The sequence below is a fragment of the Numida meleagris genome, chromosome 27, assembly GCF_002078875.1.
Source record: "Numida meleagris isolate 19003 breed g44 Domestic line chromosome 27, NumMel1.0, whole genome shotgun sequence".
Lineage (NCBI taxonomy): Eukaryota > Metazoa > Chordata > Aves > Galliformes > Numididae > Numida > Numida meleagris.
In genome coordinates, this window is record NC_034435.1 from 4,571,781 (window position 1) to 4,643,284 (window position 71,504).

The window sequence follows — 71,504 nt, forward strand, 5'->3', positions numbered from 1 at the left end:
CCAAGGATTTTGTTTGGAGTTTTATAGCATTACATAGCAGCCTTATTGGATTTAAATGGCTTAAATTAACTGGGTTATTTAATGGGTTGTCCAGATTAGGCAGGAATCTGCAAAGGCTGTTACTTCAAGAGCAGCTGCATTGGAAGAAAAGATCTCAAAGTAACATTAATATCCCGGAGGCTCGCAAGTCCTGACAGGCCACTCCTGTCCTTTATTGACATTCTCTCATATGCATTTAGCCAGGTTTGTGTTTAGTTTAATAATCTCCTGAAAGTTTAATTGTTGCTTTATTCATCCATGACCTTTCCTTCTCATCTGGAGACATATTATTGCTAATCTACAAATTTCAAGAACCAGATTTATTTGCAAAACCAATTATTCTGCTATGCAAATCTCCCCTCTTCCTGCAGCCTGCTTGAACGGGGCTTTTTACAGCCACCATAAGATATAGACACTATTCAAATATTTAAATGTAAAATTTATCTATATTTCTTTTCAAGCGTGCCCAGGTTCGACGTGGTGCAAAGTTAATTAAAATCTTTAGAATCAAACGCAGGTTTCCTGACCTTGATCCAGGCCTGACAGCCTTCAACCTCCCCAGCGCTCCCTTAGCCACGGGGAAGTGGAGCTACCAGCGGAGCGGAAATCACTATCAGTAAACTTCTAATGGAGAAACACGTCCTCTCCATTAGTGTCAGACACGACAATGCCAGTTCAGACTCAGAGACACAGACACAGGTTTCCTGAGCTCTCTGCAGATGCCTGACCTGAAAGAGGAGCACACAAATGCTCTGAAGTACGAGTTTTTGCTACAGATCTTTACCCCACGCTTTTCTTAGTGGCGCTTTCCGCACGGAGCGATGCCTCCCCTCAGCATCAGGAAAGCAGGAGACAAAACATCTGAATTTGGGGCCGGGGATCGAGCCCTCTTCCCAAATAATCAGCGTCCTCAGTACATACCATTGCCTTTAGCTGTCCCCTGCCTCAGCCTCTCCATCTCCAAAGCGGCAGCACGCCCTGCTGTGTTTGCTCAGATTTCAGACACCGACCTCTCCCTGCTGTAATCCTGCCCAACAGCACAGCCAGCGTCCTGCCACTACCGAGCAGCAGCACCGCAATTACCAGCAACCAAGACATCAACATTTTATACTAAGCCTCATGTCAGTGAACAGCATTATCAGGGAAGCTTGTGCAATTAAACCATAATTCGGTGGATGGATGTTAAGTACTTTACAGATGAGCAAATTAAGAAAGCATTAGCCAAAGGATCCGAGGGGGAGGTGACAAAGGTGCGGGTGAGCAGCGCGGTGCTGCGTGTGCCCCCTCTGCTGCAGACACCTCGGGGCTGTCCCCACCAACTGCTCACGTGGAGAAGGAACGGGGACTGAGGGGGGCACATGGAGTCGGGGGGGATGCAGGCAATGCAGGGTGACCTTTGCTGCAAACATATGATTCCAGCTCCAACACGTCCAGTGTTTGCAACCAGAGCAGCACCGGCTGCAGACGGGTCCCACAGGCACAGAAAGGAGCCAGGCTGCCAGGAGATGCCACTCCTGATTGTTTTGCCTCAAGCTGGTAAGATAGAAGTTGTTCCGTATCTCACCAACAAATCCACACCATCAGACTGACAGACAGCAGGCAACTTCAGCAGTCTTTCACCGAAACAGAATTGCTCGCTCACATGAAGAACAGAGTGGAAATGTGTGTTGCTGGAACATTCACGTCTCGTTCATGTACTGAAGCAGAGAGGACGAGCACAGTTTGTTTCCTTGAGATGTAACAGAGAGCTCAGCTCCGACACACGTACAGCCAGACCAGCTCCCCTTCCCGGATCCCAGCACAGCTCGGGGATGGAGCTGGTCGCCTCCTGGCAGCTGAAGCAGGCGGGCACGCCACCGGCCTCAGTATGCCCTGGCCCCAGCTTTATATATTTCAGATATGGGTGGCTTTAAGCTGTTTTCTGCAGCCTGTGGATTGTTTCTCTTGCTCAAATAATTTAGCTTTAACCTGAGGCCGTGGGCTCAATCCTTGCTGTCAAAACCCAGTGTGTAGCTTCGCGTGCAGCTCCTGCGGGTATGGGGAATACAGCATGAATCTTCTCTGACTCCTTCAAAGTCTGGCAGAACGGCTTTATGTTTGTAGAAACAGACATGAATAAAAATAAATCTGACAGGCTTTAGTCTATGTTTCTCCAGTATATCCTCCTCTGCACTGGATTTACCTGACTTGGTTTATATCTAACAGCTTCGATGTGGATATGTTTACAGTGAGACAGACCCCAATAAATATTAGCAGGGATAAGGGCTCCCTCGCAGAAACACCCAAGCAAAGCAAACTGTAACAGGGGCTCTGCTGGAGGCAGCAAGGCAGCAATCCCAGGGTGGGAGCCAGCCGGCCTGCACCCCGCACGCCCAGTGCTTCAATTAGTGCTACGAGTTTAAGTTACGACCCAAATTGCTGTTTTCAATACTCTTAAGAACTACTTTTTGTTCTTAGCACAGGCAAATAAGGTTCATAAAACACTGTGATAGTGTCCAATTACACCTGGAGTTGGAAACCTTAAAGGTTCCAGCGAAAAGAGGCCACGTTCCCCTGCTGCTGCATGTACCATGTCATAGGCATAAATGAAATGTGAATTACACCACTTTCACCAGCGTAAATGATTACAGAGGAGCTGCAATCCAAGGTGAAGCTGCGCTGTTAGTAGGTTTATTTTAAGCTCAGACACCATTAGATATGACAGAAACATGAAAGAGACTTCCCCTCAGTGGCACCTGGATGAAAACGTGACTGGTTTTCGGGTGCCCTGCAGTCGGACTCTGGCACCTGGACGGGGCAGCGCCCCAGCACTCGCTTCTGCAATCAGCGTCTCCACGAAGGGCTCGACTTCGTCTGTGACAACAGGGCAAAACTTGCCAGGGCTGCTTGATATTTTTATGTTTTTGTCACAGACAGATTCCCATCGGGCCTTGCAAAGCTGCTGGTGAGGCAGAACTCCATCAAAACCCAACTTCTGATCTAAGGGTATGTCTAATCCATTAACAGCAAACCTACTGAAAACCAGTGGACAGCAAAGCTCTGATCGGAGGCACATTGCGCCGGGCTCAAGGCGATGCAAGAACTGAGCTGGGGTTTCACTACATGAAACCTTCAGGGGCGATTCCAGCTGCCTGCACCACGGCCATACCTTGTGTTCCCATGCCACCCCTCTCCGTGCTGACCCGCAGGTGCGTGCCCCATTGCTTCCCAAAGCTGCAACAAGGGGCAGAAGCCATTAATCAGCATCAGCAGCTCGGCTCCTGTGCCAAAATCTGGGGACATAGGATCCTTTAGCTCCAGCTTACACTCATCTTTTCCAGATCTCCTTCAAATAGGATGTACCTTACAGCTGGTCACACAACTGGGGGATTCCAAACATCACTTGCTCAGAGTGGCTGCAGCGGGGACGCCGTTCCTCAGGTCCATTTGGAGGCACTCATCAGTCAACCAAGTTTCGCTCTCCTGGAGACAATATATCTGAGCCATAAACCTCAGCCTAGAAACATAACTCACCAAATTTAGTGAGTAGCCCGTCATTGCTGAGAGCAACGATCCTTAACCCTTATCTAGCTCTGGGGAATCATTATCTGCAGTTGTTAATTTAAGCTTGTTTTAAGTAATAAAAAAAATATTTCTTTCCGCTAAAAATGGGTCACTACTTCTACCACTGCTTCATTATTCAGTTTCAAACTAACAGTTACTTCAATTGATTTCTCATCCAATAACTATCAGAGCAGCCAATTAATATATTTACCAGCCAACTTTCAAAATGTTTTTACTAGCCAGGAAGGGGCTGCAGAAGCCTCTGAGAGCAATGGGGCAGAGGTCAGCCTACCAGACAGGAGAGCCAGGCTGCACAGGACTTGCCACAGAGTTTGCGTTGTCCTCATCTCATCTACAAACATTGTCTTCCTCCTTTCAGCAGCATCTCTCAAATACAGTCCTTCAATGTCACTGTTTTGCAGCACTCTATGTGCATTTATGTACAAAATGAAACTACCACACGGTGCAGCAGGGTCCTGCAGGTTTCACCTCCTGTTTGGGAGCACTGCAGTGCAGCGAGGTAGACGATGGCACGAAGCAGTGTCAGCTGGAAGGGGCCCGAATGTGCCACTCGCAACTCTAAGATAACACAGCAATATTCCTTTACAGCAGTGGGAGAGCGGTCAGACCAGGCATCAGTCACTGATATTTATAGCAGAAAAAGACAAGTCCCAGAAAACAACAAAATCTAGCTGACTAGGTTGGGAATACAGTCATCCACAAACTTCTCAGGGCAGCACAATGACCACAACACCCTTGAGCAATCCGTCTGTCAGCTGGGAAGATGTAATTCAGACACTGAATGGAGTCACACTAGTGGACAGCTCTATGGGAACCAATTTACTTGAAGAAGGAAGAGAGTTTAATCAGTCAGGGCTCAAAAGGCATGTAACTCATGTCAGAGGAGAACAAAACTGATTGTACACTCATCACAGGTGAACAAAAGATCAGGGAAGACAAAACAATTACAAGCAGATAATGAAATGGAGCGTCAGTAGCACAGACGGTGCCTCCGAGAAGAACAGCCCATCCCAGCAGCCTGCACCACCGGGCTCTGGCAGCCAGCACCTCTCCAAAACCTCCCTTGTGGCTGTAACACCAAAAAGCAGAGGAAATTTGAACCCATTTGCAATTCCACAGATGCAAATCAGTTTTATGATGGGTGCTTCTGCTCTACCAGAGATTGGATATCATAGAATCTTAGAATTGCTTGGGTTGGCAGGGTTGGACCATCCAGTCCCAACTCCCTGCCGTGGGCTGGTTGCCACCCAGGAGATCAGGCTGCCCAGGGCCTCAGAGATGGGGCATCCACCGCTTGCGCTGTTCACCATAACATCAACTCTGAAGAAATATTTGTCCCAGAGAGCCCCGAGACACAGTTAGGAGAGGCGGATTAGAGGGATCCATCTCATTTTGCACTGGAACAGCCGGGAATGTGCCCGTCCGTGGGTGGCTGCGACTCACAGGCTGCCAGCAGCCCATGGGACGGAACCTCAAAGAAGCCCATGGCCTGGGGCAGCCCTGCTGCCAGGACTGGCACGGCCGGCAGGACGTCTCCCAGAACCTTGCAGAGCAGAGGAAAACAGAGGGGGCTTTTCCATCCCCCGTTTTACCAGGAGCTGGTGATGCCAAGTATCCTTCGTACACAGCAGGTGGTCTCCAAGCCCATGTGGTGCTTGGGATCCTGGAGCCAGAGGCCGTGGGGCCGTGCAGAGCCCCGAGCAGCATGGGCTGCCACCCGCACACTGAGCCTGGGCCTTGGCAGCTCCCTGCAGGGCTCCAGGGGCACCCAGCACCCCGCTGAAACACGAGCCAGTGGCAGCAGGAGGGGCCCTGGGATGCGGCCATGTGAGCAGAGCGCTCATGGAGACAGCGAGATCCGTGTCTCCTTGGAAGCAACCCGCCTGGTTTCTTAGAGAACAATGCTTATCTTCCCATCTCGTCTGATGATCCCTTATCATTACCCAATCCTCCTGGGCTTTGCAGACATTAGGTAATCTTGCGATAAGAGATTAAGAGAAAAGCCAAGACACGTCCACAGCCGTTCATGGTGATTCTCCCAAAGCCTGGGTACGTGACGCAGAGACCCAAAGATGCCTCGCTCTGCTGGAAAGATGCAGGCAGAAACCTGATTATTCCCAGCTGACCCGCGGGGTACTTAGTCATGGCTGTTGTAGTTGTTTTAATAAGGAAAAATATCATTAGGAGGAGCTGTGCTAGAGCGGTACAGCAACGATAGGTAGTACTTTGATAATGCCTGCAGAGAGGAAAGCGTGCCACAGGGTAAAAGCAGCATTCTGGCAGTATTTCTTGCATGCAAAGCAGAGCCATCTGTAATGGGAAGGTCAGGCACTTACCAGAGGTTGGGAAAAACCACACTGAAAGTTTTCAGCTGCTGTTACTCAGTAAAACAGCTGCAGATGCACATGCATCTACTGAAAACAGGAAGGAAATGCAAAGGACCTGAGCATGAATGCTTTGAGAAGGGGAGGGGAGAAGGAAATTCACTGTTTAACTTGCAGATGGAGTGAGAAGGACAGTTGAACACACACATGGTTCAAGACAGGGAACAAGATTCACATCTGTGCTTAAATAGAAAAGCTTCAGAGCTGCTGTTCCAGGCTGCTGGGCTTCTCCTCTGCTCTAAAAGCCAGGCTTTTTGTAGGGTCACATAAAGAAAACTGCTTTGAGCTTTCTTGACTTCAGCATCAGCTTTCCTCCCAGCAAGAGTAGCCCACACTACCTGGCACGACGGCTGGAGGCAGCGCACAGAGCATCGAGGGAGCAGCAGAGTGCTCCTGCAGCTCCTTCTGCGGGGGACGGCGACCCAACTTTGCTGCCTTGGGAAAGTGCTCTGTGCCCGGAACTTGTTGCACTGTGTCAGCACAAACAGAGGATCCTAACAACACCTCCAGTTTCTAGTACTTACAGAGCCACATGCTGTTTTCCATGCACAAACAGCATGTTCCATTAGCACAAATTACTTTTGTTTTTAAAAGAAGATATGCCAAAGAAGAAAGAACAAAAATAACATCTCTTACCCCGAACAATGTAATGTATGTTTTCTGGCTTACATTCCACAATGGCAACAGTTTTTGAAGACAAAAATACCGCAGAAATGGTCTATGGTGCAGAGAATTAAACTAAATTCAGTGCAGGGACCACAAACCAGACCATGCCTTTGCTGGAGAATCAGAGGGCATTAGGGAGAAAGTCTTTCTGAGATGCGTCCTGCTTCACTGACCGCAAAAATTGCAAAGAAAACCTCTCTCCTAGAACACATTTCATTCTGCATTAACCGTTATGGTTTCTGAGAGCTGCTCCCGTGCAAAACCAGCGCTGTTACTTACGAAACAATGCAACAAACCCACAGATGGGAATTGGCTCTCCTAGCAGCATAGCTAAAAAAAGTCCCTTCCTCTTTTCCCCCTCCTGTAAGAAATGGCCTCTTTCCTCAGTCATCTGTGTAACATTTAAAGATTAATGTCTTAGTGGCACGTAGAGACCAGGTTCTACTTTCAGAGTTATCTGTCCACAGAGTGAACACATTTTGGATGTGCAGGCAGTTTCTTCAAAGAACAGGTTAGCTAAATGAAGGGTTACTGAGTGTGATCTTAATGATCAGTGGTTAGTTCCTGATTGGCTTTCATCTGTTTTCCTGTGTCTTCTTTAAATTTGCAAATGACTCGGACTGTGAACAGAGCCTTGGACTGAAAGACGATTTGCAGGCGGTAAGGAGGGCTGTGCTGCTCCATGGACAAGGAACTGGCCTGGGACTGGCACTTCTCCAGCTGTGAGGTGAGGACACCCCTCCCTCCCAGATCCCAGGGACCCCCGGTACCGAGCCGCTCTGGGTACGAAGTGGCAGCGTTTACCCTACCCAGCTCCAGGTGACCACTGGCTCTGTTGTCCCCACACCACTGCTCGCCCCCATGACACGTCTCTGCTCTGGGACTTTGTATCTCTCACCTTTGCTGACGAGGAAAGCCTGGACAAGTAGATTAAAATTCTTAACTCTCAGCTCACTTCTGATCGCCTTCAGCACCTGCCCTTCCTCCATCCCCCTTGCCCTTCTGGGATGGTGCACAGCTGCCGGTTGCACTCGTAAAACACCGCAGGAGTCCCAGGCAGAAGCCGCTTCTGGGAAACATTAAGAATTATTCCAATTATTCTGTGAGAGTGACAGGATGGGCAGGAGAACAAAGTCAAGCACCAGGACACACACTGCATGATACAGAGTCACTCTGCAGAGACCTGCAGTGAAGCAGAGCAAATGTACCAGGAAATTCCTTGGAGACTTTCAGATGCTAAGCAAAAAAAAAAAAAAAGCGGAGGAGGCCGCCAGACTCCGGGTGGTTTTAAATGGAACAGTCTGATTGCTTCAAAACCTTTTTCTGGTTGGTGATGGTATTCTCCCTTCCACAGGATGTTTTGAAATGTATACCTTTGTTTTGAAAGAGACCACAGCTCATCCCCGCGGGACTCCCCAAGGACTCGGCAACCTGAGCAAGGGGAGCTGGCAGGGGACACTTCCCAGACCTTTCAAGACCTCTGTACGCTGCCAGAGCGAAGCGGAGAGGCCTGGGTGTAATGGAAACCCTGTCCCCAGAGAGGAAATGAGAACAGAATCCTCGAGGCCCCGGACTTCTGGGGGGGGAAAAGGGTGACTTATGTTTGTACAGTTGCAGTTAGAGAAATGGCTTAGCAAAAGAAAAAAGTAACAGCAAAAGCACTTTGCCTCCAAGCTCTCTCTTTGTCTTGTGAGTCTTATTTGCTGACAGGGGTTTTGCTCATATTGCTGTTAAATGGCTGCAGCTCCCAGAGAGGAAGAAGGGGGTCTGGTCTGCATTGCATGGGGATGGGGACAAGCTGGGGGCAAGGCCCTGTGCAGAACCTCTGGCCCAGCTGGTTTGGTTTGCACTTATCCAGTGTCAAATCTCAATCTAATTCCACTGATTTCAGAGCACAGCAGCCTGGCCTTTCTCCCACCACGGCTTTGTCACTCACTACGGCAGAGACAGACTGAGACTCTAACCAAGAGAAAAATTAGGTCTTCTGAGGCTCTGTCTAGGTGTAAGCTGCAGGATTTGGCCTTTTCAACAGCCCTTCGGACAGGGGTGGAGATGCCCTTTTTTATCCTGCCTCTTTCTAGCTGGGAGAATAACACTTTGGCGAGTCAATGATAAAATGGTTTAATGTAATAAACATGAATCTGTCAGACTCAAGTGCCCTAAAATATTCCAGGCTGCAAATGCAGGACCAACAGCGCGCTTGTTGATACAGCCTCAAGCCAGAACTAATCAGACATAGACACCATTTGCTTTCAATAGAAATTACATTCAAGAGGGCTGCTTCCTGCTTGCAGGGAAAGATGGGAGGTGAAGCAGAGCAATGTGGCACATTGAAAGCAAAGTTCTCTCCCGTCAGGCTAAGCATCATGGGGTTTCACTATCTCGCAGGGAAAGAGGCTCACTGTTTGACTACAGATCCTGCTGACTCAGCTTGCAGCTGAAGATCTTCCTGGGAAGCAAAACATACAAATAAATAAAACAGACCTTTTTGTGCGCAGGGTTGTAAATAACAGTGAATGAAAGCCGAATCAGCAGCCAACAGGCTGGGGCTGTAAAAACTGCACATGTTGGTGCTGCATCAGGACAAGGCAACAGTCGTTTACTTCCCCGATCTGGCACAGAGATAACATTAATTAGCCTTTCAAGTGGCCCTTCGATGCCTAGGAAAGCCAATGTCACTCGGTTCTGGAGTCTCCGCAGGCGGACTCGGAAAAGAACTGGCAGCGATTCAGTGCAGATGCTCTCCAGCCCCTGTTACGCTGGGTGTAAATCCAGCTCAGCTCCACCGATGGGAGAGGAGTTATGATTTACATCAGTGAAAATGAGAGCAAAATTCATTGAAATTAGCCCTCTGAGATAATTTGATCTGATCACTAGGGATGGGTAATTAGAAGCACTTAAGCCTGCAGCCACACATACACCCGGAGAACAATCCCTGAGTTCAGCAGAAGTCTAACTCCAGCTCACCATTTTCACAGCAGTATTATTTCCCAGTTTTGCTTTGCTGGACTCCCCTCAGGACCCACTCAGCACCGCACACATCACAGCGCTTCCTCTGGGAGCTGTCGGTCCCGGGAGCATTGAGCCCTGGGACCTGCTCCCAGATCAGTCGCTCTGTTTTGCAAACTCAAGGACTTCAGAAAATTTGGAGTGGATCCAGGTTCGAGAGAGCTTAACATAAACGTCACAAGGGCTCCCTGGTGCTACAGTAATAAATAATAATTAATCACTTAATGACAAGGTTCCCTGATCGGTCATGATCACAATTTCATGGCTGATATCGCCATGCTTTGAGACAGATACGGTGGGCTTGACCTTTTCTCCTCACCAGCTTTATGCTGTTATAATTTTGTTAAGCCAAACTTTCAGCTTGTGTAAATCAGCACAGCTAGAGTGACTTCTGATTTATGCTGGTACAGGAAGGGAACCACATCCTCTACATATTTTACCAGCCTAACAACCTAACACGTAGCAAGGCGCAGTCAAACACAGAGTAGGACTCTTTTCCTTCAGCTGCTGTCTCTCCCCTGCAGAGAGGAAAATAAAATCAGCTCTCAGGCTTCTAGGACAAGGAGGAATGGTTTTAAACGAAAAGAGGGGAGCTTCAGATTAGATGTTAGTGGGAAATTCTTCACTTAGAGGCTGCTGAGGCCCCGGCACTGCTGCCCGCAGCTGTGGGTGCCCCAGCCCTGGAGGTGCCCCTGGAGGGGCCCTGAGCAGCCTGAGCTGCGGGGGCACCCAGCGCACAGCAGGGTGGGGCTGGGGGCTGCACGGCCCCTTCCAACCTGACCATGCTTCGACTGCTTCAGAGTCAGGAGGAGGAAACTTATTCTGTCTCCCCTCCCATGCAGTTGCTATTATCCTCCTTCAACGTGTCACACAACAGCTCAATTAGTACTATGCCACCTAATTACATTTGATCACCTCAGATACATCAGATTTAAGCCCATGAAAAAAGAACCACGTGTTTGTAACCACGACTCAAATTCTGTAGAACTTGAAGGGGGAAAAGAACAGGATGGAAACGCCTCTCACCCCCAAAAGAGCTTTCACTAATCCCTGTTTTCTCCTTTCGTGGCTCTTTTCACCTTTCCAGAGGCTGCAGAAAACTGCCTGATTGTAGGAAGCAAACTCCTTCTTGAGGCTTTATCTCTTTAACAGACTCGAGATGTTCTGGCCCAGCGCTCTGCTGCGGGAGCACCCTCCCCGCTGCTGATGGTCTTATTATCCTCACTGTCATCAGCCTGAGTCACTCTGTGCCCCTTTGTTACGCTCCCTGGAACGGCCTGTGATAAAGACACCTCCAACATTGCTATTGCTTTTGTAAGACTCTCCTTGTTTCTTCTATAGCCAAGCGGTATGAGGAGTCATACCGGAGTTATTGGGAAGTGCATACTTTATTATCAGCACAATATGGGCCTGTAATCTGATAATGATAAAAATCTGCCCCTTTGCTTTGGCTCTTATCATTTAATTGGAGCAAAGAAGCACATTCGTTTGTTAATAATTTTATAATTGGTGCTATCTGCTGCGACCCATCAAAGGAACTGCACACAACAGCCACTTTCAGAACAAACCATCTCCCTCAGAAAATGAGCTTTACGGCACTTAGTCCTCCTGCTCTTGGTGGTGGTGCAGGGGTGGGTGCCTTTGGGGCTGCAGCCCCCCCGCAGCTCGCACCGACCCCACCTTCACGCGCTCCCCAGCTCTCAGCCCACACACGGCCCTGCGTGCTGTTACCAGGGGAGCTGGTGGCTTTTGTGATCCCTTCTGTTCTGGCTTAACTAGACATCCCAATATTTTGACAACGCAACGATGTGTCTCTTCACACTTTGTCTCCCAGCCCGACTCACCTGAGGCATCTCCTCTCTCACTCCGCCATCTGCTCGCGAGTGGAGAGAAAGCAGACAGCTGGATCTGTGAAGGCGAGCACACGCCAAAGGGTTTGTTTCCCCCAGCAATGAAAGCACTAAGGATGTGTCTACACTGACAGCCAAGTAGGAGCCAAGTCTGTACTCAAATCCAGCCCTGCTCTGCTCATACCGGGCCTCAGCACCATCCCTGGGCTGCGTGGAGGTGAGAAGGAGTCAGGTTCACCGCAATGCATCGGCCTTGGGTCGCAACAGCCCATCCACCCAGAGGTGTCGTGCGCTTGGCAGCTCTTCCCCGCAGCATCTATCCATACAGCAATTTAAATGAAACAGGCTGAAGAACATTCCATGGGGGAAAACAGCACAGCTTGGCTGGCTTCCGCAGAGCAGAACTCACCCTCTTTCTCCCCAGAAGCCCTCACCCCAGCCAGGGCCCCACAGAGATGAGTCCCTGTATCCCGTGCATGTGCCGCCTGTGAAAGTTCCATTAGGATGAGCTGAAATGAGGCCAGGGAGAAGCGCTACCAGCGAAACGCTCTGTGCCAGGCACCCGTCACCCCGCACTGCCCACAGCCAGGTGGCTCCCCGTGTCCCCAGAGCTCCGCAGCCATTGCAGCTGCAGCACGGACAGCCTGCGAGCACGCTCCAGCAGCACGACGCATGGCAGCTAACCCACTGCAAACATCCCTGCTGCAAACAGGTTTCATGAGCTGCTGCTCTCGTGGTGCTGTTTGCATTAAGGCACAGGGAGCAAGTGTTTTAACCATTACGTTTGTTTAAATTATCAATACACCTCTGAAAATCGCTCAAAAAGAGAAACCCTCCCACGCCGGGACTTTTCTATACCCAGCAGAAGAACTGAGGCAAGCGGAAATCAGGGCTAATCCTTTTAAAAGGGATCACCAACACCAGGCACCTGCATTTCTGGAAGGTCCTGCTTGAGACAACTCCATTTGCCTCCCAGCAGAGAACAGCACAGTGCAGCCGCAGAGCTGACAGCAGGGTGCTCACAGCTTCGTGATATTTTTCAGACCTGTTTTAGGGCAAGTTCTGATGTTGTGCTACGAAAGATTTGTAAGAATTTTCTGGTGCTTTCTAGGGATTCTTGGGTCCACAAGCTCAAAAGGATTTCCCCAAATGGAATTTTCCAGCACCTTCTATGAATTTTCTACTGATTTATAGGAGTTTCTTGATCTAGAAAGTTTCCATGCCCAGAATTTCATCTGGAAAACTCTAGAACCCTGCAGCAGCCTGTCATTTAAATGATTTGGGCAGAAGCAGAGGGCAAAAATTATCAGAGGCACCGCCTGCACCTGCCCAGCACTGGTGTGTTATGCATCACCCAGGAATTAAAAAACAATAACGAAAAAAACTGATTAAATTTAAATTTGACTGTATCACATCTGGAGGGATCTATTAAGGCATCAATCAAAGGGAGAGCAAAAAAAAAAAAAACAAAGCAATTTTATCTTTAATAACCCTTAGCAACAGCTCTGCATCTAGCACCTGCACTTGCACGGCTGGCAGCACAAAGGGAAACAAGCCCAAGGCTTCCTCGTCTGGATGCCGAGTGGCTGCCAGCACCTGGGGGGGACATGGCAGCTCCTCATGCTTCCCTCGGCTGGGGCCAGCTTGGGACCTGCTGCACAGCCCGTGTCCAGGAATGGAGGTGCCAGTCCAGCTGTGCTAGAAAGCCCCAGGCAAGCTCTGTGCCAGAGAAAGCACAGCACAGGAACCATTCAGGCCCATATGGCTCCACATCTCCCTCCTCCACCTTTATGTGAAGGCAGTGAGGCCCTGGCACTGCTCCCCGAGAAGCTGCAGGTGCCCCACCCCTGGGGTGTCCAAGGCCATGGATGGGGTCCTGGGCAGGCTGAGCTGGTGGGGGCACCCAGCCCACGGCAGGGGTTGGGGGGGGCTGCAGCATCCTTACAACCCAGCCCTGCTGTGATTCTATGGCAGGTTTCTCAGCCCTGTCAGGGGAGTCAGGCTTCTTTTTTTTTTTTTGTTTTTAATATCCCATAATAAGTGCTGGTTTGACATGAGCAATGATGATCGTTTGATATAGCAAGGGTGAGAGACTAATTAAAACCAGAGCTTTATGATTTCATTCGGCTCCTGCAAGATCTGGCTGCCTAGGCTTATTTATGTAAGTTTTAAGTGTTTTATGCAAATTTAGTGCTCGTGAAAGGCCCTGGATTTCCAGGCATAGAGAGGAAAGCACTCTGTTTATTCACAGCACTGCTGCACTCAGCACAGGGCCTGCCCTAAGCTCAGAGCGTGGGCCAGACCCTGGAGGGATTCCTGCGGATTCAGCTGGGCTGTTTAAGGTGTTGCTGTTTTGACATCAATTTCCATCCACATCAATGTACTGGGGCTACACATGGTGACAAATGGGGGCCCTGGAACTTGTTTGTATTTAGCCAAAGCAGCTCAAAAGCTTATTGCTCCCAGCTGCAGGGACCAGGAGCTCTTTGCCAGGAACTCTTGAAGCTGGCAGGGTGCACAATGTGATGTCCTTCCTGCATGCGGGGTGCAGAGCTATGTCTGCACCAGAGGTTGCTGCAGTAAAGCCAGTGGAAATCAAAAGCCTAATTAAAATTAAAACAAGGCTCAGATTTTGCAATTTTATCTGCTTTTCCAGTGATGTGATACAGATGGGAGAGAACACAATACCTGGAAAGAAGCAGAGAGGCTGTGCACAAGGCAACAGCCTTTAGAGGCAGAGGGTCTGTTGGGGTTGTGCTGATAGCACATCGAGCTACCCGGGGCACAGAGCAGACTGAGCTGGATTCCCCCATCATCCAGCTGTTGTGCTTGGCTTCAGTGTCTGAAGCTATAGCCCCAGCTCCTGTCCTCAGCTCCCCAGGCCTTGTAGAGAACTTGGTCCTATACCAGCCGCCTTCTTGCTCCTGCATGGCCCTGAACGTATCCAGTGTCCTGCTGTGCCTGCTGGGGTCAGCTAACATCCCACCAGGGACATCTCCCCACTCTGAGCACAGACCCAGCAGCAGGGAAGTCCTTAACAATTCGACGGGGACTCACAGTGAATCAAGTCACTGCTCAGGGCTCAGCCCAAGCCTGCAGCCCTCTCCCCAGTGCTGAGCAATGCACAGCCTTGGAAGCTGTGCCCTGCCCTCCAAAGCTCCCTACAGACATCCAAGACAAACAGAGAAACAGAAATAACCTACAAGCTCCAAGCGCCGCCTAATTACTCCCAACTGCTTCCTTTCTTCAGAAATAGACACAATATTTCCTTTCCTCTCTACTTCCCAGGGCAGTTTGGAGGATTAATTAATATTGGATACACGTTTGGGGTCTGACACAGTTCATAAACAGTTAGTATTAATCATATTGGAATTGATCAGCTCTGGTTTAGCACAGCCCTTGTCAGGCACTCTCACATCTCAGTGCTGATCAGCTGCGCTACGTCTCAGCCAGGACCGGCCATCGGGAGTCTGCCCTCCGGGGGCAAACAAACTTGCCCTGAGATCAATGTTTAGGGTGGAAGGACACTCACTGACTGCTCTCCACCACCTCTGGAGGGACCTTGATGAGATGCTTTACTTGCACAGGACTGATGCCACTATGCCCATGTACTGACAGGGATTGGGTAAAAAATGGTATTTGCTTGGCAGTTCAGTTACACAGTTCATCTTGCAAAAAACTAATAAAAGTAAAACAGAGTGAGGTGCATGACAGGTGAGGGAGAACTGCGACACATTTACCCCACTCTTCCCCTGCAATGAGATAGAATAAGCTGACTTTCCCCAGCTATAGATAGACCAAGGCATGTCCTATATCCTCCTGCAGAGCCAAGCAATGCTGGCTCAGCATTAGCCTGGCAACCCTCCAAAATTGGATTTCCAATTAATAGCGTCGACTCATCACAGAGAAGAGGCAGATCAGGTCTTAGTTGAAGGTCAGGGAAATTCAGGCAGCACGGGACAGATTTACACCCCACTGAAGTTCCCCAGTCACCTGCAGCACACAAGAGAGATACTGCACCTGATGCGTGAGCCCAGCAAGGGGACTGGTGGCTTCAGAACTCAGTGTGGATGATCCTAAACCTAAAGCCTACCAGTGCTGCAGACACAAAGAACTCTGTCTTCATACCAGCAGCCACGGGGATGGAAGGGCATTTTTACCATCCATAAGCAAAAGCATAAACCACCTGGACTGAAGCTGCAAAGAGCCACAGAGGCATTTTGACAAGCTTAAGGAGGTTCAGCTCGCACCAAACCTGTCCCTCCATGATGCAGGGTAAGACCATGCACATGGCCTTAAAACATTTCCCATAGGGGATGGGGTCGTGGGAAATAGGGGCGCAACAAAAACCACCCACCATTAGCATTAAAACATTCCCCATTCTCCCGTTTGGGCAAAGGTTCAAGATTTGAAGTTGGAAGGGAGAAGGGGGAGGAGAAGGTATTTTATTTATAACTGCACATTCATTTGATTAAGAGCCGTTTCTGAAAGATTAGCCTGAAACAATGCGAAGGGAAGGGGTGGGGCAGCGAGGGACAGAAATGATGCACGTGTTTAATCCACAGAGCACTGCAGAGGGTGGGAACTGGCACTCCCCACCCAGCCCCTGCTGCAGTAGTTGAGCAGAGCTCACTTCCAGCCAGAAGACACAGCAGTCCCCGGAAGATGCTTTCTTCTCACACACCCTCTGAAGTCAGGAGCCATTGTTCTGCAAAGATGGGATCCCTCAAACACCGGACTCCGGGCTTGGAGAATGGCTAAATTTCCCAATGAAACCACCCAAAATCCAGCTGCTGAGACTGCCCAGACTTCTCCCTCTCCCCAGGGCTGCTGCAGCACTGCAGGACAGCGTGATCACATTATCGATATCTTTCCATCATAAATTCACACATCAAAAAATCAATTAGCTACCAGTGTTGTTGATTATAAATTAGCTATTTACATAATTAATTATTATATATTTAATAAATGGTATGCAGGAGAGGAAGCTGGCAAAATACAGCCATTCTTTTGGCATCATCAATTATTTGGAAGGGAAGGCAATTACACTAAATCTTCCTTCCACCTACCTCTCTTGTCAAGGGAAATACCTCCCCCTCCTTCTTCACAGCCTGGAACCGGGCCTCCAACATCACATTACTAAATTGCTTAAGCAGCATTTTAAATAACAAAAAGGGATATCATTTAATTTTTTTTGAAACATGAAAATCAATAAGCTGTCCTTCAGCTTCCCTGAGTGATTGGCCAGGGCTGCCTCTCTCACAGTTAATTCAATTTTCAGTCTTACTCAGAGCAACCAAGGCTTCAAAAAATAATCAGGCTGGTCTTCCAGGCCCATCTGAGGCTTCATCGAGGAATTCCTTTCATTGAATTAGATGTCCTGCCCTTTTTGAAAGGACGTACATTTCTGTCATTATTGGAGACAGACCCTGATCAATAAATCCTTGCTGATACTTACAGCCACGCTACGTAGTTTTGATTTCTTGCATGTATGTGCGCAGTGACCTGGAAACCAACTGCTGGATGGAGAATCCATTGACTTGGACTGCACGGGTGAATTGAATAGGCCGTCCTTTCTGACAGCTACGCTTCAAGTGTTTCTCTGATGCAGGTCCTGCACGTGAGCCTTTCCCCCTGCCACAGAGGACCTGCAAGGGATCCAGGCGCGACACTGACAGGAGCTACACCAGAATCTCAGAGAGGGGTAGGTGGAAAACAAGCCATTTCTTTACAACAGCTTGTAAAATCCAGCGGGAAATGATCACTCTTTAGAAGTTTTGCAGGAGAATGAAACACATATAAATCAGCTGTGGACACGCTGACGTCAGCTGCCGCATTAGGTCATACAGCACAGAGGGAGATTCCTATTCCATTCACTGAGATTATAGGCTAATTCATCAGAATCTTACTAGTTTCATCTCATTACAGTCACCCACCCCAGAGCACAAAAGGTACTGTGGCTGTTAACTGGATGACTAGCACTGCCCCAGTTTCCAGATAAACTGGAATAGAAGTGAAGTGAAGGTGGCTTCCCACAGGGGCAGGTGCTGGGAACAGCAAAGCAGTGGCCTAGTTACTAGCTGCTTTATCCCCATGGGAGATTTCTCCCTCAGCACACATCTGTGTGTTTTCAAAAGACTGTGCGTTTATACAGAGCCCAGTCATAACAGAGCAAATTTGAACATCCACTGTACCACCATAAACAACACTCGGTTTGAAACATTTTCTCCATCTTTCAAGATTATTGCAGCATCTGTTGATCACATTAAGTTGTAAGTGTGCTGTCTCCATGGAGACTGCAGAGTCTCCCTGGGTTTCCAGTTACTGTATGTGGCTTCAACTGAAAGCAGAGTCACCCAATGAGTCAATCTCTATCCCATATAATGAAAGGAAAGGATGTCACTGATTGTTAGATATGTTGGATAATGAAGCTAGATTTATCACTAGAATTTCTTAAAGAGACACTGGTAGGGAAGTGATGTCTCAGATGGGGATTGGTGTAAGGTTTTGTTAAAAGACCGTCCTTAAAATCAGTAGGCATCCTTCTTCCTTAAAGAAATGTCCACTCATCCATTGGAAAACTCTCCCCAAGAATTTGCAGAATAACCATGAAATAACCAGAAACTATCTCATGAAACAGCCGCAGAAAAAAGCCACTCTTCAAGTGGAAAAAAGATCACAGCTAAAACCTCTCTCACTTTTCATCAGCCTTGGGGCTCCTTGCAAGAAAGGTAAGGAATATGTTTTTTGTAAAGGAACAGGGCTGGATTCAAGAACTCTCAGCCAGCGTGCGAAGTGACAACAGCAATGAGGAAACTCAGTTAATTTGCCTCGCAGACTTCATTCTGTCAAATCACTGGAAGAGCTTTTAATTCTTGTAAAGGAGTAAAACCATCATAACATCTGAATTCATATCCTACAGAAGGCAAATTAAACACCAAATAATGACAAAAAATGAATCACCTCTTATGCAGCTGCATTATAAATGAATAAACACTCTTTTCTCCCAAGCTATGAAGGCAACAGAAGCTGACCAGTCTTCACAACCTCTACACACAAAGATTTGATTCATGCAGCTTTCCCACAGAGACAGGGGAATCTGAACTGATGGAAGAAGAACCTTGGTTCCTCGCTGCACTCATGTTTCCGGACAGCTCATCATTTTTTTCCCTCCTTTTCGCCGTTCTTACCAAACCTTTCTCTGCACCTTCCACCTGCAGCCTCTGTATGAATTGGACAATTTTACCCACGAGGTCACCACTGCCCAAGTATGAACACAGCCAGAAAAGCCATGCTGCAAACGATCACACCCTTTCCAGGTGACTGCTGCAGCACTCTCCTGGTTGGTGGTGTTGCACAGATGTTGCAGGAAACAGGAGCACTGATTGCTCAGGAGAAACAGTGGGAGCACACAATACTGCATCAGAAAATTTCAGCTCGGTACCCTCATGCTTGCGGACAGACCAAGCAGACACTGTATCCTCCTCTGAAGCCACACGATCCAGCATTCTCATTTCCATCCCTCCATATGGTCACAGCAGGCCACCTGGCTGCATCTTCCCTTCGCAGAGACTACCCTTCCCCTCATCCCTCCCATTCTGAAGGCACGGAAATGGAGGTGCTGCACAGCCTTGACTGGTGCAAGCAGATGAGCCACTACCCTGCATCTTCTGTTCTGCATCTCTCTAGAACAGGGTACAGCAGCTGTGTGATTCATCCGCCTGGGACACCCTGCCCTTGAACTGGCGTGAATGTCAAGGGTGGTCACAGGACTCATCTGAAACTATGCTCTCTATAATAACAATATTTCATGCTTTCCACCTTACTTATACCCAACTCTTTCCAAAATAACACCAAGCGAAGAACTCAACAGCATTGCTTGCCGCAAAATGAGGGGCCCTTTAAGGTGTGCTGAGACTCGCTGTGGTTATAGGCAGGCCAAACCCCTGAGATGATTGAGTGTGGCATCCCAAAAGGAGGGGAGGGAACACAAATAAACACACTGTTCTGCTCCAAATGAAAGAGCTGCTGGATTTAATGTGACAGGGCCTGGGATGCTTCATTTGACACAGACTGGCAGCAGTCTGGTGATTGGCAAGCACTTGGAATAACTGCTCTCTGTACTGTCATAACATCGCAAGATCATCTGCAGAGCAGCCCAGCCAGCCCAGAGCAAAGTGTGGGATCTGCTGGGCTGTGGTTAGAAATGAAATAAGTTCAGTGTCTCAGGACTCTCCATTGACAAGAATTGGAAGGAGACAACCTGCAGGGTCCAGATCACAAATACCTGTCTGAGCTCTTGAACACTGTCAGGGTTTTCCTATCTCTGGGAAGAGCAGGTCCTAGGCCATTCAGAAACACAGGCTTGTTGCTGCTTGTGTTTATCCATGAACAGAAAATCCTAGAGGAGACAAGAAGAAAAGTTCAATCAAACCACCCTCAGTGAGAACTGACTTTGCCCTACCAGCCTGCAGTTGTGTTTTCACAGCCCTGCACTGCAGCCTCACTTTGTTTCCAGTACCAGGTACCACCAGCAAAGCTAACACCAGTGCAATGCCCAGCTGCACAGGAGGCTCCTGAAAAAAGGTGGATTCTACAACAAAGGGCCAGCCCAAGGCTAGAGTGCTTGGCAGAAGGATTTGATCCAGGGCAGAGAGATCGGAAGACAGGAGCAGGCTGGAGGACAGGGCCTGCTGCTCCTGCAGGCACACAGAGAATGTAGGGCCCTCTTCCTGTCAGTGGCAGCCCCATAGCCCTAAGCTCTCCCTTAGCAGCCTGTGGTGAGCAAGTCAGAGGTGATGCAGAGAAGAAGGTCAGGGCTGTCCCATCTTGGCAGTCTATAGGCATAGTCCTCGCTAGGCACAAGCAAGGAGCTGGGCTTGTCTTAGCTGTGGCAAAAGCTGAGCTACTGCAAGGACACGAGCAAGAAAAAAAGCTCTACTATGGGAGTTCCCAATCATGGGCTCACTTGGGCACCACAGCCACTAGCAAAAGTCTCAACCCTGCCATGAGCAGTGCATTCCTTTCTCACACAGGAATAGAGCTGGAGTACAGCAAAAGGCAAACCTTCCCCCAAATGCCACTATAGCATCCCAAACCTAGCAACACCTCAGTGATCTTATCTGATGAGACTGGGAGGCAGACCAGCTATTACTTCTAGGAATAACAGATGTACCTTTTTCTAAAGCACTCAGCTACCAGAGAGCAGCAAATAGCTTATGTTTCTATAAAAAATGCCACCCTTACAGAGTTGTGCAGCGCAGTGCAATACCAAAGCTGTTGTGCCTGGGATGCCGGGATTCAGATGGGATGTCTGCACACACTTTCAGATAGATGTGTCTGTTGCTGAATTTAAAACACAGCTATACTCCTCGCTGCCTGTTAGCAAAACACCATACCTTCCATTCTTAATCACACTGTATTTGCTGAGCTGAGTTCGTTGTGGGGAGTGTGATGTTAGAGCTGTTCTGAGCCTGGGCACTGCCTCCCAGTGCAGCTCTGCTAGGCGTTGCTTTCCTCTTGCTCTGGCTGTGACAGCAGAGCAGCTGTTTGGGTGGGAGAGCATTTGTGTCTGAGCAGCGGTGTGGTTCAGTTGTTGCCCAAGCTGTATTTATGGTTTTTAAGGCTCTAAGCTGGCAGCAGCAGAACAGGGTGGTTTAAAAAGCTGTGTCTGGTTCCAGAATCATATTCAGTTTGCAGTGTTGGGTAATTATGTTTCAAAACAAGCCAGGCACTGGCTTCCTCCTAGGTTAATCCACACAGCTCCTGCCTTGTGTGTTTTGGAATATTAACAAACCCGCAGCAGCAATGCAGTGGCTGCGAATCCTCCCTGCTAACTGGTCTGACAAGAAAGAAAATTATGAGGCTCTTCTGCATTTTGGTTACCTATGGCTACACCAGCCCTGCACCTTACTGAAATTAAAAGGAAAAAAAAAAAGTGCAACATATCCAAAAAAGAGGGCTTGACAATTTGCCTATGGGTTTTTTCTTTGTCCATGAGATGCCTTCATTTCTCCTGACTGAAGTCTTCCAAGCCAATAGGTGTTAAGTTTACTAGGAAAAACATTGGTTCCTGTTACTTAAGGATAACTAATTTTTTTTTAAAGGGCAGCTGGTGAAACCTACAGCCCCAGTTGCTAAAATCAGCATCATCTGTTATTTCCCATATCATCACAAAATGTTCCATTTTATCTGAGCTAAAAACAGCTTTTCTCTGCTGGAAGCATGCAAATATCATTCCTTCATAAAGAAGCCACCAGATGGGAACCTAATAACTGTAGACTCTAATTCTCATTGCCTGGAGTTGCTAAAAGCACCAAAGTTTGAAAATTCTTGTTTATACCCTGCTTATTCAGTGGTTTAAATATGTTTCCATGCTCAAGCATCTGGTCTGCAGCCAGGCTGTGCTAACACTGAGGCCATTTCCCTATTCAGGACACAGGACAAAACGCCCAGTCCCTTTTTGGCTCCCTTTGGATCTTTCTGCAGAAAGGAGATTTACATGGCATAATTGCTCTGAAGGTGAGCTGGTGGGAGTACACCAACCCCACAACAGCTGCCCTTTCTCACTGCGCTTATTTGAGTCACCATTCACTTTTTTGGAATATGAAGTCCATCCCCCCCACATCAAAATGTCCATGAAGTGAAGCAAACATTTTTCTGCTCTCATGAAAGTATGTGGGAGAGAAAATTTTATTGGAGTTTTATGGATGCCTAAATGGCTCTGCTGTAGGAGGAAAAGAATAAGAGCACAGGAAGGAGACGGACAGCAAAATACAACGCAAGAATGATACCCCTCTGTGCTCGAAAACTTAAACAGGGGAATTCAGAACCCAGAAACAGCAGAAGAAATAAATTCTTCACGGATCCATTTAGAATCAGAACAAGTGTTTGCTGCGTGGGGAATAAAACCAGGCGCTGACAGGGCAGCTTTCACTTGTTAACTCTAACTAACCTGCAGCACTCTCGGAGGTGCAGGCTGGGCATGCCTTTGTATGCAAGCAGCTTGCAGCAGCCAGCTGCCCTGCCAGACTTCCCTTTGTCCCCAGCACCAGGCCATGGAAGCCTCACCTTTGTTCCACTGCACCCCTTGGGCAGGGACGGTCTCCTCCACGCCTGCACAGAACTCAGTGCAGACCCCTGCAGACAGGCATGACTGGTAGGAACATGGCTCAGCACGCTCGATCCAAGCAAGGAGAGGTTTCCTCCTGCCAGGACTCCTCTGCAGAGCACACACTGATCTTCACAGTGCTGCTGGCCCTACATTCCACTGACAAGGCCACAGCAGGATTTTGGCCTGCCACCACCATCTCCTCTTCAGGGATCTGCTACCTCCTCGCTCCCCAAGATCCTGATTTAGATCTTCAGGAGATTAATCCAGAAAGAGAGGCTTGAGACTACACCTAGCCAGTACATGATAATTAAAGCCTGCTAAATCTATCATCAGCCTCAGCATCCTGGGGGTACAGAGAAGGAGGGGAAGCAGGAAGAGAGGGAGGCATTTCAGACTCACATCTAACCTGTTTTCCAGATGAGTTTTTCAATGATCACATTCAATCTACTGTAAAAACTTCCCAGGGAGAGAAACCCTCAGTGCATGAACCAAAAATGTAATGATCTGGGAAATGTATTCCTCTTAAGGGGGAAGAAAGCTGTGGTTTCACCTCTGTGCTCTCACTTTTATTGATCACAAACTGTACAGATTTCTGTGCTAGAGAGAGGGGAGGCTCAGTGACAGAGCCGTGACACTGAGGCAGGTAATGGCACGATGACCAGGTCCTCAAACACTGCCCTGGGAGGGGCTGCCAACTGCATCAGACCCAATGCCTGCCTGCCTGCTCCACTCCCTCCTGAAATTAGGCACCATCACAGACTGTACCAGAAAAAGACAGGCTTAAAGGCATGGTTTAATAAGCTTGCATCAAATTTTGTCATCATTAGCTAACATATTATATGTATTTTTTGCCATTTGTAGAAGTGTCCACTCCTTTGGTGACTTTTATTAAGCAGCTGGCCTCAATGGCTTCCTGTGACAATCAGTTTCACAGTAATTACACAGTATTTTAAGAAGCACTTTCATTTTTATAAGTTAATGCAGTTCTGGCTGCATCTGTGCTTCCAACTCCCGTTAAAAGACCCAGTCCCTAATCAAGGCAGCTGAGCCACCAAGAATCCCCATGTGGCCACATCAGCCCCTGGAAGTCTCTGCCTCCAAAGCAAAGCATCTTCACCTTTGTAATTATGAAATGCAGCATGCTGAATCATGTCAGATTCACGTGTTCCTAACCGCCGGAACAGGCAGCAGAGGAGAATGGTCACACTCATTCCATCAAGTGTTTTCTGTGTAACAGCATAAGAGAAGTCTTCAGTCTCCACCCAGCACATCTGAAAACTTGCACAGAACAGGCTGGGGGGGGGAGGTGAGGCATTTCCACATAATTCCCAGTAAAACCCTAATCTGATTCTGTGACAGCTGATACATGCTCCCTATTGCTCTTTCACTAGCTGGCCCCAAAGACTTGTGCTCAGGTTAGTCTAATCTCATGCAACACTTGACATCAGAGCAAAGAGGACTGCATGCTGCAGCTCAGGACTACACAAATACAACCAACATTTAAGGAGATTCTGCATTGTCCTGAGAGGGTGGCATGCTGAGAACTAGGGCTACAGTGCCCAATCCCACTTAGCCTCAGTCTGCTTCCCTCCACAACCAAATGTCACTGTATCATTTAGCACTCCCCACGGGCTAGTTTTCTCCCCCAGGGACAGTAGATTAGATCCCACAATTTCTCCCTCCCCCTGAGCTTTCTAAATATCTTTCAACTGTAATAAACTCAGGTATTTATATATCAGTCTGCCTTACCTGGAGCACACGATATTAGAGGCCTGGGTCATAGCAACATCATTACAGTTAATTTTAAGGGAGAGCAATGGGAATAGATAAATAATTCTTCCTCTGCAGCGCCCTTTCTATTTGTATACTGAAGCTCAGAACAGCTCCTTGCCTTGGACACACTTTCAGAAATACAGTATTTCTCACCAGAGCTGAAAACATCATGGTAAGCAGCAACTGATCCTCTGGAGACAAACAAACACTTTTTTCCCTTTAAATTACAGACACCTGCACATCACTCTGGCTCCTGTCTTGTCACTTCCCCCTCTCCTTCATCCCTTGAAGCTGTTGCACATCTGCAGTCACTGCTTTTCAGAGCATTTGCGCTGCATTCTATATTGCCAAGGACAGTATAACGTGAGGAAAAAAAGGTCATAGCTCGGCTGCCTTTGGGAGCAGCACCAGCCCTTTTCCATATTCTGCACTGTAGCGCCTCAGCTCCAAGCAATTGGCTCAAAGACACTGAGGCAGATTCTTTTATTTATGGACTTCCTTAATACTTTGCTGGACTGGCTGCTTAAACTGGGCCAAAAAGAAACCCTCCAAACACTCACAGAACTCCTTGCTACAACATCTGATATCCGCTTATCCAGTTCCTGGAAAAAATAGTACAAGTAGTACACACTTCTGACTGAAGAGAACACCAAGCCACATAAAAGCACCTCAGAAGGGCTCACTTACCAGCAAGCAGGTCAGGCCATGTACTGCAATAAGGGCATTTTATTGCTGTATTCACAGGTTAATTTAAAATTCCTCTTGTATTAGGTGATGTACAAACATGCTCCAAAAGGTTTAAGATAGAGGATACAAACACACATACAAATGTCTCGAGGCATCCAGCACACACCACAGCTTAGGTGGCCTGACATCTCACCCAGGGCTCTGGCCACACTCTCCCCATGTATTACAGCCCAGCTGTGTGGTGACCAGCTTTCACCACAAAATTCCTACTCACCATGGCTTTCATACTGGTTTATAAAGGCATTTTAATGCAGTGACTTGCCTCTGAGGAAGAAAGTGCCTGGCGTTTGTTTAAGTGTCTTTATTAGACCTGAAACAAATACTGCATCATTTAACTTTGAGGCTTTTGTTGCCGGTATCAGTTGTGTTCTGCAAATCACAGACTCAAGACTGCATCTAACCCCTAATAAGCAAGCAAACTGCTATTCGTCCACCTCCCTGCTTTCCCCCAGCTGCTGTTATCTCTGTGTGAGACTGGGAATTGAAGGAAAGAATGACCCAGTGATTGTCTAAATCAGCCCAGCTCTAATTTACTGGAATATGGTTTGAGCAGCTAATGTAACACCTACTGTGAGCAAGATGGAGCTATCTCCAGGACTTCTGTAGGCTAGGAACATTCACTTAAATGGCATTGTCTGGCTGCACTCACTGGAGGGCCCGCCATACCGCAGAGAGCAGTTAACCCTTGGAATGGGAAATTAGGTCAAAAGAACCAAGCTTTCAATCGCAATTGGAAAAGTTAACTTTCTGCAGAAAATTGGGTGTCCTGTTTGCCTCTGACACTTTCTCCACTCCTCATGTAGCAAATAGCTGGAGCAATTACAGCAAGCAGGTAAACAGACACTAGCAACAGTGTCCTCAGGATGCCCTCTGTCTGGCAGGAGCTTTTCCCACTTCCCCAGCCCTTGCTGATACAGTTACACAATGTTTCCCAGGGCAGGATTAAGCAGTTGGTCTCTTCCTAGATAGAAAGGGTTTTTTTTCCCCCCTTTAAAACGCTGGACTGAGTCACACAGAAGTCAGCGCCTTCCCTGGCCCCAGTACAGAATTGGGCTCCCCCAGAAATCACCTTCACCTCTGTCCTTCAGCTCCTTGCCACGAGGTGCCAAGAACGATTCCTCCCTCACCTGCTGTCTGCAAGCATTTCAAGGAAGACTTCGGGTTTTGTCCTGAGAAGATGAAGTGTCCAGGACCTCACAACAGCAGCACCTGAGGGGGACAGAGAGAAGCTCACCACAAATAGCTTCAGATTCAACAGCAAGGTCAGCTGGAGTCATTAAGTCAAACACTCACATAATTCTGTATGATACAAATACTGTTTTAGCATTACTTTTAAAGAAAAAACTTTTCAAATACAAGGATATGTTTACAAGAAGCAGTGCTTTTCAGTCAGATCCTATGGCATACTACATAAAAGGACATTAGTCTCACAAGTGAGGCACAGAAGAGTGGAGTGCTGGATCATGTGCCAACTGCACATGCTGAGCACCTAACCCTGTAGGTCACTCAGCTGAATTCCCTCTCCAAGAGTAAGGAGGGGTTTATCCAAGACCCCTGGAGCAGCCCTCCTCCCAGGAACCCCACCCGGCTCCCTTCAGCAGTAGCTTTGGCAGAAGATGACTTGGACATCTTCCCAAGCAGCACATTTTCACCGAGGCTGGCTTCAGCTATATTCACGTTCCTTTTCATTGCCAAAAGACAGAATGGTAACACGAACAGGAATGTAACGCTTTCAGCATGAACTTTCATAGTTGTTTAATCACTGGTGTTTAATTGCTCACAGAGCCAGTTTCAGACTAAGCTGCGTGTAATCCCTTTACCTTGCAATGCACTGGGTTATATGCAGGTAGCATGTAACCTTCTGGTTTAAAATCTGCCTTCCAGCAAGCACAAGCACATTCCCATCAGTCCCAGCAGTCTGAGAGCAGACGAGCTCCCGCAAGCTGAAATGCTCAATCAGTAGAGAGCATCCTCGTTCTGCTCTGTTTCTCACGTCAGGAGACACCTCCAGTCCCTTTGTAACTCACACAGGCTTCGCATTCTGGAGGCCACTTGCAAGAGCTGACTTACCTCCCATGGAGGAGCCAACCAGCACACAGGGCTCAGCCATGGTCACAGCTGCACCCTGTCAGCACATGGCCAGGCAGTACAGACAGGCTGCAGGCTGACAGAAAGCAGCCTGGGTGCAAGTAACACCCTGCTTATGGCTCCTGCATGTTGCCTTCTGTTTCCCCAAAGCAATGATGCTGGCTCATACCGTGCCAGTGAAATTAATGGAGGATCCCCTGGCCAGCCTCAGATGAAGGCCCCCTCGTACTCCTTTAGTACAGTTGCAAATGGTTTGCCTGGTGAGGAATAGGGAAACCTGCTTTCTTCTGGGGACACATTCCCAGGATAAGATAATCCTTTCCTAAGGCTGGCCTGGAAGCAGACTGCAAGATTTAAAAGCCGCTTCTGAAGGAACAATGTTAATGAGTGTAGCCCTCTCAGGAAACAAGGAGAAGGCAAGAAAGACTGAAGCACAGGAGACAAATGTGAGGTCAGCTCAAAGAGAGCTAAGTAATTTCAGAGGCAAAAGCCCATGTCTGGCAGAGGTGCCTGGGTGTCTGGACTGCAGAGCCAGTCTCTGCCCCTCCATGCCCCAGCTCTCTCTCGGCTCACTCTGACCATCTAGCAGCCATGACAGGGCACATAACAGCAACAGAGCCTCCTCCTGCTGCCTCTGCAAGCAGACACCACTCAAGGGACAACCAAAGCCAGCTGGGTATAGCTGCTTCACGACCTACCACGGAGCATTTCCAGATGCTCTCCCACTCCCCAGGGTACCACTGCTCCCTGTCCTCCATCACCTGAAGCAGGCAACCACCTCCACAGCCCAGCAGGTTCGCCTCCTCGAGGCACCTGAAGTTCACCACACTCAAAATGGATAGGGGTTAAAACATCCCCCCCACACAACTCACTTTAGTTACCTTGTCATTTTTAAAAAATGAAAAACCACACAAAACTCCTCAATAGACTTTATCCTAATTTTCCCGGGAAATAATGTCTTTCTGTTATTAAATAATGTAAAATGATTGAGGTGAGTCATAAAGCATTTGTATTAACACTAATGGATCCACAATTAATTTTTGTCTTTATTTTATTATTATAAAGCTTGTCAGTATCTAACCCCCTCTGCTTCCTCTGTCCTCCCCATCACATTTTCTTCTCAGGGGAGGTAATCAAGACTTCACTTGAATTCTTCATTACTTGAAAGGCTTTGCATCACAATATGATAATGGGACAGTTTCATAATTACAACAAAAATCAGGGCAAGAGAAAACTAGAGAGACTTTCAGTCACCCAGAAATGAAATAATTACTTGAAAATATTTTTTAAAACAAGGTAGTTTCGACTCACTGTTAGGGAGAGGAAAACCAACCAACACACAGAAGTCGTGCATAAGCTTCATTTTGGAACGCCCGTCCTCCCTCCTCATACCACTCGCTTCCTCTTTTGTTCCCCATCCCCCAGTACAACACTGGACAACAGCAACTTCACCCTCCCAGTAAGATGCAAAATGAGACTGGTAACTCTTGCATCTCACCACTGATGAGCTTAGAGGCAAGCCATCTATTTAGTATATCAGTTCCCCACTTGCTGCAGAAAACACTACAGGAGCTCAAGGTTTCTTGCTATTTTTACCCAAAGATCCACAGGCTTACATGGCACATTCAAACCCCCGCCTTCAGGAGAGGGACGCAGGTGGCAGTGATGAGGAGAATTAGCCCTGCTCACTGCCAGCAGGCTTGGAGATCCCACAGGATATAAGGCTGGGTTAGACCTGACAAATATTAATGATTACTCTTATTATTCCTCCTAGAAGCAGTCTAAGGCATCATCAGCTAAAGATACGTCAAAGTCACAAGACGTTATACATTGTGCAAGACTCTGAAGAAGCTCAACTTGCACCTGAACATAAGAGCCCTGTGCTGTGGGACAGAGCAGGGCCGACAGGTAAGCGCTGCTGGGCTGCAGGACGGCAGCTCCGCGTCCGGCTGCGAGCGCTGCTCTCCCTCCCCACACAGGAGGGCAGCGCTGAGGCGCAGCTTCGGCCCCGGGGCCTGCGGGGCACACGGCCTTCACCGAGCGGCCCTCAGGCCCAGCAGCCCCACCTCCGACCGGCAGAGGGGGGAAAGCAGGAGCTGAAGCAGCGTGAAAAGAGATGGAAAGGGCCCTTTGTCCATTTTCAAAAACACATTGCTCAGACAAACCCTCCACGCCTTACCTACCCCAAACAGACACAGAACACCACCGCCCCGCGCACCGCCACAACTCCTGACAGGACACCTGCGCCGCTGGCATTTACAGTCCCGCCGTGAAGTGGGGCGGGATGGGATTGGTAGGTGTGAACAAGTGGCGACAGCTGATTGGCCAGCGAGGGAGCTGCTCCCGCCCTCCCCGCAGGGAGGCCATGTTGCCCCGAGGGGCGGTTGGCTGAGTCGGGGCTCTTCGGGGCGGTGCTGCCGCTGCTTTCGCTCCGTGCCTGGGTCCTTCCCAGCTGCGGGTGGTGGCCCAGGCCCTGGGACCGCAGCCTGTGGAGCAGGAGCGGCTCCTGAGCATCTGCACAGCTCCCGCCGGAGGCCAGGGCCCGCTAAGTTGCTGCTGTTGAGCAAATCATGCCAAAATGCAAATGGAGGCAATAGCAAATTCTTGATTAAACATGAACAAGTGCAGCGAATTCCTGATGTCGCTCATCCCGCTCCTCTCTGTCCTCCATCTGGCCGCTTCCCTCCTCTTTGGCCGTCTCTTCCCTCAGCCATCTGCTCACTGCTCCCTCTCTTCCCACTGTCCCCGTGCCCCTTTTCCCTCGCAGCCATCTCACACAGAGCTGTCCCCAGTCACCGCTCCTGTCCCTGCTGCCAGGCTGGGCCCAGCCTGTGACTGCACCTCCCACATCCCCTCCCTGCCCCACAGAGAAGGACCTGGGGGTCCTGGTGGACAGGCAGCTGGAAGTGAGCCTCGGTGTGTGCTTGGGGTCTGGGAGGACCGTGGCGTCCTGGGCTGCATTGATGGAGGGGCACAGGGCAGGGAGCGGGCCCCGCTTGAGGCTCCATCCCCAGCACTGCGTCCAGGCCTGGGCCCCCAGCACAGAGACATGGGGCAGTGGGAGTGGGGCCAGGGGCGGCCATGAGAGCTCTGAGGCTGCAGCACCTCTGAATGCAGAGTGGCTGAGGGAGAGGGGGTTTGGCCCAGAGGAGACCTCCCGTGTGTCTTCCCAGGGGTGGGCAGGGGCCCTGCCTGGCTGGGTACCAGCAGTGCTCCTGGTGCAGAGGTTGGTGTGCTGCCGTGGCAGCCAGCAATGCTGGCTGCTGCTGGAGACAGGATGGTACAGACTGGCACATCCAGGGTTCCTGTAAAAGAGCTGAATAAGGGCCCAGTTTCCTTCTGACAATAAGGAAATAAAACTATTGGATTGTTGGCTTTGATAAATGCTTTCTCTGACATGTTCCTGATTTTGCCTCAGCAAGGGATGATGGTATATAGAGAGATTGTCCTTTTTTTTTTTCCCTGGTGATTTAAATACAGTGAAACAACAATGTGATGTCAACATAAAGTGGTTAAAAGAATAACCTGACTGTGCACCTTCCTTCTTGAGTCTCCGTAGTGGAATCAGTTTAGATTGATGCATGATAAAGGAATAAACTGTTACCTGAGTGGGGCAGCTCTTGGTGCAATAGGCAGAGCTGTTATCAGACCTGTTAAACAAATAAAACTGTGAAGTGCAGACATTTTGTCTGAAGCACACGCGCAGCTTTCCAGGCAGCTGAGATCTTCTTAAGGAATCCTTGATAAAGGAACAAGCCTGTTCACATTAATGGATATCATCAGGTGATGTTTGGAAAGGAGGTGTGAAGTGAACGGGGGATCTTTGTTCCCTGCACAAACACATCATTGTTCATAGCAGTGCTGCCTTCTCCGGGGGAAGAGCAGAGGACGTCAGAGCAGCCTCTGGAGTCAGGGGTCCTGCAGAGCATCCCACCGACCAGCTGCACCCTTAGCCCACGCGACAGTGTCCATCAGCAGAGCCCTGACATTGAGATCAAGACGAGAATAATCACATGCCAAAGCCACCTCTCAAGCAATCTCCTTCACATCTCCTTCATGTCATGTGCATCTTTGACTTTGTCATGAATTTGTCTGAGCTTGAGTGAGAAGAGAGCTGGGCTCCCCTCACCCAGGTTTCTGGCAACCTCAGGAGATGTTCACTGCAATGTTTTTCCCGAGAAAAGGACAACAACGGCACTGCAATTTGTTTGTCTGCCTGTGACAGGGAGAATTTTTCATATTACCTTCAGCCCTGGAGTTCAAACATTCACCTATTGGAAAGATGTCCAGCTTTGAAGGATATTTAATCTTATTTGAAAAGAGATAATTAGGAAAACACACACAAACACATGTGCCACATGCTCACAGTCTCATTAGAGGCTGCTTTCTTCTTCAGCTGAGAAAGGTTTTTTTTTTACGGTGGAGATGGATGTTGCGTTGTGCTCGGTGAAGGTGTTTGCGTGCGTGAGCATCCAGCTGTGTGTGCATTCATGTGCATATGTAGGTGCACATTAATGTGTCTGAAGGGGAGAGGTTTTAAAGTTGTTGAAACCTGTGAGATTCCTCGTCTTGCTTCTGTTTTTGGAAGCAGATTTTGATGAGGTCTCTCCCATCACTGCGCACAGAGCATCTAATCATGTCGTACAAAGACAGCCAGAACTGACAATACATCTCCCTCTTCCAGGAGAAAGGAAGAGGAGGACAAAATGAATAATTCAAATGATAATTAGCTGTGCAATTATTCCTGTTTTTAAAGTAACCTACAGGACAGAATATCAACATATGAGTCACTGGCAAAGTATAAACAGAAACAATTTGGAAGAGGCTGTCCTGACACTTTAGAAAAGGATTTGTCAGAGACTTTATCTTCTGATCTCACTGTGGCATCAGGAGTCTGTGATGCAGTGACAGGCAGCGAGGGCATGTGGAGAGGACACAGAACTCTCAGAGCTGAGGTCTTCAGCTGAAGGCTGGTGCTTTGGAAGAGCAAAACCCTCTCTCCGGGTAGAGCTGTAGTGTGCTGGTCCAGCCCAGACCATTTCTGGTAGGGATGCATGCAGTAAGTCTGGACTTCAGCTGTGCCTTGGACCTTCTCTTAACCAGCAGCCTTCCAAGCTGCAAGTACCTCTGATTTTTAAAACCCAGAGCATCTCTCTATAACAAGTAACATGAAGCCTCTGCGGCTGGAGCAGCTCCCATCCAAGGAGACACTGGGGCAGCAGCAGCAGCAGCAGCAGCCGCCTGTAAAGCAAACAGTGGGATGCCTCTTGGCACTGTAACACAAGAAGAGAAGAAAGATGTCTTTAATTTGCCTGGTAATGATCAATAAAGAATCAAATCCGACCTTGAATTTTAATGGCTCTGTACTAACAGAAAGCCACTTGCAGATGGATGGAGGAGGATCAGAACAGCCAGGAGGAGGGCGGCAGGGTGGTCCTGTGTGCAGCAGGCTCACACCCTGTGTGGCCGCCCCTCTGCCACCATGGGCAGGGTTTTCTGGGGCTGGCAGAGGAAGAATCGCTCCGGGGTGGCAGTGGCTGGGGACAGCCCAGCGTGGGTGCGGGAAGCTGCATGACTCAGTGCTTCCTTGGCTCTCCCAGTGCTTTTACCCAGCAACGTCAACGTACTGCTTTAAAAGCAAAGATATTTTGATAGAAGAACTGGCTCAAGGGGCAGGCAGTCCCTAGGGTCGAGGCGACATGGCAGTCCCTGGGGCAGGAGGAGGTCTCACTGGCCCCATGGCATCGTGGCACCATGGCCTCCTCATTGCTCCGTCTCTGTGACATGTATCAGATGCTGCACAGGCAGACAAGATGACTCAACGCCTAATCCATGGCCCTGACATCATTTACAACTGACAGAGAATCCTTAACAAAAAAAAAAAAAAGTATGCACGTACACATTTTAAATATATATAAATAAATTCAGATGAGATTGACCAGTTGAAATTATATAGCAGCTGTTAGCATTGGCATCTTTATTTGCTGCATCAATTGTATTTGGTTTAATCTTGTTCCCACAACGCTGAAAACATTTGACTCATCTTCTCCTTTTTTTGTTGATATAGAATCATTTTGACAGTTATCCTGTTGGCTGTTTATAAATATCTGCACTTTCTATAATCAATCATAACACAAATCCAATCACCTTTTCGCTTTTTATTTGACCTTAATCCTAACAAATCTCCCACTGTTTTATTGAATTTGAACTCATGAGCCAATGGAAGAAGAAAGAGAATGAGAGAGTGTCCATGGTTGCCTGTCCGTCTGTCCATGGCAAAGACAGCCTAGGGGAGCTGAGACGGGAACCAGGAAAATGGTGTGTCCTGAGTCCAAGCCGGGGGCCCCGGTACTGGAGGAAGTGGAGCTGCTGGAGCGGCTCCAGAGGAGGCCCAGAAAAATGATGAAAGGGCTGAAGCTCCTCTGCTATGAAGAAAGGTGGGGGGAGCTGGGGCTGCTGCCCAGGGAGCTGTGGGTGCCCCTCCCTGGAGGCACTCAAGGCCAGGTGGGATGGGATGCCAGGCAGCCTGATACGGCAGCAGGGTTGGAACTAAGTGATCTTTTAAGGTCCCTTGCAACCCAAGCCATTCTATGATTCTATGAAGATCTTCATCTGTTGTCTGCCACTGCGTCTTCAGTCACCTTGGCCAGATCCCTTTGCTTTTAGTTTCTTTCTGCCTGTAAAAACCAGTGCACTGAGCACCGGGGAACTGAGAGAGATGAGGCTCACCTCTGGCATGGCGGGGAGGAAGGACACGGCAGCAGTCCTCAACCAGGCCTGGCTCTGCCCTGGCCATGCACCCAGCAGGCATGGGATGCTTTAGGAGCCCTTCTGGTACCACTTCTACTTTGCAAGTCCTTCCCTTCTTCCATTCCTAAGAGGTCAGCATTCGAAGTTCACACAAAAATAAAGAAAGAAAAACAATCCTGCAGTTAAAGGAGAGAGGAAAAGGGAAAAAAAAATGGATAAAAGCAGGAGAAGCAACTTTGTCCTTTGGTGCCAGCAGCAGCGGGCTCCCGCAGTTGGAACCCCAACGAGAACCGAAGTATCTTCATCATTATCTAGCTGCAAATGGCAGCTGCTTTGCCAGCCACTGCTCGGGCGGGACAGTCTCTTTTACGAGAGCGGGAAGGGAACAGTGGGACAGGGAATTAAAATATGGGCTACAAATTGGAAACAGCAGGGGGTGGAGGGGGATTCAGCTTAGCCGGCAGACGCCCAGCGTGCTCCCTATTTATGCTATGCCAATGACTTTGCTCTCAAGCAGCTTGCAGGAGAGAGAGAGGAAAAATAAAAAGTATATAAATATATATCTTACAGTTTGCCTTGGCCCCGGAAATTCCTTTGGAAACCAAAGGCAGGAGAGAGCATGGTGTCAGAGGTGGGTGATGCAGCAGCCCACCTGGAGCTGTGGTTTGCCTGCCCTTGTGCAGGTTGCTCTGTCTGGAGAATGAACTGATGGGTGCAGAACAGGGGAGGAGGAGGTGGGGACAGGGTGGTTGCAGCGATGGCTGTGTCTCTTTATGACATTGAGCCCCACATGAGGTCAGGCTCAGGCTGAAGACAGGATTGGACCTTACCCAAAGCTCATCCCCAACCTTATCTTGCACTCAGGGGAACTGAGCAAAATGTAGGCTCCTGTGTGACCTCGACACCTCTGTGTCTCTGCTCCCTGCCTTTAGGACGGGAATCAGAGCCCTGCAGGGAGCAGCAGCGGGGTGAACACGCAGAGGTGCTCAGCACTCTGGCAGGCCTCTGGGGGGCCCAGCAGCCCCTCTGCCGCCCCACATATCCCCCTGAGGCCACCCAGCAGCCCCAGCTTGGCACATGCAGCAGGCAGAGATGCACGCAAAGGAGAAGGGAAATAGAGCCTGAGAGGTGCCCCCTGGTACAGCGAGGCTGGAAGCTACCAGAAATAGAATCCTGAGGCCATGAATTAAACACGCGGCAATCTCTCATCTGTCTCCAGCGGGGAGTTCAGCTCAGGGCAATCGCTCCTCCGCTTGCTTGAGTGCGGGGGCACTTCCCAGGAAGGCAGCGCAGGGAGCAGCAGATTGACCAGAAGTGGTTCCTAAAGGGTCCCCTTCCCACACCACCCTCCCAGCAGCGCTGGCTCCCCGGGCAGTGCTGATGGGTCTGGGCACTTCCCAGCTCCTGGCTGGCACTGAGGAAGGACGAGGCCTCTCTCAGAGGTGGCGGCAGGTGATGAGCTGCATCCAATGGCTGCAGTGGGTGGTGGTGCCTCAGCCAGCCAAGCACCAGAGACTGGCACGGGGCTCTGAAGCCCAGCAGAGCTCTGAAGGATTTGCCCTGTGCCTGCCTGCAGCCCCACGGCTTGAGTCAACTCCAGGAGCAATGGAGAAAAGGAAGGAAGTAATTTAGAACCTAATGAGGGGAAATCTACAAAGCCCTGCTCAGCTGAGAGCAGGCAGCAGGATGCCTCCTTCCCCCCACCTCTAACATCACCTCATTAAACGACCTCATGCAAAATGCACAACATTTGCAGTTCACAGCTAAGACCACGTTTGCTGCATGGCTCACACATGCACACGTCAGATGGCACGTGGGGACACAGGCAGTCCTGTACGTTGGCTCTGAATGCGGCTTGCACGCAGAGCGGCTGCAGGGAGCTCACAGAGCACATCCCTCCATCCTTGGCCCACGCTCCCACCCTGGCCCCTCTCCTCCCGCTGCTGCCTGCACAGCCAGAGCCCCCTCTGCACTGTGCCACCCGCAGCACTGGTGGAGGCACTTCCACCGCGGGTGAAATGTGAGCTTGGACTCTGGTGCAAATGAGACCCCACATCCATGGGATGCTTTCCTGCGGATCAAACAACCATGGGATTGCTGGGCTGGAATTCACAGCTTGGATACACACATACGTGCCGCTTACTGCTCTGCATGGGGATATCAGGGGAGAAGGAGCCTGCAAACACGTCAAGACAAAGGAGGGCTCTCAGGATCTTCAGATTCTCCACTTCTCTCTGCCTGTTCCTCTCGCTCACCGAGGAGCCCTGCCTGCTCCTGCAGGAGCCTTGTCAGCTGTCTGCCTCCTTTTCATCTGGTTAATTGGCCGCTGCCTTACCAGGGGGAAATCTCGGCCTGGCTGTCAGCCCCGAGCCGCGCTGAGCAGCCTCCAAAAGCTGCCGGGGACGCGCTGGTGCTGGGAAAGGTTTTTAACCTGTCACAGGCAGCTGGGAAGGAGCAGGGCTCGGTGCCTCTAATTGCTCCTCACACGGAGGTGCCTTGTTTATTCGATTAATTTGGAGCCATCAAATGCCAGCGCTCAACAAGCAGCTGCTGGGCGGGGGATGGTTCCTCTGCAGAGGGTGAGGTGTGCAGATCCCCTTCTGCCTTCAGGCAGCTCCAGCTCTTGGCCTTTAGAGGCACTGATGCTCCTTGTGCCCGCGGTGGGGTCTGAATTGAAACGGCTGCAATGTTTTTGCCCCAAAGTCACCCGGAAGGTCGGTGTCAGAGCAGGATGGGAAGCACTGGTCTGGACACAGGAGTTGAGTCCTCGAGGCTCTGTGATTTGGCCAAAGGAAGTGCTCGTTTCCACCGACAAATGAACAGATATTGAGAAAGTAACAGATATTCCCTCTTCCCCAAAGCTGCAAATCCCGGCCCCAAAGCATCCTACTTGTTAGCAAGCAAAATCCCCTCCGCTCTGATCTCTGAATGTCGCGCAGCGGCCCTGGGAAATGCAGCAAGCAAAGCAGCCAGGAAGGGGAGAAGCACTGCTCGTCCCAGCCACAAACCCTGAGGCACAGCAGAGCACAACTCCTCTGCCCACACCTCACAGCTCTCTGTATGGGAATGTGGCTGGTCGCGCTCTCTGCGTGCACCGTACTGAGAACCCCTTTCAGAAAGGCCCAGGATTTGGCTTTGTAGAGGGAGATAAAAATAATAATAAAAAAAAGCCTTGTTTCAGCTCGCCCATTTGCAATCCCATTTCCCTGAGCATGGGCAGCAGCCTTCCCAGCCATTGCTGTTTGATAGCTCGGCTTTTATTCGCGTAGATAATGAGTTTGGCAGGAGGTTAATAAGTGTCAACTGAAAGATAATTTAAGAGTTGTAAAGATAAATTTGTTGTGCACTATTTTTCAGTGCAAGTGGCTCTATCTCAGTGCCCATGCGCGCTCAGGCTGGTTTCTAAGTCCATAATCCATGTGGTTTTGCATTATTCCGCGAGGTATTGTAAATATCTGAAAGTCCCAGAAAAAAATCCTGCTGCATGTAAAATCCCATCTGCCTATTTTTCTCCTTTCCCAGGCAAAGTGATTAGATTAACACAAGGGAGGGAAGAGAAGAAAAAAGAAAAGAAAGGAAATAAAGCTTCAGAAATGTGGCTTTTCCTCCCTCGCGCAATGCTCAAGCTGAGAATTTTCTCTCCAGCTAGACAAGGACGCGGCCTTTATGCCGAGTTTTGGGATAGAAAGGGAGGCTTTGAAAAGGTTTGTCTACCAGCTGCTTTTCCTTCTCTTTTTCTTTTCTATGGAACTTTAAAATGTTTTTTTTTTTCCCTTAAAAATTCCCTGCGTGCTGCCCCATGAAGTCAGACGCGTGCTGCTTCCAGTGCAGGCGCTGGCAGAATGGTTTGTGCTGGAAGAGCTCTCTAAAGGCACCAAGCAGGGGCACCCACGGCTCCAGCAGCGCTCAGAGCCCAGCCCTGACCTCGGGGGTCTGCCGGGGTGGGCACCCCCTCCTCCCTGCGCACCCCGTGCCTGTTGCTTGGCTGTTGCTTGCTGCGCGGTGGCTCAGGGTGGCTTTGCCCAGTGGCCGGGCTCCTTGGTGGGGACGTGGCCCTGGACCCCTCCTACGGGCGGCTGCTGCTGGCTGCTCCCCACCAGAGCTGGGCAGGGCGGTGCTGGGCGCTGCCTTCCCGCTCCCACCGCTGCCGATCCCCTTCAAGCAGAACGGTTTCAGAGGATTCTGTGGTGGATGCGGCGGGGGCGGGCAGCAGGGCTTTGCCACCAGGATCAGTGCAATACGGCTCCAAACCCCCCGAAGTTAAAGATTATTTACATGTTAGATACGGGTAACAACCATCATCTATTTGATTAGGCGAGGCTTGAATTAAGTACCAAATTTATCTCTTTACATTGTCAAAGTTAATAGTAGTTTAAAGATAAACCTCATTGAAACTCTGCCTTCCCTGCTGGGCTAATTAACACCCATTTAGGCTCTTAAACCTTTGATGGGTGTTTCAGTTCCAGGGCTGTGGTACGAGGAGAAACTGCTTTAATAAATCAGAGGAATCTCGGCCGAGGAGCACGCGCTCTGACCAGGTGCAATGGGTTCCCAATGCGGTGAGGGAGAGAAAAGCATTTCCTCCGTTAAATGCCACCAGGTTGAACTCTGAGATTTCAGGGGCTGGTGCTGCTCACAGCGCTGATGAGAGCTGAGCGTTTGGCACTGAGGTTGGTGCTGCGGGTGGACCAGGTTGGTGGAAGCACCCATCCCAGTCGTGCTGAGCTCGGTGGGCTCTGCCCAGGCGCCCGGGGGCTGGATCTGGCCAGGGGATGTGGCAGCGCGTGGTGACCACGAGAGCAGGATGGGCTTGGAACCCGGGAGGCACCTGGGAGAGCAGCGCCCACGTTTGGGGGAAGTGGGGCCCAGTTTGCTGGTGCAGTAACTCCCAAGTGAGCTGCGTCTGAGGCGCTGCCATGGGATCAGCCCCCATCCCCCCCACTGGCAAATGCCTGCGTGGCTCCTGCTGCAAGCACGGGCTGGTAGAAGGAGCAAGAGCAGGGCAAGGAGAAAGGGTGCTACATTTAATTAGCTCTCAGCAAAACCAGATTATTCTTAACATTAAACTAATCTTCAAAAAGGGAACCCTTTAAATGAAAAGAGAAAGTGCAAGGCTAGGAAGCCATTAATTGATTCCTTATTCATTAACCTTTGCAAACCGCTCCAAAGATCTGAAAAACGACTTCCCTTGCAGCCTGGGCTTATGCAGGTGCCTCTCACACCCTGCGAGGCTCAGGGCAGGAGCAGGGCTGGTCCCAGCCGCCCCTGGTTTGCTGATGGCAGCAATTCCTGCCCCGAGCCCCGCTGCCGGCACCGCGCTCCTTCCTGCCGCCCTGGAGCCACGACAGCTTCCCTGGTATTGAGTCTGTAAACCTTGGACTTCCCACGCCCGTTGCTGAGCCTGGCAGCTCAAGTCCTGTAGTTGTTTTTCCTTTTTCAATTCAGAGCTTCTGGAGCGAGGGAACTTTCATTAAAAAAGTTCTCGCTTGATGGGATTGTGCAAACCAACTTGCAGAGGGCTTCTGGGCTCAGCAACAATGGCCGTGACCCCAACCCAGAGGGGTCCAAATTGCAGAGATGAACCTGTGGTTCAGCACTGCTGAAGGAGGCTGGGCAGCGAGCTGGGCTGGTGTCCCCAGCACCAGGGGACGGCCCCGGTGCGCGGTGCTTCCCCTCCAGGGAGGGTGGGCAGACTGCGGCGGTTCCCATGGCCGCTGGGGACAAGAAGAAAGAGCGATCCTGCTCGGGGAGCGGCTGCCAAATCGCCTTTGTTCGTGCCTGGCAGCACCCGGATTTTCCCTGATGTGAAATGACACTTTTCCCTCTTTCTGGGGTCTCGTATTCTGGGTATTTGGTTCTCGTGCCAGGGCTTGGACAGAACCCAACAGCTAAAAGCTTCTTCCTATAAACCCTGGAATTAACAGCCCTCTTTCCCTGACATCATTGGCACGGAGGGACAAAACCCAGAAGCGTTTTCTCTCTTCACACGGGTTAGATGAAGGGGACCCAAACCTTCTTGATGGGCATGGACCAAAGTGGATGCTCAGCGTCCCTCCTCTGCTTCCACTCTGCCTTCGCCCCCCGGTTCCTCCCCTGCTTCGCTCAGCGTTTGAAGCCGGGTGCTCTTTAAAGCAGTCCCTAATGAAACTCCATTGATCTCAATTATCCAGAGACAACTCTCAGTTATCCTGGGGCAGATTAAGCAGATTGCAGATTAATCATCGCCTGCTAAGTGCCCCTTCATCCCCATCGCTGGCTCCTTACGTCTTGATTCTGTTCTTTGAAAGAAAACATGCCAGGTAACGTGTGCTCTGTTTGCCGTACCCTGGTGCAACACGAGGCCGTCACCTCTCGTCCAGGCGCTGTTACCCGGAGCAGAGGCTGAGCCTTCCCCCCCCACAAGCTCCTTTCAGGGGCTGCCGATGGCTGCCTCGTCCTCTGTGCTATGTCGGCCTTCTCCCAGAGACAGAGCTTTGCAAGATGCTTCTGACAGAGGGAAAGGTGAGCAGAAGGAGGAAGGTTACACTTTAATATTCCCAAACCTCAGAAACGAGGGAACAAATGTCCAATGGCACACTGCCCTTCAAAAGAACGCTGTTTTTCTATTTCCTTGAAGCTCTTGGCTCCAGTTTACCCAAAAGGAAGAAGGGAAAAAAAACCCACAAAGCACCACAAAAGCAGAGCAGGGAGAGCAGAGAGCTCCCCAGATGGAGCACAAGTGCTTTGTGCAGATAATTGAAAGCCCTCAGCCCTGGAATGCAGCCTGGTGCAGCGGCGCTGTCAGCTTGGAGAGGAGCAGCTGCCTATGGAAGAAGAGATAACAGCAGAGACCGAGCTGCTGCCGCGTGCTGAGCTGCGAGCGGGAGGCAGCTTTCGAATGGGGAAACGCAGAGCTACGCAACATATGTATTTATTGATATGTGACGCACCCACACAGACAGCTCCGCACAGAGGAAACGCAGCGACGCGGGCATACACACAGACACACGGACACACGGACACATGGACACACATGCAGTGCTGTGGGACCGTGGTGCTCCTATCCCCGCCGAGCAGCGTGCCACCACGCCGACCCCCATTAACTGCCATCTAATTAATCCTCCTGTTCAATTACCTCCTCTGTTTCCCTCCTTCCCCATATAGAGAACCACAGTCCCCAAGACCTCTTGCAGCCCTCAGCAGAGGCTGGGGGCAGTGGGGCGAGGGGAGCCGTGCTCGGGGGTCGGCTCTGGGTGGACAGGAACGGGAAGGGCAGGGGAAGAGAACGGCTCCAGCCCCAATTCAGCTTTGAGAGCTGATCCCAGCAGCCGAAGGCCTACAGCAGAAATTCAGCTTCATCCCATCTTCCTCGTGCCCGGGTCACTTGCTGCAATGCACCCACAGCCGAGCGCTCCATCTCACAGCAAACCCAGCTTCTATCGTCACTTGTGAACCCACGCAGTCGACATTTCAGCGACTGGCAGAGCCACCGTCCCCTTGGGAGCTGCTCTGAGCACAAAGAGCCGTGCTGCAGGACGGAGCCCTGGGCAGCTCCTGCATCCATCGGCCCCCACTGCCCCGGGCTGAGCCTCCCACTGCTGCGGACCCACAGGAGGCACCCCCCCCCTCCCCCCCCTTCACCCCTTCCCCTGTGTGGGCCGAGGGGGGGAGGGAAGGATGGAGGGAGTGGGGGTGGAAGAAGAATCCATTTGCAATTACCAAAATAAACACCAGTCAGGGAGAAATGCAAATGCCTCGTGTTGTGAATTACTTGACAGAAGAAGTGACAGCTTTTTATTAGGGTGATAACAGCGAGGAGTTTTAAAATAGAATAATCGGTGCAACAAAAGCAATTTTCATTCTGAATTCTCATTTTAAATGGGTGATCTCGTTTTAATCAAGCGAGTCATCTCAAAATGCTTTTAATTACCCAAAGTCAAGAGCTATATTGTAATTTCAATGCCTAGTTGCGGGTGGTGATCGGGCGCACACAGAGCGGGGCTGGGGGTGGTCGCCCCATTCTCGCCTTCCATCTTTTCCCCCTCGAGTCACCACAGGATTGGAATTTACCACACAACTCATTCAAAGCCTTCTCGTAAAGTGCCCTCACCTTGCCAACAGACGCAGGATGGGCTCGGAGCAGAAGATATTTGTTAAAATCTGGGTCTGTTTATTTTCTTCCCCTATCTCCTTCTGTGTTATTTGAAGCAGCTGAGCTGCTAACACCGCGTTTGACTTTTTGTGCTTTTAAAGGCATTCTGGGAAGCTGCCGTAAGCCGGGAGGTTGGATCGCTTCCCGCGGGCTCGGGAGGATCCGCAGCCACCGCCACGGCAGCAAAAAGGCAAAGCAGGCTCCGCTCCAGGCAGAGCCGCCTCGGCACCACCCAGTGCTGCAGCAGCGCTTGGTGGGAGCTGAGCCGGGTCCTGCCGAGGCCCCGTGGTCACTCATGTGGCATCATAGAGCAATGGCCGGGGTTGGAAGGGACCTCGGGGTCATGAGGTTCCAACCTCCTTCCACAGGCAGAGCTCCAGCTGCTGGACCAAGGACTCGATCAGATTGCCCAGGGCCCCATCCAGCCTGGCCATAAACACCTCCAGGGACGGGGCATGTCCTGCAAAGGGAGGGCAAACCCGGGAGGGCAGAAGCTGAATCACAGAATCATGAAGTGGCTCCAGTTGGAAGGGACACAGAGTCGTCCATCCCGGCTCTCTGCCATGGGCTGGGTGCCCCTGCAGCTCAGGCTGCCCAGAGCCCATCCATGGGCACCTCCAGGGAGGGACACCCGCAGCTCTGGGCCTCCCCGTGGCCCCGGCCCCATTCCCAGCTGCCTTGGGTTTCCCTGCCGCGGCAGCGTCCTCCTCGTGTTTGGATGCCGGAGGTTCCAAACTTTTTAAACTAAGCAATGCAAAACAAAGCCAGGAGGTCGGTGCAAGTGCTGCCCCCGTCCCCAGACTCCGCGTGCTGAAAGGGGATGACAGGTGCTGGGAAATGCTTTCTCAGAAGGGAATCCACTTTCCCCCCATTTAAAAGTGATTCTGGTTGGCATGCACTGTTTACACGCAGGGATGGGAAAGGCCCGAACCGGGACCGAGACGTCGCACCTCTCAGTCCTCACCGAGGTGCGAGCAGAGGCAGCAGCAGTGCAGAGCTGTGCTCAGAGAGCTCAGGACATGGGGGAAACCAGCACCGCTCCCCTCGGGCACCCGGTGAGAGGGAAATCCCCACAGACTGCGAGGCCGAAAGCACCATGGGATGGCTGGGAGCTCCCGAGGGCCCCGCTGCCCCACAGCACCGTGCTGCAGGAGGCTCCGTCCCCATCTCCTTACTCTGCGGCCCAATCCCTCTCCCCCAGTTCCATGCCTGGAGCATCGATGCTCCGTGTGTTTCTCAGGTCGCTGACCGTGCTGTGCTCCCTCGGGAGCAGGCAGGATGCTGCCCGGCCTTCTGATGGGAGCAGTCTCCCCGGGGAGGCTTTCTTCCCTTTGCAAAAGGGGAAAAAAATGCTGATTTTTTCTTTTTTTTTTTGTATTTTTTTTCCTATTTCTGCCAAAGAGCATCAGCTCGAGGTGAAATATTTCCCAGCGCTGACAAAAGCTTTGATATTGTAATGCCAAATCCATCAAGCCAAAGCTTTTAACGGCGCATTGTTCTTTTTTAAAAAAAATATTGAATCTGTGACGTCCGTCCTCCTTCCTCCTGCCCACGATTGATCCTCCTGTCCGATTTATCTCCTCCATCTCACCAGGCCGTGGCCTCCAGCCCGCTGGAGACGCTGCATCGATTGCTCGGGATTTTGGATAAAGCCGGACGGTTCTTTTCCCTTCCCCTCCTCACCTCCCTGTTGTTTATTCCCTAACCAGCCCTGCGTGAGTTTCTCTTTGATTCAATTGACCCGAAAACACACATCCCACCGCTGTGATCCAGGGTCAAGGCTGGTTACAAAATAATTTTAATATTTAAAGAGTTATTTAATGAGTCAAAGTTGTTCCTCCGCATTTCCAATACCCAGTGTTCCCCATCTAAGAACAAAAGCTTCATCCAGAAATCGCTTTTGAAGGCAGCTCTAAGCCTGGGCCAGGGTCGCTCAGGACCCGCAGCTGCCGCACATGGAGATCTGGTGTCAGGGATTAAAGCTTAATGAGGGTGTTTAGCACTGATATTACTGAAAACACATTCAGAGTGAAAGAAAAGAAGAAGGTTCCAGGTCCTTCCCCCATTCATCCCCCGTGCGCAGCCTCCCTCATTGTGGTGTTCAGCTCTCCAGGGTCGTGTCGGGACGAGGAGCCCCACAGACCCCCGTGCCCTGGTGCTGCTCCAGCCCCACAGCCCCCACGTGCTCTGCCTCTGCCTGGGGCAGCTCAGTGCTGTGGGGCTCCTGGGTGCCCCACCACGAGCAGGGCTGCGCCGAGCACCGACCGCTCCATCCCTGCTCACCAGCGGAGATTGGAGTTCCCCTCAGAGATGCTCAGCGAGGATTAATCACCATGAAAACAGCACTGGCTTCGATCTGATAAAGCCTTCGAGAGGCTGCAACAGGCACCTCATTACCGGGAGGTCACAGATGCTTGTCAGAGCCTGCCCGAGCGGGCTGAACCCCACTGCTGTGCTGTGCTGTGCTGTGCTGTGCTGTGCTGCACTGTGCTGGGTGCTTGCTGCCATCCCTGCCCCCCCACACTGCTCACTGAGCTGCAGACACAGGGTCTGCTTCACACAAACCTCACGCGACCAGCAGCGCTCTTCCCCCCTCCAAAACTGGGAAGCTTAAACAAGATGCATCATTTATGCACCTGGAGGAGCAGAGAAAATCAGAACTGAAAACAGACCGGTGCCTCTGTCTGCATGTGTCTGCATGAAATATTCAGCACGAACTCCGAGTCCTGCTGCGTGTCAGGGCTCGGGAGCACTGCATCTCCGCGCTCCGCAATCAGAAACCATGACAGCTCACCAAAAAATAACGGCGGCGTGGAGCAACAGACACCACTTCGAGTCAACCACGGGGATGAAAAGGTGTTTCGAAGCCTTTTCAATATTTAAACCGAGAATGAGGCATATCGAGACCCATCCGCTAATGGCTTCTAGCCTTGCACTGCCACGGTAACACGGGGAAATTGGACGGCTTGCTGCGATCGCTGCGGAGAATGAAGAAGGGCGAGGGAAGCAGCGCTGCCCGCTGTGATTGCTGGATGCCCAAACCATGGCATGGGCACGGAGGAAGATGTGGGCAGCAAACGAGCACTAACACTCTGATCTCTCAGGGTAACAGTGAGCAGAAAGGATCTGAGGGATGGAACACCTCCCTGTGAGGACAGGCTGAGAGCTGGGGCTGTGCAGCATGGAGAGAAGGCTCCGGGGAGAGCTGAGAGCGGCCTCACAGCGCCTACAGGGGCTGTAAGAAAGGAGGGGACAGACTCTTCAGCAGGGTCTGTGTGAGAGGACAAGGGGAAATGGTTTCAGTCTAAACGAGGGGAGATTTAGAGTGGGTGTAAGGAAGAAGATTTTGACGGTGAGGGCAGAGAGGCACTGCACAGGGTGCCCAGGGAGGTGGTGATGCCCATCCCCGAGGTCAGGGGCTGGGCTCTGAGCGCTGACGGAGCTGTGGGTGCCCTGGTTCAGTGCAGGGAGTGGGACCTGGCGGCCTTTAGAGGGCCCTTCCAACCCAAACCACTCCATGATTCTCTGATTCCAGTTCGAGCAGTGTCTGGGCGCTACAACAAATAAAAGCACTGACCCTCTGCTGATGAACACCGACCCAACACCTGCCCTGCAGTGCAGCCTGTGCTGTCCACAGGTCACACAGCACGTGCCACCCTGCACAGCGCGTGGGGCACAGAGCGCTGCCCAGCTCCGCTCTGCATGGGACCAACCCTGGGCGCTGGCGTTGCTCCATGTGTCTCCATCTCCTCCTCCCGGTTCCCCGCGCGGTTTTCATTGCCCTTGTCTCCTCCCTGCGTTCCGAGTCCTTCGGAACGGACAGGAGCACTAAAAATAAATCCACCCGTCAGGTTTCCCAGTTATTACAAACAAAATGTCCTTTGCAAAAAATGCAACAAGTAAAATCCGCATATTGTGTGTGCTTATTCACATAAAATATTTAGAAAGCTCCTAATGTTTTTATGGTTGTAATTAATCTTGTGTCGTGTTAGGGAGAGAACAGCTCATAAAGAAGCACTCTGGCTGCAGGCCGAGCTCGGCTCCCTGGCGAAGCCACAGCGTGACCATGCCCCGGGGGCCCCGGGTGCTGTGTGGGGTCCCTCTCTGCTCTGATGGGAACACAAGGGCTGGGCTGCAGCTCTGTGCAGATTTACATTCCTGTTCATCATTCAAAGCCACTGGGGCTTCGAACTTCCCCCTGAAGGGAGCAGGATGGAGCAGGTTCCACCCAGGTGGAGTGGACCCAGTGGTGTGAGACGCAGCCAGAACCAATGGGACGAGGCAGGTTTCTTTGTGGGTTGCAGTCCACACAGTCCCTGTGCTGGACCCCTGGCTGTTATCCCACCAGTTCCCCCCCTCCGTCACCTCCCCAGCTCCCGCACACTCTGCACGGGCCTTTTTGTTGGCTTTTTCCCTTCCTTTAGCTGACTTTCAGAGGAGCTGATCTGCCAAAGCCGCCCATTCCGGCTGCAGATGCTCTGCGTTGGCTGCCTCCAAACCCCTTTAAATAGCCACCGCTAAATCACGGCTCTGTCAGGCGATGCTCTATTTAACAGAAGCTGCCCGTCTCGCGCAGCAGCCGCGGCCCAGGAATCTCCTCCCGAGTCCATTTTCTCAGTGAGTGGCAGCAATAAATAAAATGCAGCCAGTTGGTCCTTGAAATGCTCCCGCGGCCTCTCGCTTGATTACTTCTGCCCAGGATTTTGCCAACCGCGGTGCTATCTCCTGCCAGCGCTGCCTCCCTGCGCCTGCACCTCCCCAGGTGGGGGATGCAGGAAGCAGAGCAATGGGGGCATGCGTGGGGCTGGGATGCCAACAGCACAGAGCAGCAGAAGTGGCTGGAGAACCCTGTTTTGTGAGGGCTGCCCAAGTCAGAGCCCCCCGCCCTGGAGCTGTGCAATGAGAACAAGGTCCTGCCCAGCAAAGCTGCCTGCTTGTTTCTCACAGGAGCGAGAAATGCTCCCTACTCCCCCCCCACACACACCTTGGCTGTGTTCCAGAGTAGTTAATTGCATTCCGCCTGCCCAACATTAATTAATTTGGTGTCGTGCAGAGACCGCTGCGCTGGGTGCATCTGGGAAAAAAACCCCACCGCCTCCCACACCCCATAAATGAGGGGGGGAGGGAGGCAGGCGGGCAGCGGGCTCTGAGGATCAGCATCCAGACACCCGGTCCCACCACTCGATCCCAGGACTCAGCCTGCAGCACCAGACCCAGCTCCGTTAGCTCTGGCTCCCGTTTGCTTTCAGTTCCAAATGAATGGATTCCAGGCGCACGTGGTGGTCTCCTCCAGGCTGCTCCTTGCACTCCAGCTGGGTGTGAGGACAAGGTTCTTCGCCAGAGGGAGGTGGGCCCAGGCACAGGATCCCCAGGGCAGTGGTCATGGCCCCAAGCTGCTGGAGTTCAAGAAGCATTTGGACATCGCTCTCAGAGAGAGGGTTTGGCTTTTGAGTGTTCCTGCGTGGAGCCGGGAGCTGGACTCGGTGATCCCTGTAGGTCCTTCTCACCTCGGGATGTCGTGTGGTTACGTGATCTGCGCTGGTGCCAGCCAGGAAAAGTGCTCCAAAGACCAATGGTTGGACAGCGGGAGCTGCTGGGTACAAGCAGGTGTGGCCATGGGACTCATACGGACCTGGATGCGCGTTGGGATCAGTGCGCAGTGGAGGTGGCCGTGCTGCAGGAGGAAATCCGCTCTGACTGCATCGCTGCAGCTCCATGCTGTGCCCTCAAACAGGACGACGTGCAGAGCAGGGCTTGGGAAGTAGAAGAGTTCTCCTTTGGGTTTTTGGAGGCCCACAGGGTCAGAAATGCGGGTGGAAAACCACCCACATTGTGCATCTCCAGAGAGGTGCTCCCAGGAGATCGAAGCTGCACCGCTGTGGAACAGGATGATTCCCACCCCTTGCAGAAGCCCTCACCACAGTGATGCTCTGCCCTGGCTTGGGATTTCTCCAGGTAATGCTGTGCAAGGAGCTGCCAAGGGAAGCTCACTCCATCCCAGCAGCCAACCCACGAGGGCTGAGGCAGCACCGGAGCGGAGGCAGCGCCACGCGGCCCCAAGCTCACGCCTCCCCTGCAGAGCTGTTTTTGGAAGGCAGAGCTGTGGTGAGAGTGCCCCTGCTTGCACAAAGAACAGATGCTGATTATTTTAAACCCTACTGTTCACTCATTAAAGCAGCTGTCTGCCATCCCCCGAAGACAGCCGAATTAGGATTCAACTCAACCAAGAGCACAACGCACAAGATGTGACCGCACAGAACGCTAACGAGCCCACTCCCATCACTCCATGCCCGCAGGCTGGGGGCTTGGGGAGAGGTGTGGGGAGGCAAAGCAGGGGATCTGCCCCTGCATGGAGGTACAGCACCAACCCGCTGCTCCCCCAGAACGAGCCAGAATCATGAACTGTGTCCAGTTAGAGGTCCCTTTCTTTTAAATTCTTCCAAGGATATTTTTTCAGATTTGCAGCTGGGATGTCCATCTCCTCGTCCCACATTTGGCCTTCATTCCCCAGCATGCACCCTGCTTCTTGGGCAGGCCAGGGAAAAGGCAGGTGAGAAGCCCCTTCCCCAATTCCCCACCTGCAGTCATGGCCAGGGCACTCGGCAGCATCGGGGACATGGGCAGCAGACACAGCACAGCACGGAGGTGGGCACACGGTGCATGGCAGCATGTGGGCAGAGCCTTTGCGTCCCCTTGATCTCAATGCCCAATCTGAAAATGAAGGGAAGAGCACCGGGGACTGGGCACTGGGAACTGGGCACTGGGAAATCAGCAGCCGAGATGCTCAGGCGAGGAGGACACTTGTTCCCTGCATAGCCAGAGGTAGCAGCACATCCATGGCATCTCCCACTGCTGGAAGAGTGCCTTGCTCAGGATCAGTTAATAGTTAGAGGATCCAGGTGATTATTTCAGACCTCCCGTGTGTGACAGCAGACTGTGCTGGAGCGATTTGTAATCTAACAGAGACATTAACCTTTTAAAGCATCTCCCCAGCTCCCTGGGGCTGCTGAGGCACGGTCTGTTGTGCAGGGGAACAAAGAGCCCTGGTTATTACTCAGGAGTGAATGGCAGGGATGAGCTTTACATAAGTGAGATCAATAAATACATATCAACAGCCCATGTAGGGCATGGGAAGAGGTGGAGGGGAGAGGGCTGGGAGATGTGGTGCTGCCCGGCTGGGTCACAGCGGCTATCCGGGAGATGAGAAGAGGCTGACTGGGCTTTAATCTCTCTGCTCAGGGTCCCCAGGACCCAGCACTCTTTGCTCCGATGCTGGTAGGGGCTGCTTGCTCCCACCTCCCTCACCTGCCTCCCTGCACACGGCAGAGGAGAATCCAGCCCTCTCACGACGCTCCGTGTGCCGCCGGTATCACTGAGCGGATCTGCAGCAGGCGAAGCAGCGCACAAGGCACAGCGGCGGCCTGCACCGATTTCACCGAGCAGGGTTGTTATCTAAATCAGATTAGAGATGCAAGAGAGCCGCAGCAGCAGGGACAGCAGGCGGAGGAGGCCACAGACCAGAGCGAGAATGTGATAACAGCATGTGCTCGGATGCAGCAAGGAGCATTTCTTCAAATCGTTTTGTGATGCACCCTCCCCAGCCACAGCTGGGCGCTGATCCCTCCCTGTCAGGTCCTGCAGAGCAGGGCTGGGGCTGGGGTGCAGATTCCCAGCGCTGTGGGCAACTCCTTCCCTTGGGACCCATTGCCAGGCACGGGTTTGGGTATTCCACGCCTTTCCCTGCTCTGGGACTGGCTCCTGCGTGTACCCACCAGGAGCCCACCCTCACACCAGGGCTCAGCGCTGCCGGGGCACCAGTAGTGTCTGGAAATGGTTTCAGCATCAGCTCTTTGACTGAAAAGGGCAATAACCTATTTCCTAAGCAGCAGGTTTCGCACAGACAGATGGTCTGTAGCACGAGCATAGCCCTAGCCAGGATCACACGAGAAACCCGGGCAGCCAGGGGCTGTCCCAGCAAACACCCACTCACCTGCACCTGCAAACATCCCCCAGGTGCTGTGGAGGGTGCAGCCCCAGAGCAGCTGCTGTTGGTCAGCAGTAGGAATTCAAGTGCCCCGTAACCAGGTGGCTCTGTGCCATTGCAGACCCTGTCTCACTGCGGTTCACAGGGCATGCCCTGCGGGGGAGGCTGGGGGGGGCTTTGGTGGGGATTTCCCTCCAGGTCTGAAATCTGGCTCGTGGTGATGGCACAGAGCCATGAGCTTGCTCCTGAGCTCTGCAGTGTCCTGAGCAGCATCCAGGAGGGGCTGCTGTGGACTTTCTTCTCGCCTCTCTCTTCAAGGGAATCACATCTGCCCACACACGTGGTCTTTTGGGCCTCTTCCACCTTTCCTTTTTGCTCCTCACCCTGCAAGTTTCCCAGGAGCTGCTGTTTGCAGCCATCGCCTGGTGGGTCTCCCCATGGTGGCACACGTCATGCTGAGATGTGATGTGACTGAAGCCATAAAGGGCTTTTTTGTAGCTGTCACTGTGGATAAGAGCGCACACAGGAAGGATTTATGTGTATTTTCTGTCCTTCTTCACCCTGTTACCTCCTCCAAGCTCCAACCACTCAAACTGGAGCTCTGACTTAATTACACCCCGCCAAGTAAAGAGGCTGGTTTAGAAATCAGGCACGGAGGGACGTGGTTTAGGGATCTGCTGGCAGTAAGGGAAGAAGAAGAGATAATCCAACTTTGCAAGAGGAAGAGAGGGCAAAGCTGTGGCTGTCAGTGCTCCACTGGGCACATTAGTGTGGTCAAGAGCTGTAGAAACCCACAAGAATTTCTGAAGAATCACCCAAATAACAGGCACTGGGCTTCAGGCTGAATATTTGAAATCCTCCACCTCCCCCGAATGCATACACCTGAGAGACCCAACTGCAGCTCAAGCTTCCCGTGTGGCAGTTCAGGTCACCCAGTCCATGGATGGGATGGGGCCTTGCTGCACCTCGGCTCCCGCTGGCGGTGCGGGTAGGGCTCGAGGCATGCAGCTGAACCACTGGATGCTTTCCACAGCCTCATGGCCAAGTGGAACTGAGACGGGGAAACTGAGGCACACAGCTAACTCCTCCCATAGGCACAGAAGGATTCATTGTCAAAGCTGAGCTTCCAGCCTCAAAACGCTGTTGGCTTCCTGTGCTCGTGTGGTGGTGCTGTCCTTTCTTCCCTCTCCTCTCTGCATGAATCTGCTCAATAAGATGACATTCTCCAGTGTAAGGCTGCCAGGGAAGGTCCTGCCTGCACAGCAGTTGGCAATGATAGGACAAACCACCTCCATCCCCAGCAGGGATACCTACAGGGACAGGTTAATCTTCCCCAGCCCCGTGCTGCAGCATCTGGTGACACCCAGCTCCCGTGGCCACATCTCGAGCACGAGCACCCACACCAGGCGCTGCAGACCCCGCGCTGCCCTCCTTGCCGTGCCACCAACCCCAGGGGACTCTTCCCAGGTTGTCGTGCCACTTTGTGCCTCCATTTCCCCATCTGCAGTACAAGTTGTCACGGTAAAGCAAATAGAAATGGAAGAACACAGAATCTGTTAGATGTTTGTGCTTATTTCTCTGCTGCTGACATCTAGCTGCCTCTGATGCAACCAAAATTGAGACCCTAACCAGACCAATTCAGACTTCTAGAGAAGCAAGCTGTGGTTAAAGGTGATCTTTGAAATATCCCACAAGCAAAGGATCCAAAGAGACATAATCCAATCCAATCCAATCTGCCAAAGCCATCTCCCAGACGCATAGATTTAATGGAGTTGAAAGCCAGAAAGGCCCGGTATAATCTTCTCAAGCTGCGTTTCTGCACGGCGGAGTGGAAGGAGGGGGAAAAGGAACTGCGAGTCCTCCGGGCTGAGAGGGATGCAGGGGAGTTCACGGGGAGGGAAGGTAAGAGTGGTGGGAACGGCGATTTGTGGGGTCTGGAAGTGCCGTGGAGGAGCTGGGAAGATGCAGACCTGGCACACACCACCCTGCTTCCCCCAAACTGGGCCCAGTTTGCAGCACAAACTGAGACCAAAGGCCACGGTGGCTGGACCCCACAGCCGTAGGGCAGCATCTCCAAACCAGGCTCCATGAGAGCAGCAAGGTGATCTTCAGCCTCTCTCCTGCTCTAAATATAAACGGCCTTTATGTTTCCTTCCACCCCAGTTTTCCTTCCTTTTCCCCTTCCCCGTCTCCCGCACAGGAGGAACCTGCCGACGTCACGGCGGGTCCCACGCTGGGCCCGGAGCTGGCGGTGCACCCAGGCTCTGGTTTACGTCGGCTCTGACGAAGCCAAACAAAAACGAGCTCCGGAGGATTTTAATTTTCAAAGCTTTAGACCAAAAGGATTCATTTAAAGCCTTTAAAAGATTTAGCCCACTTCGCAGCTCCTTCCAGAGATCGGTGTTGTGCTCTTTAAATAGGAGACATGTTTTAAAGCTCCTGCCATCATTTATTAAATTAGCCTCAGACTTGTAAGTGCAGCTCTGCCTTATTGAATCTTGTAATATTTATTTGCCAAGTTGTGATATTTGAAATTGTGCACGCTACACAGATTGGGGAAAGAGGGAGGTGACGGGGACGGCGTGAGGGAACGGGGGAAGGAAACCACTTCTACTGTAAATTGTGTAAATACATTTGCGCATCCCAAGAGGGGTAGGGAAAAGGTATTGTAATTAAAATGACTGCCAGGGTATTTTAAACAAGGGAGAATAAATAGATTTTTCTCTGCATGGCACAGGCTCCTTTAACATGGAAACTTCGTGACAGAAGATGATTAAAAATATCTTATGGCGTGTCTGAAATCTGCAAGCTTTGATGAGAAAAATGTTCTTGGGAATGAAAGGAGATCAAGTGAAGGAGGAACAGTCTCCTACACAATGTTTTATAGGCCCAATTCACGACTGCAGATGTCGCGGAAAATAATTAAAAAAAAGCCTTTTTAAAAAATTTCCTGCTACCAAACAGCATGGGAGGAAAATACCCAGAGCGGCTCCTCGAGTGGGGAGCTCCCATTCCTCCGCTCCCAGAGCTCCGTGCTGGCCAGGGCTGCGTCCCCCCAGCTCCAGCCCACCCCATCCCTCTGCCTGGGGAGCAGGGCCAGGCCCGCGGCACCACTCTGCCCGCAGCTGCTCCCTGCTCCTTCCAGGGCTGCCCGGAGAGGGGACGATATCTGGAAGCAAACAGGCTGGCAGCCTTCCCCTGCGCCCAGCCGGCTCCTCACCCCAGTGACTGAGCTTCAGCCCTTCTGCGGGGTCAAAACCTCACCCCACGATGCCTCTGGGGGATTTTGCAAAGTGCTCCGCACAGGAACAGCTGAGTTTGGAAGGGTTAAAGCAACACAAGAGGCAGCAGGAAGGGAAGCAGCTGGGAGTGAGCAGGCTGGATGTGCCCTGGGTGCCAGGGAAGCGGAGCTGTGCCCTCCCCGCTCAGCTGGACAGGCTGGAAACGCTCCAAACACGTTTTCCTGCATTTTTGTTTCAGTTTTGCAAAATTTCCTCTGAAATAGCTTCCCCTTAAGAAGTAGATCAATTAAACAAAAAGGAAGAAGAAAAAAAAGAGATTGAAAAGCGCCTTTGTTCAGGGCCCCTGCATCACAAATGCTGGCCCCGAGCTGACAGCATCATCGTGGCTTCAGCGCTGGGTGGAATAACCCTGAGGTGAGCAGGGATATCACCTCGGCAAGACGTTCTCTGAAGACCTAGAGCCTAAAGTTGTGAGCGCCTGATTCACAAAATGAGCTATTTCAGATCATTTTGAATAGGCTTTTTCTTCTTTTTTCTTTTTTAATGATTCTAATTTTTCTGCCGCTCAGAGACCCGGACACGGTAACCACGGTAACTCACTTCACAGGCAGAGGGAGTCGAAAAATACGGGAGCACCACCAACAAACAGAGAATCTAATCATCTCCCCTAAGTGTGACATTAAAAGAGCCGTGTGATGATGCACAACTGAAATATAGGATTTCATTAGTGTTTGCTTCATAAAACACTCTCCTACTTATTAGGGTGTGCTCACATTGGGACCCATGGTGCAAAGTGCTGCACAAGTCACAGCCCACACCTGGGAGCGTTCGGGAGCACAGCAAGATGTGAGTGGCCCGGAGGGAAAGCAGGGACATGGCATCGAGCACACCGGGGAGAAGCATCCCTGCAAGACCCTGATGGGATCTCATCCTGCCCAGCACACAGAGCAAGGGGGAAGAAAGGGAAAACCAGAGGAAAACATGCACCAGAGAAACCAAACGCTGTATTAACGCTGTGTCTCAGTTTCCCCAACTGCTGTACCTAAAAAGCAGCAGAGATCAGTGCTCTGCCAGGAGGTGTGAAACACTGCAAGTCCCTTCCAGGGGGGCTCAGCGCCGCGGTGACTCCGTTGCTGCCAGCCCTAATGCTGCCCATTGCTCCTGAGCTTCCAGACCTCAGGATAAGCCCACCCCCTCACCACTGCTGCCCACGTTTTCCTGTAGCAAATGAACCTCCCCATCCTTGCCTCCATCCACCCTTGTGTTGGGAGACCCTCATGTTCTCGTTGTCCTCCAGCCCGCCAGGGATGGCACCTTGGTGGGCCCGTGGGTCTGGCTGAGGGTGAAGCAGGGAGCAGGGACAGGAGAGGCAGAGGGGAAGCAGGGGCAGGAGGGCTGGCAGCTCCGCGGTGGCTTGAGAACCAGCCCAGGTTCTGTCCCACTGCCCCCCCGAGCATCTCTCTAACCAGGACAGCCTTGGCACAGGCGTCAGCCAAGCTTTCTTGCGGGCCAGTGGATCCTGTTCCTTATCCAGCTCCTACACATGCTCCTCCTGGAAACAGCTCAGCCCCTCACATAACAGTGCCGGGAAGAAAGACGAGAAAGCAAAGAGGAGGGGGCAGGGAACAGCAGGGGGGGAAGGTCAGGGAACGCTCTCTGGCAGGACTAGCCCAGGGAGGGTGGCTGCAGTGTGCTGTCGTGAGTGGCAGCACCGGGCAGGAGGAGGAAGGAGGTGACTTCATCTCATTCCAAAGAACTGACAGCTAGCAGAGGATAAAAGCTTGGGAATCCCTCAGCTCCAGCGAGCAGAGCTCTCAGCTGCCAAGAGCAGAGAAGGAGATGGAAGCTGGGGTTTCAATTGCCGGCTCAGCCGCCTGCCCCGAGTCTTTCCCACGCCAGTGAAAAAGTCCAAAGAGCGGCACAGCCGACAGGAGCGACGCCGGGAGGGAGCCGGCTGCCACAGCCCCGCTGCCCCCTGCTCGCCGGCTGCCAGCGGCCTGCGGGGCTCCGGGAGGAGGAAGGGGGAAAGAACGAACATCTGCGGCCGCCGAGCAGCGCCATCCATCACGCGCGGCTGTGCGACAGCACGGGGAGCCTCGTGGCTGCGGAGCTCCTGCAGCTCTGCCTGGCAGCCGGCAGCCCTCCCCTGGGCACGGTCCTCCCTTCAGACCCCACGACCTCCCCTTCTGCTGGGGGGTGGTCCTGCACTCAGCCCAGGCTGCCCACACGTCCCGTTGCTCCTCAGCGGGACAGGCAGCCACGGGCTGCACCCAGCGTGGGAGAGCGCTGCTGGGACGGCGCGGCCGCAGTTGGCACCGCGGGGGATGCAGGGGAAGGCGGCCCGACCCCGACCCCTGCTGCTGCTGCTGCTGCTCCCGGGCCCAACCCTTGTCCCCTGCTGTTCCCAGCCCGTGCTCCGCTCGCGGCTCGCTGGTTCCTCCCGGGGCTGCTGCAGTCCTCAGCAGCGGTGCCCGAGGGGCGTTCCAGCAGAGTTTCCACACATTAGGTTTAAAACCCTGAAAGAAACTTCACTTCTTTCCTCTGCCTTTTTTTTTTTTTTTTTTTTTTTTTTTTTTTTTTTTTTTCCCGCTGCCCTTGATTCTGCAAACCCCAGGCTTAACCTCCAGCTGCCATTTGGAAAAAAAAACCATAATCAAAGTAATTACCACCTCCACTTCAGACATTACATTATCAAGCTAACCAGCTACCCATTGAAGACAATTAATCTGCACACAGGCACCAAAAGAAACTGTCAGCAATTAGAAGTGGAAGCACACTTTTGTAGTTAATTGGGAATATTGCACGTCTGTTACATGTTTAATTAGTTGATGGAGTGTGTCCCTTCTCAGACATTTTTCTTTTTTAAATTATACCTGGAATCCACTTCTTTTCATGATTTTTTTTTCCCACAAAAAAGCGAATAAATAAACAGTATTTGAAACTTGATTCTGGCTTTTCCTCTCGTTGCAGCTTATAGTGCGTGCACAGGACTTTATAGACCTCCAAGAAAGAAGAGGGAAAAGTTCTTGCTTTCAGAGCTTCTCTTTATTTTTTTCATTCTTAATCTGATTTTAAGACCTTGCCTCTGAGTTTTCACGCTTCTCCCATTAATCTCATTTTCCCTCTTTCTCTGGGGATCGTCAGGTGAAGGAACGCTGGGGCCTGGCAGCTGAGCAGAGCCAGGCACGCACCACGATACATTCATTTTAACACTTATTTTTGCAAAGGTTCTAAATTTTATCTTTGCATAATGACGCTGCTTTGCATATCTATAGCCACTTTCATCCGATGATCTCAGTACATTCCACTGACTGTTAATTAATTCTCAAAGCACCCTGGCAAAGTCAATAGGAGGGCTTTATTTGAGTAGCTTTTATCTAATTAGCCCAAGGGAGAGGAAACTGAGGCAGGAGGAGACTGATGAGGCATTGCAGCCACTTGGACAGTTATGGGACAGCACAAGCCAGGAAAGCCTCGTTAAAGAAAGCTCGTTAAAGAAGGCTCGTCTTTGCAGCCCATGTAGGCAGCAATGTCACGGTGAGCACGTCAGGTATAAACAGCACAGACCCAGAACATCTTTGCTGAAGGATAGCACACAGAATGGCTGGAGGCACGAATCCTCCTGGCAGCGTATGCCCAGTGCCACGAGTGGAAACCAGCACAGTGCCCCTGATCCCAGCTCGGCACCGCTGAAAGCGCAGCGTGGTGGCACACACCAGCCTGACTGCCAGCTGCAGCCAGCCTCGCTCAGCTCCCAGGGAAATGGCACTGCCAAAATAACATTGCTTCATGCAGAAAGATCCAGCCCGCAGGAAATCAGTGTTTCTGGGGGACTGCTGGGACAAACCACAACACAAACCTGCAGAGAACCAAGCTGCAAAGCCAATAACACCAAGGCAGCTGCTGTCCTTCCTGCTGCCCTTCAGAAAATCCTTCGTATGTTATCTAACATCATCGGCTCATCTGGAGCATCATTGCAAGTAGCGGGTTCCCTGGCTACAACTGATCTGCTTCATTTTGTCATTCACTGGTGCGACCAACTTGCAGCTCGGGTTTGAAGGGAGAAGGAAACATCTCCAGAAATTGCTGGTGGAAAAAAATTCACCTTCCACGCTGCCTGAGGATAACTGCATACTGTAAAGGGCAAGAATTTGCGCGGGTGTCTCCGTGTTGCTCTGCATCCAAGGGTAGGATGCATTTCAGCAGCCCAGCAGGACCCTGCAGGCTGTGTCTGTGCTCGCCTCTTCTCCCATGTCTGGGCGGTAGGCACAGCTCACCAAACACACCATCTTCTGGGGATGGAAGCCGTTAGATCACAGAAACTACCAGTACCATGAGGTCATGGCAATTCTGCGCCGGCGGCAGCACAAACTACCCAGTGTAATGGTGATATCATTTAGTACTGTAGGCTGAAATTCAAGCTGCGTTGAAGACAAAGGGAACGTATCCGCTGGGCTTTGGATCAGCCTGCAAAGCACATGGAGCGCGTGGGTGCTTTCTCTTTTTGCCAGGGACAATCCAAGCAAAACTCAACCTCCTTCTTCCTTCAGCTGAAAGAAAGCATCAACAGAAGACTGAATTTTTGGCCTGAAAGCAAGCCAAGCGCCGCTGAAAGCTGGCCCATGGGCCTCGCACCAGGATAATGAGAATTACTGAAGTGCCTTGAGATCATGCCATGTTCTGTCCTTCTGTAGCACAGAGCTGCAGGAACAGCCGGACTTGGAGCAGTGCGAGTCTCCCGCACTGATGCTGCAGACCTGTCCTCCCTGATGACCGGGCATCTTGAGCTGTGGCCAGGCAGCACCAGCTTTTCTTCATCGCTCTGAGCCCCTCTGGCTGAGGCAGGCAGGCTGCTCTGGGATGTGCCCTGGAGCTGTGCTGGGCACCTGCAGCCAAGAAGCAGGAGAGATGCAGTAGTAGGAGGGAGAGAGGGTCTACACCTCATGAAAACAGACCTCAAAAGGATCTCATCCCCACTGTGTACTGCATCCATAACTGGATCCTACACAGTGTCACCAATAAACAAACCAATGCAAGCCCTTCCCTCCGAGCACACTTCTCATGTGAGTAGCAGAGAGTGGATATTGGAGACATCCCTGGTCGGTCCATCTCATTTAGTCCACAGTAACTGCTGCTGCAGGCAGAGATGCAAAGAGCCACCTATCAAATCAAAAGCCTTTCTGGAAGTTACAGTCTAATCCACTCAAAGTAAAATTTCTATCTTGTCCTATCCTTTAGAGTTTAGCTTGTGCCCTAAAGCAGGAGGACTTAATCTCAATTCCAAAACTCACAGATGCTTTTAAATCCACGCTTTGTAGCTCTGGACACTCTAGTAACTTCCACCAATAAAGGGAAATCTCTTTGCTGGAGAACTGCACAGAACAGCTTGCCTGAAAGGCAGCCGCGCGTTCACATGCTGACCTGCTTTTCTCACAACCTGAGAAGACCTGCACGAGCAGAAACCCAGCACATGGTGCCGGTCCCCGTGGCAGCGTGCCGGGTACGCACCGCCGGCTGAATTCAGCTGGCACAACTCAGCTGTGCAGAGACGAGAGGGGCAGCAACCCACTGTGCCCAGGAGGTGGGGGAGAAAAAAAGATTTCTTCAGGCTCTGATTCTGATGCTGCTTTTCTTGCCTGCTGGATTCTCCTCCCAGTCCACCCACAGCAGGTGGCTCGACCCTGCACTGTGCTGTCTTTGGGCAAACAAAACAGCTGGGGAACACGCGCAGCCAGGCAAGTTTAATGTAGCAGCATATTTTGGAGGTTTGCCAGCTGCTGGCTGCATCTTTGCTCTCCTCTCTTTGAAGGAGAGGTTTTCCATGGCACAGAAGTGAGAGCAAGGAGACCAGATGCTCAGGGACAGCCTGAAAGGCTCTGAGGCCAGGTGCCGCTTGTTGCACCTGTGATGCAGGGCAGGCATTTTTGGATGCAGGGTCATAGAATCATGGAATCATTTGAGTTGGAAGGGACCCTTAAAGGTCATTTAGTCCCACCCCCTTGCAATGAACACAGACACCTACAGCTAGATTAGGTTGCTCAGAGCCCTGTCCAGCCTGACCTGGAATATCTCCAAAGACAGGGCATCCACCACAGTACTGGGCAACACGTTCCAGTACCTCACCGTCCTTATTGTAAAAAACTTCTTCCTTTCATCCAGTCTTCATTCTCCCCTCTTTTAGTTTGAAACCATTTCCCCTTGTCCTATCACACACACCCTGCTAAAGTCTGTCCCCTTCTTCCTTACAGCCCCTTCAGGCACAGAAAGGCTGCTCTCAGGTCTTCCCAGAGCCTTCCCTTCTCCAGGCTGAACAGCCCCAGCTCAGGATGCTGAGGGATCCTGAAAAGCATATCCTGAAAAGCCCATGCAGCCCAGGGATGTGAAGGTGAGGACCAGAGCAGCTACCCTTGTTCATATTTATCAGTGAGGGAGGTAAGGGTGGTGAAAGCTGCTGGATGGGAATAAACGTAGGGCACATCCCTGCCTCAGAGAGCAGTCCAAGCGCTTAAGGCTCTACACTAGGTTCCCCATGGCAATAAATGGGACCAAAAGCCTAAGTACTGTAGGATAGAGCATGGTTTTTGACTGAGGATTGTAAGGCTGAAACGTCATGACTGCAGGGGCTGTGTTCAGTGACTCAGTCCCTTCTGTCCTGCATCATCAAACAGCAGCATCTGTTTGTGTCCTGAAGCCTCAGTAAATAATTCCCTTTTCTATATATTAGCACAGCCATGTCCTGCCTTACATGCCAGTTCTGTTACAGCCACAGGGCAGAGTATTAATTCTGTCTTAAGCTGGTGTGACGTTCCCATTACAGCATCCCGCTGTCAGCTCCTCCGCGTTGCGCAGCGCTCTCCTTCACTGCCATAGAGGACAGGGCTGGCCTGGGGGGGGGGTCCTCATCCCAGTGTGGGGAGCTGGGCTCTGCCCATGGCAATTTCTGCCTCTGGCCCCATGCAGAGAGTTAGCAAGGGGCAGGGTGGGGAGACGTGACTCTGATGATGGGTTCCACCAAGTGAGAGGAGAAATGAAGACCATGAGAAGACATAAGGTTTTTTGCTCTGGGTACGTCCAGGATTGTTTTGCTGCAGCACAGTGATGTGATGTGGACATACCTTCATGGCAGCAGCATGTGCTGTGGGCTGCTGGGGCCGGGAGCTTCTCTGCAGCCAGAAATATCCCAGTGATAGGATCTCTGCTGGGACCAGAGAGCCAAGGATGGGCCCATTGCGTTTGCAGAGTTCTGCACGAGGAAAGAGCTGACTTGGCCCCATCTGGAAGGAATTAGCAGTGGAGCTGCCTGTCAGTTCCTTCTACTCGGAGGAAGGGCAGAGATTTTACACCACTGGTTTCATCCAAAAAAAAAGAACAGACAGGCGTGGAGATTTACTGCACACAAACCTCAGAGGACTGCAAATGCCCCATGGAAGAAAACCTGCCTGCTAGTGTTTTTAACTGGCATGCGAGAACAGAGCAGCCTTGCCAAAATTACCTTGGAGCATGGAAAATGAAGCAGATCCCCGGCTGGATTAAATAATGGCATCAGCAAAAGACGAGTTTGAGAAAGGGTGCAAAAGAGGAGCCGAGGGCTCTGGGCGAGGACCACCCAGGAGATGAAAGACGCTCGCTTGAACTGCTGCCTGCAGCTCCGGCTGGTGCCCACGGCGCAGTCAGACACCACGCTGAGCCCCACGCGGATCGGCTCGCAGATGACATCAGCAGAGCTGATGAGATCTCGGACTGTGGGGTCAGGTCCCGTTCCTCCCTTCACTAAAGACAAACTTGCATCAGAGAAATCTGGCTGGACGCTTTCCTGTGAAACCTGGGGAGCTGCTTTAGGGGCAGCTGGACTGGAGATCTCCAGGGGTCCCTCCAACCCCCACGATTCCATGGTTCTGTGGGATGCTCCCTTTAGAAGCCTATCAAGTATTTCCATGGATTTTTATACATTTTGTTTACCTGTTGCTAAATTGCGAGAGTCATTTTTATTTCCTTGTTGCTAAGTTTTCTGCAAAGCTTTGCTAAAAGTCAAAACTGTGTTTGAAACAGATATTGAGCATGTTTTGTTTCCTGACAACCACACGTAGAGATTCAATTTGTACATGCTTCCTGGTGAACGTGTCACACCGTGATTGCTCACACATTAACCAACGCAGCAGACCCGGATGGAACCGTTGTTTTCTGTTCCATGAGGATTTCAGAAACTAATAAAAGCACCAATGGTGTTGAAACAGATCTTAATGTTTTGTAATGTGTAAAACAAAAGGGTTTGGTACTCAATTAGCTAAAATAAAACACAATGCCAGACCAAAAAGGACACTCTATATTGTCCAGGTGGTAATGAAACTGTTCTTTTCTTCTCCCATATTAAAAGGATTTCAAGGGAAAACTGCAGAAAACAATAAGAAAACTTTGTCTTATCAATAGAGTTAAATCTGGCTTTTCTGCTGGAGCCCAAATCAGGAACTGCCAAGTAGAGCTCTCGCAGACTGCATCACCCGTTTTTCCTCCCCGATAAATGCTCTTCTCTTGACACTATCGGTCCACACATTTCTTTTAGAGAAACAAAGGCAGTGGCTGACTTTCACACCCTGTTCAGACACAGAGTAAATTTTTGATGCTTATTATCCTACATGCAGGGACATAACTTTTCCCTTGATCTTCATTAAAGAGAGAAGGGAAATTCCAGTGTATCAGAGGCTTTGTTATGAATTTGAATACTACAGCAGCAACTAGAGAAAACATCTAGCAAGACAAGACAGGGGATGGGTTTTGCAGACAGGGCACAGCAGCTCAGACACGCATTGGGTCTGTGAAGCTGAGCTGGAGAATCCCCAGCAGCAAACCTTTCATCTGCCCATCAGCATTCCTGCAGCTGGGAATTGCCGAGTCAGAAAAGAAAAGAAAAAGAAAACAGAAAAGGAAAAAGAAAAATCAAAACCCACACTCACTGCAGAGGTGTAAGACACGGATCTGCAAGCAGCCCTTTTTGCAGCAGGGTGGTGGGAGTCACGTTTGCTGCAGCAGCAGCCACGTCCCCTGCCCTCGCTGCTCACCTTGTCCATGGCTCCTGGGGCCTGACGCACCCACCCTCCCACTTCTTCAGTGTTACACCTGCTGGCAGGCTCTACTCTCATCACCCTGTTGGCTCCGTCTGAGTCTCAGCACGCACATTTTGATGGATGCAGTGTCCCTGATGCACACATATGTACCCATGTGCCCATTGGCTCTGGGTCACACTCTCCCTCCCATCACTCACACATGTGTACACATCTGTGTATTTCTGATGCCAGCTACAGTGCTCTCCCCTCGCGTCTGTCAGCACAGGAACCTTTCTGCTCCGTGCACTCATCTGCCTGACCATGCTTTCTGTGCATGCATCACCAGCGGGCAGCCGCTCACGGGAACATCCCAGGCACTCAGCAGCTCCTTCCCTGCAGAGCAGGGATGCTGATGGCTGGTGGTGGCACGCAGGTGTGGAGAAAATACGGATTCTGAAGTGAAGTCTGGCTGCAGGGTTAACTGGATGATGAATGACGGCAGGTGCATGCTTAACCACATCCCGCTAGCAGAGCTCCTTTCCTTCTCTGCCCACTGCAGTGCCAATGTAGCAGCTCCATTGCCATGAATGCTGTTTCAAGGTTACTTAAGCAATAAATTATGTTATACGCTTAGCATCCCCACCAGTAACACCCACCCACGACTTGCTCGTCCTCCCCATTTATTTTCCCTTTGCAGATGCATGGCTAGAAAACGGTTCCAGCTTTCACCTCATTACAGGGAAGGAGGGGCCATTTCCATTCAACAAGCTGCAGAAACAGCTACAGCTTGATACATGAAATAACAGGGGCGAGATCCTCCACCAGCCCCATCTCTTTTTGCTCTACCAGAGTTTTGGGAACTGTGCTGTCTTGCACCGGCCATGGATCTGCTCTCAGCAACACACCCTGTAAACCATTAGGAAAATCCGCAGTGTTTTCAGGCAAAAGGCACAGAACCAAAGGGACAGTGGCAGAGCTGCCAGAGAGTGAATTGTTGCAGAGCAATGCCCGTGTGCACTTCAAACTGCAGATGAAAAGGAAAAGAATATCTCTGGGCCTGATTCTCCCTCCAGTTTTGACTACATCAGGAGGCATGCTCCCTGAGGGCTCCATCACACTTTGTCCCCAGCAATCCCAAGTACAAGCAGAAAGCTCCAGTCCTGGAGATATCCTTTCATGCACAAGGATGGACGCTTTCTTTCTAGCACTGTTGAGCTGATGCAGCCTCATACCTCAGTTAGATGCACCTAAAGAACAGCACAACTACTCCCCCTCCCCGCCCGGAGCTGAGCATGCCCTGGGGAGAGCAGCACAGAGGGCTGGTGTGCCCGTCTTTGCTGCAATGCTGTCTGGTCCTGCCAGCAGCACTGCCCGGCATGCTCTGCCGTCAGCCCCTGGCGTGCCAGATGCCCTTGTAGGCAGCTGTACACAGGATTAAGTGCAATGTGTTCAAACTGTGCACAGTTACATACGACTGTTTCTCTGCTGCAAATAGGTGGAGTAGCAAGAGAGCAGCAGTCACAGTCTCGCATTAGTAATTTGCAAAGGACAGTTGTGTGGCCACTGTCCATTACAGCCAAGGCAAATGAAGATGGATGAAAGTGAGCCTGGATGCTCCATATGCCTTCAGTTCATTTACTGCAGGGAGGCACGGATTACAGAAAATACCAGAAGAGAAAATTTGCAAGGGACAAACAGTTGCAATTTCTACCTGAATCCCAGAAAATAATGGTTAGTTCCAGATGAAAAAAACAGTTCACCTGGGATTTGAGTCTTGCCTACTCCTACCTCTCTGTTGCTTTGCTGCAGTGGGTCTCAAAGCACTTATCAGCCATCATCTCTAGCAGCCTTAGTTGGGAGATGAGCAGCAGCAACCCCAGACTGCAAGGGAACCCACCAAGAAATAAAGCCACGATGAAACAACAAACCTAAGAAGACCATTACGAGCTGTTTCAGTGGAATGGAGTACCAACAGGTCCCATCAACTTCACCTGGAACGAGCGGAGGTGAGCAGAACATGAAGCTACTAAGGAATAAACCCCGAGCATTTCAAATAAAGATCCAGAAGTCAGGAGGCAAAAGGTGGCACACCTGGAAATTTGGCCTGAATTTCAAGGTCATGTAGCAAATTAGCAAGAACAGGATCCAGGTGTCCTGAACACGATCCCTTTCTGTCCTAATCAACATGGCCTCACATAACCACTTGAGCAATTGGCTTATTCCACACAGTGACTTATAGATGCTATTGTAAGCAGATCCAGTCAATATATTTATTTTCCTTTGATATACAGCTACAATAGGAAGCCATGCATGACGTTTATTAAACCTGGCTAATTTTCTATCAGTTCTGCAAAATATTGATTGTATGCATTCAATTGTCTGGCTCAGCCTCAATCTGGAGAGAGACTCATTTAAAACCAACAAAAACACATCCAATTCTTCCAAAACAAAGCTAATCCAAGACTGCAAAGTGTCACCGTTCTCATGGGCAGAGCCCTTTGATCAACTGAGCCAAAGACAACTGTGTTATTTAGGAGCCATTTGCAAGCTGGCAAATTAAACAAGGTTTCCATATTTTTTTTCTAGAAGGCGGGTAGAGGGAAGAAGCAACAGCTTTTCAGTAGCAGTAAAATATCCAAATGATTTTTTCCCCTCTGATAGGGCCACATTCTGCACTTTGTAGGGCAGGAAGGATCTGCCATTCTCCATCTCCCAAAATCCAATGTAGGGGCCGAATCCCTTTGTTGTACCAGTATTCTGATGTCTACTTGTTGAGTCAGGAACACACCTGTAATTCTAACAGGTACAGGACAGGAGCCTTACAGGGAAGAGGTACCTCAGGGATGCATTCACAAGGTGCAAGCTTCATGGGATTGTGAGCTCCTGAGCACTGTGGACAGACAGCATGTCCAAAACAAGGCATTTTTGCAGGTGTCTGGCTCTGGAGAACGCAACTGACAATCCTGTCCAGCAGGAACTTCTCAAGCCTAACACCTGACTCATTGCCTTAGAACATTTGCATAGCAAAACCAAGGGCAGGGATTTTTTAATCTTTAAATCTTTGCATTTAACTGATATTCTGCATAAGCCAACTGTTATTGTGCCCATATTGTGCTGGAAACCAGCAATAAAGGTGAAGATAATATCTAAAGCAATACGGCAACATGCTTTACCACATCAATCTCAGGATGCCTGCACTTGGATTAACACGTCAGGCCGGTATTCAGCAACTTCCTTTGGTTTAAACTTAACCTGCTGCTTCTCCAGTGCCGTAGGCTGCTGGAGACCAGCTGCGAAGCATCATTGTACAAGATGGAACATATGCACAAGTAAACAAATTAAGGCTATCTCCAAAACAACAGGCCCCTGGCTTCCTGGAAGAGCTGCAAAGAGAAACTTAATCAACAGCAGCGGGTGAAATGGTAAAGGGGAGGAGCTGGACCTCTGCTAATGAAGGCGATGCTTTCAGATTGCAAATGCTGGCTCGCAGCACGCGAGGAGGGAACGGCAGGGTCAGCACCAGAGACAGGAGGAGCACACAGTGCCTGCAACCATGCTGGCTCCCAGGAAGCCCTGCTCTTCCCAGCATAAAGCCGTCACTTTAAGCACAGGCAGAAAGAGAAACAAGGAGCTGAGTGGGGCACAGGCTCAGCTTTGCCCCTGCCTGTTACAGGGGGTGAGAGCTCAACCGTCGTGGCCGCATTAGGCAGCGTTAGGGCTGCTGCCATGGCCTCTCCAGGCCTCCCTGCCTCCCTCCCCAGGGGCTCATTAATGGTCTGAAGCTGCAGCAACTAAATCAGTTGAATACCAAGACAGTTAAATCTCTGCACACCTCTGCGCAGATGCTTTGGCGTCAGTTTAAGCCTGCCTGCCGCTGGCTTCACCTTGGATCTTCAAATGAGAGAGTGCCGACGTGGGAAACTAAAATAGTAGAAGCCTTCCCCTTTCATTCCCAGCTGCAGGCAGATCCCCCTCCAGCCTCACCCTGGCCATGTCTCAGCCGAGCTGGGTAGCCTCCCCTCCTAAAAACCTCTGCCTTGACCCTACGGGCCCATCTGGAGTGCAGTTGCTCACAGTGTGTCCTGCTGGGAGGAGACCAGCAAAATTAAACCACAGCAAATCTTACTGCAAAGTTTGATAATTTAGCGTTGAAGAAAATCTTTAAAGAGCAAGCAAACAAATAAACCCAACACCCTCAGACACACACCTGGCTGTTTGCTCCTCTCTAAGCTTGCTAAATCTCGCTTGTTTTCCTCTTACTCTGAAGAGCAAAGCAGTCAGCATATGTTCTCTTAGCAAAGCTAAAAACCCTCTGAGATACCTCAGAGCCTTTCAGGCACCAGTTCCTCCTCACCTCCGGCTGCAGACTGAGAGCAGAGTCTGGCACTGAAACCTAACACAGATCCCCTAGTGTGGTAACAAGCAGTCAGGGCATCTGAAATCACATGTGCTATCACTGGGTCAGAGCTACTTTATCTCAAGAGGATGCAACAGCTGCTCACAGATACAAAACCAAAATGAGGACAGTCTGACTTGTGATGGGTCACAGTATTCACATGCTCACATCTTGGTGCAGGTCCCAAGTACCCTGCAAGCAACCCAGCTAGGGAAGAGCACCCATCATACACAGTCCTATGCAAGCCTGAGAATGAATGAGGAAATGCTCAGGTTTAAAATGGGGGAAAAACAACTTGCACCTAGTCAAAGGCTGATGGTGTGCATGCTTGCTCATGAACACAGGCTAAACGGGTAGGGGAGAAGTTTCCTTTGACAGGTGCATGCCAATAGACAGAACTGCCATGGCTTATCATCACACCTCCAGGTCAAACAGATGTTTCCTTCCACATACAGATGTGCCAGTGGAAGAGATCACTGCCCCAAGATGCTTTGCTCCCTCCCTGCCAGATGTTTCGAGGCAAACAGTCCTGACAGCTAACAGAGAAAAGTATTTAAAATAACTGGCTGATTTAAGTCAACTGTCTCCTTAATCCCAAGCAGTTAGAGTTTGTTTTATGCCTTAGACTACAAAGGTTTGTATTGCTTGTATATTACATTTTTAAAGCCACCTTAATGTAACAGTAGAGGATCTGCTATTCATCTTAGGCAAAGCAGAAGGAAAGCTAGAGTCACACTGAGACTGGAAGAAATAAGAAGCACATAATAACCTAGATCTTATTACTGCACAACTGAAATTCCCTAGAAGCACATGGGAAGAAATCAGGGTCTTCGCAACCATAAAACTGGTGGAAGTTCATGGCTTCTACCTTGCAATTTCCCTCTCTAGCTGGAAGAGACCACATCCGGAACTGAAATGTGAAGAAGTCGACGTGAAGGATCAGCTCCTCCATTTGAAATTAAGGCAACATAGGTCTAATCCTCTTGTTCTCCCCAGTAACAAGGAAAGCTACAGTCCTCTATTTCTGAGCAACTTATCTCTGTCAACACACCAGGCTCAGCAAACGCTGAATCAAAAGTGACAGGAGAGCCCCTTCAGCTGAGCACCTGTGTTGCTCCCGACAGGTTCCCAATCCCCCATGTCAGCAGAGCACACTGACACCAGCACTGGCAGTGCCAAGAGGAACATGGGGAAATTCTTCCTTGCTGACTACTTCTAGGAGGCAAAATCAGTGCAGATCCCTGAGTACTGCTGCCAAGCACAGCTGTGCTCCTCCCCTCTCTTAGCACCCTCTTTCTTTGTACCCCACCTCTGTTTCCTCCTTTCCAACCTTCTCATTTCAAATCCCATCTCTTTTCTGAAGCAGTTAGTTCTCTGCTGCAGTAAGAGATCTCTTTAGGCTATTCTCATCTCAGCAGGAGAGGAAATCCCAGCCCATTTTGTGATACAAAAAGCTGTGATACCTACAGCATTTCTGCTGGCTTTTGGAGCCTGAATGAGCTGTTTTACTGCTTTTACAACTGATGTCGGTTTTCCATTTCCTCTTCCATAACAAACCAGCAGCAAGGATGAGCAAAGCAGCTTGAGCAGCACAGACCCACACAGATCATGCAAAAGGGGCACTGTGTAACTCAGCTGCTAAATCCTGACACGGGGATGTGCTGGCCGCAGTCTGGCACAGAGCTACAGAGGTGGTGAAGGTCTCCATGTGCCACTCTACCAGCAGCAGGGAAACCCAACATGTGCCTTGCAGAAGTGCTGCAGAAAGCTGTTTGTGCCTTACAGTGTAGCTGTCATGACAAAACAGGTCTGCAAAGGGTTGCACCAGCAATGATCACACCTGAGCAGCATAAGATGTTAGGATCTGTACCACAGCTACTAAGAAAAGAGTTGCACTTGAAGAGAGTTACCTTTACAAGATGGATCTGGCGTGTGGCTGTGGCATGCTGTGATCCAGGGCTGATTCTGGCTCCTGTTGCACAATTCTGCCTCACTCCCCAAATCCAGCCATTTTCAAATCTGGGCTTTTGCTCAGGTCTCATCACTCATCAGCAGTGGATTGCGGGAGCTAAACTTCTTTTTGTAAGACAGCGATTCCATTTTCCTCTGGTCTTAAGCAGCTTCAATCCATCTTACTGCATTACAGAGCCCGCGCTGATTGTTCTGCTGTAGTGAGTAATAACAACTTGTACTTTGCAGATTACCCCAGGGAGCCATGCTCCCGGCTCCGCCATACCGCCGGCTCCATGGGGCGGGCACACAACCGCCTGCAGCACCCTGAGAGAGAAGGAGGGATGGGATTACAGGAATGAACACACAGAGAAATTTGGGAAAGGGTTGGTGTGCTGGCTGGGAAGACATGGAGGAGTGAAAAAAATGCGGTGGATGGCCACAGGGAGTTCAAGGCAGTGGGTTCTGTGGGCGTAGTGGCTCCCAGGTGAACAGGGGAAAAGGTTTTGAGGGGGTAAATGAAGAAAATTGGGACAAAAGAGAAAAGCGAGATTAGGAACAGCTGGAAGAGTGCACATGCTCACCAACATGGTGTAGCTTTGCAAGGAGAGCAAGATGGAGAGAGAGCTGCTGTGAGCTGGCTGCACTAGTGCAGCATGGAGAGAGGGCAATGCAATGGGAGAGCCGTGAGGGGACGGTTGAAGGCCCCTCAGGCGCGGCCTGGGCAGGAGGAGAAACTTCCGGAAGTCAGTGTGGGGCCTGGGCTGCCTCAGGAGTACACTGAGTGCCTCCCGCAGCATGCAGCACCCGTTCCTGTCCCCCCTCTGTGTGGCTGCCATGCTCCTATGCCTCCAGCAGGCTGCGGGTGGCCACGCCAACAGCTCTGGGCCAGGAGGACTGGCTCCCACCATGTGCCCGGGGCTGCCCCTGGCCGAGGCCAACATGGCGGCCAGCCCCACTGCCGGCCGTGCCTGGGCAGCTTCCTCAGCACACAGCCCTCATTGCCGCAGGGCTGGGGCCTCTTCTCGCGCTTGGCGAGGTGGGTGCACGGCCAGCACAAACTCACAGGGCTGCAGGGATGTGGCACAAGGTGATGAGAAGGGTGAGGGAGGGCCTGTGGTGCCCTTCATCATGGAGGCGAGTGCTGAGTTTTGGAGGAAGGACAGACAGAGTGCGCGAGGGGCTGCTGTCCTGCAGGCTGAGCGCTGCTTCTGGAGCCATGCTGCAGGCAGCCCAGGCTGCTGTACCCGCAGGTCCCTCACCCGCTCTCTAGACCTCCTTTACTACAGCCTGATCCTGCCCACCTGCAAGGCCACCAGCTTCCTGGTCACCATCTTAACAGGCACCCAGCTGCTTGCAAGATGCATGGAGCGGTACTGGAGCTGGAGGCGGAGCAAAGAGCAGAGCAGGGAAGGGCAAGTGGTGTTCCCACTCTGTGGGGCCTCAGGGGCTGCTGAGCATCCCCAGTGTGCCATCTGCCTGCAGCCCTACAAGCCCTCCGAGGCACTGAAGTTGCTCTCCTGCTCCCATGCATACCACAGCAAGTGCATCGACCTGTGGCACTGCACCCAGCCTGGGAGTAAGACCTGCCCACTCTGCCGGCGCTGTGTGACTGCTGTACTGCTGATCCCCCTCCACGCACACAGCAGTGAGCAGAATTAGCCCAAGAAAGCTTTCCAAATCTTCAAGCCTCCCATGCACCCTCCTATCAGCTCCGCTTTCCGCCCTCCCCACAACTCAAGCTCCAGCCAATGCCTCTCAGGAAAAATGAGCACAGCACTGGATTAAAAACATTTGGAAATGGAGGTGTAAGGGGATAGAGACTGAGAGGACAAATGAAATATCAAGTACATATCCTTGGCTCTGCCCATTTTGGATCTAGAAGATTTGTGAGGACTACAGCCGCAGAACTGCTGCAGCAGCACATGCCAGAGCCCTGGACGGCTCCACTTGAGGTTCCTTTTTCCCCTCTGCCTCTCAAGCTCTCCCTCCAAATCTTGCACAGACAGTTTTATTCCAATACAGGGTCCAATTACTGCACTTAACAGGTAACTTTAAGCAGAAGGTCTAGGCTGATGAAACAAGCATTCTTTTCTACATTCTCCCTCTTTTTTTTTTCTTTTTGTGTGCATATAGTTCAAAAAGAACAAAAAGCTACTAAATGGAGAGGATGTTTTTGCTTTATGTCCAAGATTTTCAGGGCATTTTGCCAAAATAGGAAAGGTAAGACATTACTGCCAGCACCAGTATCTAATAAAGATGTCTCTCCCTCCATTGCAAAGCAAACAGCTGGAACTGGAATCCATTTCTAGACATGGGGACAAGTTGCAATGGCCTAGATTTGCTCAACTGCCTTTTTTAATTGTGTGCATTAGCCGATTATGGGTACTCTTGTAGCAGGTCCACAAATCACTGCTTTATAATCTTCTGTTCGCATTAGGGCCCAGATTATCATTCTTGTACTAGGTAATAACACAGGAGAGATTGCCTAGACCCCTGGGAAATCCAGGAGAGACACCTGGTAGAGCACGGGTTCACATGGTGGCCAGACACGTGCAGGGAGTGTCGCACACCAGCGAGACCTGCAGAGCTCCACATACCTCCTCTCCATTCCTCTCCCACTTAATTCCCCACACAACAAGGCACAAAACCTCTGCACACGCACTACTCCATTTCTCATCTACCTAACAGCAGTTCGAGTGGTTACTCTGGCAGCTTCAGCTACCTATTCTGTAAAGACGTGGGTCATTCTTTCCTTTGATCCAAGATGAAAGGAG

The 71,504-nt window shown here is 50.9% G+C and overlaps 1 long non-coding RNA gene across 2 annotated transcripts; it reads right to left on the minus strand.

The window, feature by feature from the left end:
* LOC110389059 lies at positions 17,215–29,500 on the minus strand. 2 transcript variants are annotated; one of them, XR_002433056.1, is made up of 4 exons: positions 29,417–29,500; positions 26,215–26,354; positions 19,800–19,913; positions 17,215–19,706 (listed from the first exon to the last, which is right to left on the minus strand). It is a non-coding gene; the product is annotated as an uncharacterized LOC110389059 (long non-coding RNA). The 2 variants fall into 2 exon arrangements; XR_002433055.1 differs by having other exon boundaries at positions 17,215–19,913.